This window comes from Artibeus jamaicensis, unplaced genomic scaffold (assembly GCF_021234435.1).
Source record: "Artibeus jamaicensis isolate MK-2021 breed Jamaican fruit bat unplaced genomic scaffold, CSHL_Jam_final contig_484, whole genome shotgun sequence".
NCBI lineage: Eukaryota > Metazoa > Chordata > Mammalia > Chiroptera > Phyllostomidae > Artibeus > Artibeus jamaicensis.
In genome coordinates, this window is record NW_026521859.1 from 5,720,905 (window position 1) to 5,792,993 (window position 72,089).

At 36.9% G+C, this 72,089-nt stretch overlaps 2 protein-coding genes across 3 annotated transcripts; both read left to right on the plus strand.

Annotated features, from left to right (window-relative positions):
• Positions 1–9,118: 9,118 nt before the first annotated feature.
• CRISP1 (cysteine rich secretory protein 1) lies at positions 9,119–42,311 on the plus strand. 2 transcript variants are annotated; one of them, XM_053668318.1, is made up of 8 exons: positions 9,119–9,225; positions 13,813–13,874; positions 20,935–21,063; positions 24,989–25,079; positions 26,188–26,333; positions 32,321–32,418; positions 38,233–38,321; positions 41,658–42,311. In XM_053668318.1, the coding sequence occupies exons 2-8, from the start codon at positions 13,815–13,817 to the stop codon at positions 41,783–41,785; spliced, it is 741 nt and encodes a 246-aa protein (XP_053524293.1). In that variant the 5' UTR covers positions 9,119–9,225; positions 13,813–13,814; the 3' UTR covers positions 41,786–42,311. The 2 variants fall into 2 exon arrangements, with proteins under 2 accessions (XP_053524293.1, XP_053524292.1); XM_053668317.1 differs by lacking the exon at positions 20,935–21,063.
• A 28,111-nt stretch (positions 42,312–70,422) lies between these two features.
• PGK2 (phosphoglycerate kinase 2) lies at positions 70,423–71,676 on the plus strand. Its single transcript, XM_037151261.2, has one exon. The coding sequence runs from the start codon at positions 70,423–70,425 to the stop codon at positions 71,674–71,676; it is 1,254 nt and encodes a 417-aa protein (XP_037007156.1).
• The last annotated feature ends 413 nt before the right edge of the window (positions 71,677–72,089 follow it).

Here is a 72,089-nt window from a genome sequence, read left to right on the forward strand (position 1 = left end):
TTGTACCAAAAATGTACAAAGCTCATAGGTTACTCAGGGAGCCTTAACAATTTTTGTTTCATTTTGCATTTTTTAAATTGTTTAACATTTTCTAATTTCTCTCCCTCTTTCTTTTACCTGATTTTCCAAGTGAACTGCATCTAAGAGACCTGTTGTCTCCTCAGATGAATATGACACAATATCTGACCTGGAATATAAAAGATGAAAAGGAACTCATGAGGCATAAGAACTGTTGAGTTAAAGAAACAGTAATGTATGCAGGGTAAAAGAAAAATTGCACCTAATACTTGCTATGGAATAGGAAGGAAAACTGTATTCAAGACTATTGTAATAAGGGTCAAGATTAGACAATATTGCAAGAGGGAAGAGAGATTGAATTCAACTCACAAAACAAAAGGCAGAAGGATTTTTAAAGGCTGGCATGAGTTAAATGAAAAGTACTGGAGAATCCGGGAGGTAGGTTGGTTCGTGTGAGTAGCCCATGTGTATTAACTAATTATTGCTTACTGAAATTAAGGGCCCACCCTAACCACGGCATCCAGGAGGCAAAGACTGTATTTTTCTTGATGGTTACAGTACAAAGGATAGTTCCAAAGTCCTTGAAAAAGACATTCCTGTATTATAGAAGCTCCACATCTCAAGGAGGCAGAGAAAGAATTTATAATTGCAAATTTTCTAAAGTAAATGTTCTAATGAAAGTGAGGAAAGGGGCCTGTAGTCAGGAATACCATTCAACTCATTAATATGCTTGTGAATTTTGTTCTTTTCTTTTTATGTATTCTACTCCATTAAATAATAATGGGTTATGCCTCTACTTTTTATAAGCTTTCTGGGTAGGCAAATCTTGTTTGATTCAGCACATACTGACACTGAAATGAGGAGAGAAGACTGGTCACCTTATGATTTGTAACTTTCCAGACACAAATTGCACTACAAAATAAGTAAACTTATAATACACAATACCTACACACATTATGTTTAAAACACACATTTTAAATAAAACAGGCTCACAAAAATTAACTGCAGAAATCCACAACAAAAATGAGAAGTCTCATACCAATCATAGTAAGAGTTATGGACAGAATAATAATACTAGATGACATTTTCAAAAATACGTTTTGCATTTGGGGCTATTTTAATATACTGATCTTAAAAGAGATGCATCAACTTTCCCTCTCTAAACACACACAATCCAAATACCTACACTGGAAAGGCTACAGCGACATATATGCTTTGTGTGAAAGCAGATAGGAGCACAGTTATGAGAGCATAGAGATGGGAATAGGGTTACCTAACAAAGAATGGGATGGACCAGGAGGCTTCCTGCAGCAGAGAACCTTAACCTTTAACCTAATCTAAATATGCAACAGCAAGTCTGAGTTGCTTTCCTGACCATAAAATATGCTAAACACTTCTGTGGCTTGTTTTTCTCTACATTTCATTAGTGTAGGCACATCTAACACAATGAGTAATATTGAGCTGAGTTACCAATACCCCAGATTATTTCACAGGACTTACTCTCTATGCAAAAGGCCTTTTTGATCTGCTGATGTTATTAAGTCCATTGTATACTCTTGGTGACCAATTTACAAATTAACTGGAAATATCACCTTCACTAAAATATGTAAGAGAGAAGTGGTATTTTTATTTTTGTTTCATTTTATTTATCTGTTTTAAAATCATATGAGCTGCTAGAGGATAGCATTTGAAAAGCTAGACTCTGAAGTTTACGGGCCTGGATTCCAGTTCTGCCACTTCCTAACTTTTGAGATCTTTTATTTAAATTATTTCTTAGAGCCACAGCCTATTCCTTTGTAAAATAGAAATAATAATAGCCTCTACTACCCAAGAATATAGTCATTTTTCTAAGTGGACTAAGAAAGATTTAGAAATAACTTGAGAACAATTTTTTCCTCTCATATCAGCAGAGAAAAATGTTCCATTGCAGATCAGAGGAAGAAGGGCAATCATCTTGATCTAGAATCGTTGGTGAAACTAAATTGTTCACCTTGCAAGAGGCTGAGGCCTTCCAGATGTCCTCCACAAATATGTTGCTCTTTAAAAATATTTGCTTACTATGTGCCATACTCTGGCAGATATAGGGTGATTCTAATTATTCATATAACCAGACTGCTAGGAATTAGTGGTTTTACTATTGATTTTGATTACTGATTGAGGTTTTTGCCCAGGCTGTGATGATGGAAATGATTTCAAAGTGATATCATGCAAAAAGAGTCTTTCTGCTCTTGGTCTGAATTTGAAATGACCCCCAAATTTATCCAAGGCTGTGACTCTCTGTCTATATTGTCAATAAGCATCCCACTCTGGAGAGAGTAATTTGTGAGGCTATGTAAATCCAAAACAGATGGTTCACTTTTGCTCATTTGGCATATCTGCCTCCTACCTGCCGAGTCAGAAAGAGGCACTAGAAATAGTCAGAGGGTCCTGGGTCCACAACCTGAAAACAGGACTATCATGGTTTTGTCTTAAGTAATTCTTTGAAGACCAAAAGCCAAGAGGTGAGTTAAAAAGGGGCTCAGATTTTACTTGAAGTACAAAAAAACTCAAAGTGTTTTTTCTAACATTTACATTCAAAATCAAATGCCTTTACTATTTTCAAGCTGTCATGTATGGTTTGAATGTTCTGAGAGAACAGTTCTTTCAGTAGTAATTGAAAAATGAACATGGCAATTCTCAATAATGTTAGAGCTAAAAACATTATATAGTTTCCTAAGGCAAGTACTGATGCCCAATGCTATAAATATTTTTTTAAAAAATGAACTCAATTGGTTTCAGATAACTGGAAACACCCAGAAGAATTGCAAAATTTGGGAATTGATTTGAAGCAGAAAAATAACTCCCTTTATTACTCAAGAACAGAAAATAGGTTTCACAAGGAACTGAAGTTGAGAAATTAAAACACACATATTTGCATAATTATGTATATCAATAGGTTTTCTTGACCTTGAGATTGCGTTGGGTCAAGGTCAGGTATGTTTTAGTCCCTCATGTCCCTCTGCAGCATCCCTCTGAAGCATTTGCATGGGCTGCCTGGGTTCCTATCCCCAAGGGTCCTGCCTACACAGCTCTTTCATGTTCCAGCTTCTACTAACCCCCTTCCCCTCATCTATTCAGAATGGGTGTGATAAATTTACTTACCATTACTAGTTACTACATTGTCCATTGCGACTTCTGTTTTTTAAAAGATTTTATTTATTTTTAGAGAGAGGAGAAAGGAAGGACAAAGAAAGGGAGAGAAACATCAATGTGTGGTTGCCTCTCATGCACCTCCTACTGGGGACTGGGAATCAAACTGGTGACCCATTGGTTCACAAGTGGGCACTCAGTCCACTGAACCACACCATCCTGGTCCCTTTTCCACTTCAGTTTTAGGCATGATGTTTAACCACCTTCACTTCTGAGAAAATGTGCAGACTGTTTTTTTTTAAGCTTCCTATGATATCTTCCTGAAAACTGAAGAGAAATTACAACTGGATATAAAGTTAAAATAGAATTGGGGTTAGGGGTTTATGACAATGACCTGCAAGGAGGCTTCAGTAATCCTTGCCTCTTGTTATTGACATCCTTGTGTGACCTCCTTAACATAATCATGGCTAGTCTCTATAATCAACAGAATACTATAGTGTATGACCTCCCAATCTTTGTTATAGAAGGTATTATAGTTCTAGTGCTCTTGGATCACTTTTGGGGAATAAATAACTGCCCTGTTGTAAGAATATTCGAGCATCGTGTTGGAGAAGCTAATCAAGAGAGGAACAAAAAGGTCCCAACAAACAAAGAGAACCAATTTGCAAGTCATAAGAATGAGTCATATTTGGAAGCAGTTAAGCCACCAGAGAGATAAAGATCATTGCATTTGGTTGCAGTCAATTACAGACTCTAGGCCAAAACTGCTCAGGCAAGCCATTCCAGATTCCTGATTCACAGAAAATGTGAAATGTCATATTTATTGTTTTAAGCCAGTAAGCTTTGGTATAATTTATTTCAAGAACTAAATACAAGAATGTGTACTGACTTCCTTTTCAGATTATGGAAGAGAGGAGGAGCAGAATATGCCACCTCAGAATGTACTACTTTAGCATGTGAATTGTTTTGAACAGAAGGCAATTAAGACCCAGCAGACTCAGAAAGAGCTTTGTGCCTCTCCATGAACTACCTGAAAAAATTAGGGAGAACCTGTGCCAGGAAGGGAACTAACACCAGAGATCACTTATTACATCAGAAAGGCTTATCTGCATGGCAGGGGAAACTTCACTTTACCAAACAGCTGCTCTTGTACTCCTCCTGTGAGTTATCTTCCTCTCCTTTGAAGCCCCAGACCCCTATACCTTTCTCCCTGGCCCAGTATATTATGTCAATGAAGGTCTCCAGTGCCTGACCACCTGAGTCTCGTACTTTCATGGGGCTTCCATAGGTAGGAAATTTGTTTTTCTCCTATGATTCCATCTTATGTCAATTTAATTATTAAGCCAACCTAAGAACCTAGAGGGGATAAGGGAAAAGCTATAAATTGTAGGACAAGAGAAGAAAAATGTTCAAAGGGCCACGATGTTCAGGTTTTTTAAAATTCTGATTCAAAACATTACTTCGACTTTATTTTGTATGTGGCAAATCTTTGAATTTCATAGGGACTAGAGAGTATTTAGGTGGGTGGGCCCAAGTTGCCAGGCAAGTTTAGAATCGTTGAGGCCTTAGAGCACAGAACTTTGCAGCATAAATACAGTTTCTCTGAGTGGTGTAAATGTTGCAGAATGGACCCATTTAGGAGACCAGATACTGTTACTGAAAGGACCCCCTCCCCAGGATCTTTCTGTACTATGGCCATTCACCAGGTGTTAGGAACTGTGGCTCTCAATGCCAGAGTTGGGTTAAAAGGGAACTATTTACTCAAAAGGTATACAGATTTAGAGTAAGGACAGAATGTCACCATTAAATTTCAAAGTCCCTTTAGAATACCCACCAACACACAGTCCTGCCTTCCCCCTTTGATCAGTCAGGCCAGTCTCAGAACAGGCCAAACAGAACTACTATTCTCCAGAAGAAAAAGAACAGATGTCCACAGCTCACTTCTGGTTCTCCCAGCAACCCATGCTGGGCTGGGAAGGTTGGCTTGCCTATAGAAACAGCACTATCAGCTCCCAGAACTATCATCTGTGTGGCCGAGATCTTCAGTTCTTAATCCAAAACCCCATGGCACCTCTTAAGGGATCACCAGGGAGAGTCCTTTCACCCCTTTTCTTCCAGCATGGTCTTGCATTGTCTCCAGTCCCTTGTGGTGGCCCAACCTTTAGTTTAAATCCCAGTCTGGAACCTCCTCCGAACATCATTTCTGACTCCTTCCACAACTGGCTACACCTGCTAGCAGCCCCCTATTCTCTGCCTTTCTTGGACGCTGTAGTTAGTCCAGGCAGGCGTGGCTCTGTGACATGGCCAAACCATCTCCAAACTCTTGCACAGGTGCTGTAACCAAGGGAGCTGACTCCTAGTTACATCATGGGTCAAAGTCTTGCCTGTCTCACTAGTTTGCCTGCTATTGATATGCAAAATCACTATTTTGCATATGGGTATTAAGCTAGCCTGCTGTTGATGTGCAAAATAACTCCCAAAGGCCCTGCTCCAGGTTTCCCTTCCCCCAGCCAGGCTTGTGGGGGCTCTCAGCCTACACCCCAGTACATAAAGAGGCAATCAGCCTCAAATGGACTGATTTGGCAACAGTTACTAGGTTGAATCTTGCCCTCAAATGCTATAGCCATAATGTATACAACTGTTCTTGTACATGTATCATTTTCAAATTGTATTTAGCACATAGATGCTATTTTTTCCTTTATTTTGTTTATTGTATATTTGTGTTCTAAAATGTTTGGTAGCCAACCTCTAGTTAAATAACTGATTTTTCTAAGTATTTGTTACTGGTGATGTTGGCTCTTAGTTCTGTGTTCGGCAAAGAAATCATTCAGAGCTAAGAGCTCCATTGCAAGAAGAATTTATTTATCATGCAAAATAAGAGTACACTCAAAGAGAAAATGCAAGCATCCTGCTCAGAGAGTTGCCTTGACCCTTTAGAAAGAAGGTCACAGAAGCAGAAGAAGTGAGCCAGCTGGGCTGTGTGGACTCAGGAAACAAGATAGACAAAAAGAGGGCCCTTGGAGACAGGTTCAGGGGTCAGCCCAGGACAAGCTACCACCCCCATTGGTCCCCTGGTTGCAAGTTTCCTGGGGAATCTTAGAGCTCAGGAGAAAAAAAGTGAAGGTACATACCCGAGGAAAAAAAGTATGGGCGTGCTCTAGAGAGAGAGTATGCACTGGATCCTTTGTCTTAAGGGTTTTTATCTGTTTTCTTTTATTCCTTTTTTAAAATTTATTGATTTGAGAGAGAGAAAGGAAGAGAAACATCAGTTTGTTGTTCCACTTATTTATGCTTTCACTGGTTGATTCTTGTATGTGCCCTGACCAGGAATCAAACCTGTAACTCTGATATATTGTGATGACACTCTAAGCAACTGAGCTACCTGCCCAAGACCCATTATATGTTTTGTAAAGAGTAAAATTTTAGAGGTGGTCTCATGGGAGGATCTCAGTAGAATATTCAGGAGTTTTCCATGGGTGTGTGTGTTTGTGTGTTTGTGTATGTCCTTTAATTTCCTACCTGATGGAAATGAGCATCCAGGGTCAGGGTTCTGGTCTCTACTGATTGGTTGGCACCAGAGAAGGGGGTCAATTGTCATTGCAGCTGGTCTGGATCTCAGTCATGGTATCACTTGTCTGGTTTTGTTGCTTCCCTGGGCCTGGATCTGAAATATAACTGAGGCCCAGATGTTATCTCCAATCTGACCAAAACTCTGTCTCTGTGGTCAACAGACCTGAGGCTTTGTTCCTAACATTGTCTGATGCTGATCAAAACCTCATTGTCTTCAGGGTTTAAAGCTTAAGGAAATGGCTGTGCGAGGCAAAAAGAGGCAGGTGAGTCAGGGTGCTGGATGAGGCCGGTTGAATCAGCTGTCTGTTTGAGTTTCCCCATTCTGTGTGCCAAGGAATATCCCTGGCTTCTTGCTATTCTGCTTCAGTTTTATTTTATATGCATATATTTTAACAAACATGATATGCTTATGAGCACATTATTCTTCAGCTATCACCCAAGGGTTTTCTGGGATAGTTCCAATCAAAAACATTCTATCATGTTGTTATATCATATGTTAGACCAATGTGTCTTGGTTTTTGGCTTTAGGGGGAAAAAAGCCATTCAGATTACTTCTTACTATGCTAAGAACCTTAAACATAAAAAAGAACAATGTATGAAAATAAGAGAGATGTGAACAGAAGCAGCCAACTGGCATCCATGCTTGGGCTCACATGCAAATCAAGTTATTTTTTGCTTTCAAACACTTCCCGATTTTTTTAAAAACCATATTTGAGGCTGGATAGGAACTCTATAAGAAAACATCAATGATATAAATACAGACAGCATTGTGTTGGGTAGAGCAATGCCAGGAATTGACAGGACCAACAGATAGAACCAAAGCAATTAAGTTTCCACAAACACTTGACTTGGTGTTGAATCAACACTCTTCTTGATAAACAGCAGTGTGGCAAGCATAAATGACAAATCATACATTTCCAATATATAAACCACACTAGTTTGATGAGGTAACAGAATTCTTCTCCAGCTTTCTTTTTACAAGGTGGGAGAGAAAAATAAGTTGTTTGGTAATTTGTGAGTTTTCATTCAGAGATCATACAAAATTCTCTTTCTGCAAAATGTTACATGATTTACAGATGAGCTTTGGCAGGCTCCCAGCTTTGTACTCTCTCCTTCCAACAACAACAGAATTCTTATGGCGATCAGTGAGCAGTTTTTAAATGACATTTAGTACTCCCACCCCACAGACTGTCTTCCTGGCATTCATTAAGAACTCTTTGGCAAGGCCAGAAAACTCCGTCTCAAGGGCCTCCAATCTTTCTGTTATTTTTTTTAATTTCACATCCTCTACCTGAGCAAAACAACACAACACACAAGCGTTCATGAGTGTACACTCTTCATCTTATTTTGCTTTGTTCCCTTGTAGATATTAAGTTGACCTTTCCCCGGAAAGACATGGGAGAATTTTCATTAAATAACAATATCTTCTTTCTTTCAAAGAACAAAGGTATTATGCAAAATGGAAAAAAAGAAAAAGATACAGAGACTTCAATATAACTGGTGATACACTCATATATAAATGGCCATATGTTCATATATAAATGGCTATATGCTAATATATCCAGACATATTCCATGTTTCCAGAATAATAAGCAAAAAAATGATTATATCTAATTTTAGAGTGATTTTTCTATTCTCGTATATGATTTCTGTCTGGAGGACAATGTCATTTTTAAAAAGTTCTATTTATTTTTTGTTATGTAGCACAAATGACATCTGGAGTATTTAGTGTTTACTATTGAATATAAAATTATTTTAATATTTTCAGACTTTTCAAGGCAGTTAGTTGGTTCCACATTACTTTTGGACAAATTGCTATTTTGCAGATAGTTTTTCTATGGAACAGAAAGTTCCTTAGGAAAATGGACTCTTTATCTTTTTATTCCCCAAACCTCAGAGTATCTGGTATTTGTAGTGTCATTTCCATAAATGCACTGTGTGCACTATATGCCAGGTATTGAATTGCAAACTTCATGAGATTGTTTGTTTGCTAATATGTTTGGTTATTCTATGGATCCTCAGTGCATAGAAGAGAGCATGGTCCATATTAATGCTGCGATAAATATTTATTGAATAAATGCATCCCTGCACGTAATAAAGCTGATAGATTGCCTCTCTCCTCTGGACCATGGGGTCAGTTTTTTTTCAGACCTTTTGCTATCTGATTGTGGCTCCACTGAATTGTGCAGCTAACCTTTGCATCTTGTTCCAAATGTGGACATTTAAGAGTGATGAGGTTCATTGAAGACATTGCCTGAACCATAAACCAGAAATGCGTACACAATCATGATTTGTAATCATCACAAGCTCTAGATTTGTTCTGATTACCGTGACCCCAGGCCCTTTGTCTGTTATAAATTCCTGGCTCTCTTACAAGCACGTTCATTGCACTGACTTCCTCAGAGAGCAAAGCTTCCCGTGAAGTGTTGTTCAAAAGCAAGAGCACACTGTATACCATATATCTGGTTCTCATCGCGACTCTGAGTTTTACAAACTATGTCAACTTGGGTAAGTTATACAATATCTTTGTGTGTCAGTTTACTTTTTTGAAAAGTGAGATTAATAATACATGACTACTTAATAGCATCATTATTATATTAACTAAGAGATATGTGCAGTCTTATCCATTATCATTTAAGTGTTACATGTTTCCATGCTCTTAATACAGGGATTAATAAACTTGAACATACTGTTTAATTAAGAAGTACTGTTACTTATTCAGACCATTCTCATGAACTCCTTGTAGCTAAGCAGATTACCATGGAGTTATATAGATCTTAAAGTATGAAGATAGGCATCTTCTATTTCATGAACTGTATGACTCTTCCCAAACAAGCAGACTCATACTCAAACAGACAGTGACCCTGTCTTTTTTAAAACTGAGGGTAGGATATTTCCAAATCTTACCTTGGAGAGTTGCTAGGCATTTCATGGATTGTCATAAATCAGGCAGCTATATACAGGGATCTGTTTCTGCATTCTATTATATCACATTGGCTACACTTGTGCCACTAGTACTCTGTCTTAATTACTTACAGCATTACAGTAAGTCTTGGTACCTGATAGTATAAGTATCTAGCTTTGTTCATTTCCAAAATTTCATCTATGTTGAATCAAGCTTCTAGAAGAAAATAACTTTATGATTGGTGACTTTGGGATGACAGGAATTTTTGGCAATGGGATGGACACACATATGCAAGCATGTACAGCAAGACTGTTCACCAGGAAGAAAGATAAACTGGACATATTTAAACTCAGAACTTTGGTTTAACCAAAGATACAATTAAAAGAGTTCAAGAAATAAGCCACAGACTAAGAGGTGATATTTGCAATATATACATTTGAGAAATATCTAATATCAAAAACATGTAGATAATTCCTGCAAACCAATAAGATACAGTCAAGCTAATTACAGCAGTGGGCAAAAGAGTTGACAAACTTCACAAAAGATGGTAACAAAGTGGCTGATAAACTTATAGAAATGTATTCAGTATCATTAGTCATTAGACAAATACAAATTAAAGCTTTGAGATATATATGTGTATATATAATTACATAAATATAATGAATAAAATAATTTTTTAAAGAGAAAAAAGACAGTACACCACATATAGGTGAGGACATGAAGCTAGTGGGAGAAAAATATATTTACTTTTATAACTCCTTGAAAAAATATTTTACAGTACCCACTAAAGCAAAACATATGTATACCATATGACCCAATGATTCTACTCCTATGTGTATTTTTAAAAAAGTGAATAGCAAAATGGACAAAAAGACTTACATAGAATGTTCATGGAAGTTTTATTCACAGAGTTCTAAACTTAAAATGTTCAATAATAGAATGAGGAGGTAAATTATATTGTGTGCACACAGTAGAATACTACATAGCTATTAACAAAAATAAACCTCACATGCAACCTGGTTGAGTATCATAAGTCTAACCTCAGGTGGAATAGGTTAGGTACTAAAAATATATATTTTAATTATATGAAGCTTCAAAACTGATAAAACTAACCCCTAGTTACAGAAATCAGAATGGTTTTTATTCTTGAGAGTTACTGACTGGAAGGGAGAACAGGGTGTCCTTGAGTGCTGACACCATCACACATATTGCTGTTGGTGGTGGTTACACACACACATACACATATTTATGTTTACAAATTTATCAATCTGTATGCTTAAGATTTATGTACTTTACTAAATATAACTTAGTCATTTTTAATTGACAAATTCCTTGAGACAAAGAAGATAAAAAGGTGGAGAGCATTTTCCTTGTAGTGTCCATTCTTACGAATTCCTTGGCCGAGACCTGGGAGGGGCTGTTCTTCATGTACGTGCTTTCTGAGACAGTCATGGTCCAGCGATTTAATGCATCAGAACACATAGCAAGGGCATGCCAAAAGGCAGTACTCAATTCTCCTCAGTTTTTTTCTCATGTTTGATCTTTCCTTGTACTAAATATATCTTACAAATGTCCATGTTCTGTTTATAAGTTAATAATAATACAATATAAAACATAAAAGTACATTTAAATCATGTATCAAGTTTCTGGTATTATTGTCTGAAAATATTTTGAGAGCTTGGGCCTAAAATTGCCTACTGTGTACAGAGTAGGTGAAGTGAGGGCTGGCAGTAGAGTCAGTGAGGTGATACCACTGCTGCTTCTGTAATGCTGCTTGTTCAGAAAAGCTTCCTTTACCTCAAAATAAGCAACTATGATTTTTAGGTTAACATGACCTACTTAATTCCTACATGCGCAGTCCTTCAGGTAATGGAGAATCATTTAGACTATCCCGGAGGCTTGGCCATGGTCTCGGTTCTGGACAAATCCTGTCTTAATCCTCCAGTGAATAAGCCTCAGTCTGGGTCCCCACAGTCTGTACCCTGGGACCACTTATTTTTCTACCCGCATGACTGCTATTCAACCTCTAAATCCTGCTCTCCAGTTCTAATTTCCATGTCTGCACCTTGGTTATTTCTGCAGGATTTGCTGGTTGCCACAAGCTCTGTTCCCTGTCGTTGTCCACCCCAGAGTCCCACCTTGTGACAATCTCTGAGGGCTCTCCCAGAGTCCAAATGAGCTGTACTTTCATAAGAGTTCTGAGCCAAGAGTTCTGACACCTTCATAATTACTTGAATTCAATCCTCATTCCCAAATGTTTAATGTACTTCTGATACCCAAGTATCAACCTTTATCTTCATGATTCGACTCAGTTGCTCTAGTGGGTATTTGAGCCTCATGTAAACAATGTATTCATGACATTACTTATAGATAAAAATGTGAACAGCCTAAAATCAAACTTTAGCCAGATTTTTATTATGTAAATTAAAAGTCATTCACATTACCCAAATAATGTTCATAATAATTCTGGGAAAAATAACAAACAATATTTTGTAGAAATTGTGTCGATGAGTAAATCTGAGTATTGAAGTTGTCATAGGATAAAAAAGGACTTAAGAGATAAATTCTAAATTGTCAGTGCCAATGGTTTGATTAATATGAAATAAGCAAATTTTGGGGTGTGACTTAAAACTCTTTAATAGCTTTTTTGAGGTATAATCAAGGTACATGTTAATGTATATCTGTGAAAACATCATAATATTTAAGATAATGAGCATTCACACCAACCCAAAAAGTTTTCCCTCAGAAGTTCCAGCCAGCCTCATAGTGGGGCCTAACATATAATAACACAGGAGTGAATATATACTCATATGAATGTGTGTATATATACATATGTAATTGTAGCTTTATATAATTGTATAAATAGTGAGATAACAAATATCAATGTTTACATATATTAACCTACTACATTTCAGTAAGGCTTTTTTATTTCATTTTTTCTTTAACTAACTCAGGAAAAAATTATGTCTTACTGGAGTTTTTGAGGGTTAAGCAAGAGAATAAGGTGCCTATTTCATTATCTATGTCACAATATTATTATAAATTTGGGGGTTTAAGGGTATGTGACATTTTGGAGGGGAAGAGAGAGGAAGAGAAAGGAAAAAGTTGGCTAAAGAATAATAGAGGAGAGACCCGGCTGGTGTAGCTCAATGGATTGAGCATGGGCCTGCAAACTAAGAAATTGCGGTTCGATTCCGTCAGGGCACATACCTGGGTTGCAGGCCAGTTCCCAACAGGGGACACACGAGAGGCAACCATACATTGATATTTCTCTCCCTCTCTCCTTCTCTACCCCTCTAGAGATAAATAAATCTCTAATAATCTATAACTTATTAATATCTTAAAGCAACCTCTACTGAATAGAAATAAAGGAGAGGCTATATTAACTGTTTTTCCTGACTCCCAAAGACAGCCGTTCTTAGCAGAATGATCAGATGTTATAAAATGTCTCCAAATCAACATAACTTACTCATACCAAGATCACACCTCTTCTCTTTGGGGAATAGAGAACTCAAATCTAATCTTTTCATGTTTTGATGTTATTTTTCTGATGCTACTATAAGAAATTACTATAAACTTAGTGTTTACTATAAACTTAACACAAATTTGTTAGTGTACAGTTCTGGAGGTCAGAGGTCCCAGTGGGTCTCACTGGGCTAAAATCATGATCAGCATGGAGAGCCCAAGGGGATTCTATGTCCACTCCTTTTCCTACTTCCGGAGGTTGCACTCATTCTTTGGTGTGCACGATCCCTTCTCTAGCTTCAAACTCGGCAGTGGCTGGTCAAGTCTTTCTCATGATTCATCACTGACATTACCTTCCTCTTTCACATTCAAGCCCTTTTGTGATTACGTTGAGCTCACACAGATAACCCAGGACAATCTCCCTATTTTAAAGTCAGCTGATTAGCAATTTTAATTCCATCGCTACCTTAATTCTCTCTTGTTATAAATGTAACATATTTAACAGTTCCAGAGATGAAGACATTAAGTCTCTTATTCCTCCAATCACAGTTCTTTTTTCCCCTCTTGATCCCAATGACTAATATATTAAACCTTATTCTGATCCTGCTGGTTTCTTTTCACAGAAAAATGCAAATATATGTAAAAGTGGTTTTTAAAATGTCTTATTACAAAACTTTATCTCAAAAGTTGACAGTAATCTAAAATTATGTTACTTTTCTTTCCAGGAATGACAATGAAACGCTTCTTATTTTTGGCGGCTGTTGCTGGCTTTCTGCCTGTTTTAATCGTAAGAGTATTATGAGGCTTCTGCATTTCATAATTACTTCTTGGAAGAAATAAGAGCTAGCCTTGTAGAAGACTCGCCTTATTACAGGCACGGTTGTGAGGATTCTGTCTATTACTCACCCAGTTCTCACCATTGCCCTGTTACGCCAGTCCGTGCTAGGCTTAGTCTCATATTACAGAGACTGCTTAAGTCCCATAGCCAAGGTTAGGTAACTAGGATGCGGCAGAGCCCAACAGTAACCTTCAGTAATTTGGTTCTGTGCGCTCGTGCTTATTATAGTCTTCTGAATAATTTTTTAAAAAAGAAACGAAACAGAATGTAGAGCAAGAATTACTTATCTATAATTCATCCATGTATTGTCCATGACTAAATGGGGGAAAACAAACACTGTCTTGTTCTGTTTACTCAGAAAAGGTAAGTGTTTCATTAATATTCAAACTTGGCTGTCTGATTTATAACTATAACAAGATTTTAACACATCAAAAATAAATATAAAATGAATGGTGCCAAAATTAAGGACAGAAGTATTCTATAAGAAGCTATTAGCAATGGAGTGAATATATAAGGCCAGAATCTCACCACTTATTAAAAACAAGAACTTCAACAATCAGAAACAAACAAAACACTCAAAGGTATATAATAAGAAATAAGTCTCAAATATGTTGTGCTCACCCATTAATGTACCTCTAAATACCTCAACAATGTAAAGAAAATATAACACTTTTTAATATTTCCTAAAATATTTTTATTATAACCTGAAGTCAATAGCTTTGGTATAGAAAGTGTTTTTTAAAAATATTTTTATAAACTCGATAATGAGGGGAACTTAGGCTGGCAAGTTTCCCCAGGCCGACGCAGATGAGAATAAAGAAAGAGTGGTTCAAGACTCAATCTTGTTGCGGGAAAAGGGGTGGTGATTCCCTCTAGTGGGGAATGCCCAGAGCCCTTCTCCAACACGGTTGTTATTAGGGTTGGGAAGTGCAGGGGGATACAGAACACGTGCGTAATTTGTCAATCAATGTCCAACAAGTCTATAGTTATAAAAAACTAAAGCTATCTATAGATAACAATTGAAGAAACACAGGAACCTTTTCAGGCTGGGGTCTGCAAGACATGCAGACCACAGGTGGTTGTAAAGGCATGTATTGTGAAGTAGGGAGTTTCATTCCTTACCCCTTGTGCTCAAACATCTGGGTTATACTGACAGGGCTTATCATTGAACAGAGCTGGCTTTAAAGAAAAAAAAATGTGCATTTCAGGACTGATTCCCACAGGACCCTTTGTGTTAGAGCTGAGTCATGCCTGCCACCTGCATTATGACCTGGCTTTCCAGGGAGCCTTACCAGCCCCTTTCAGAGCTTGCTCTAAGGGGCCTACAACCTCCAAAACCACACAGAGTGTGGTCCCCACACCTTCCGTGTCTGTCCCCAACAAGATAAGTCAGACACAGAAGGTACTAAATGTTATAAACAAAAGCAAATCCATATGCATTAAACTACTGGGGTGTTGGTTTAGATCATGTCACTCCCAGATTCCTCCTCCCGCCCCTCTGGTTCTCTGCCTATTTAGTGCCCCAACATAGAAGGGGGATCTCCACACTTCACAGTAAGGAAAACCTAAGCTGAAGCATAGCAACCATTCTGGAGTGTGGGGGTTTTGGAGGCAGGGGAAAGAAGACAGCAAACAAACTACATTTGCTTTAAGACCTAGTTAATATTGCACTGGTATAGGCCACTTAGCCCAAGTTCTTGGAGACAGCCTGGCCCAGGTGACATGTGAAAGAAGGAATCAGTATCACATACCGATATCCAATACTCTCCAAGAATACAGAGAAAAAATGTGAAAGGGTTGAAGGAGCTGATAAAATGATATGTCTGTATTCTATAGACACATAGTTATTGGAACATTTACATGTGATTTGATAGACAATTTGTTGAGAAAATTAAGGCTTAAGAATTTTAAATGAATATGATACAGATAGAGTCCTTCAAACACAGGAATCTCAGTTAAAGTAAATAATAAACTGTTTCAATTTGTACCCCCACCAAAGCGGGTAATACTTTCCATTTTAAAACTCCAGATAGAAAGTAAATAGACTGATTGCCAGGCCTGAATGTTATTTTAAAATTCTCTTCAATGTTAAATTTTACTGGGATACTAGGCATCTAATTGGACAGATTTTTTTTTTACTGAGATATAAAGTTTTCCATGAGAACCTGGTAAATGCTATAGAATGTGGTCTTTGAATAAAAAGTGTGGGAAGTGGCAAGGAGGTAACTAAGCTGGTTTGATCTTGTTCAGTGCAATTAGTGATTACTCTGGTGATTAGGACATGGTGCCTCAGCTCTAAAGGGTATATAGACAGGGCTTGGTAGAGCAAGCTGAAAGGGCATAAAAACAGAGGGACAGGCTTCAGCAAATATTCTGAGAATGTGGAAACCAGCACATTGGAGACTACAGCAGAGAGAAGGAGGGGGACATGTCTTAAATAGAGCTTGGGAAGTCAGCAGGGTCTTTTTCAACTCAGTTAAAGATTTGGTTCTTTCTAAGACTTATAAACTGTTAAAGACTTTTAACAGAAAGGTGACTCCACTGTGTCTGTACTTTGCGATGTTTACTCTGGTGGATGAGTGGAGAGCAGACCATAAGGGACTGGATAGGGCAGTGAGAGGGAGGGTGTAGAGATGATGAGGCACATACTAAGTCTGGGAGGCCAGTAGAAGGCCAGGCTATAGCCACAGTCAGTCCAGGTGAAGGAAGAGGACTATGAGAGTGGGAGAAAGATGAAGAGAATGTGTCATCCCTGACACTAAGAAAAAAGACTATTTCTACACTGACGGCTTAGTCAAAGGACATAGCTGCCAATAGACCAAGTAGGATGAAGATGTTTAAAGAATATATTGAATTTACCATTTGAGTTTGTTGGTGACTTGGAGCTGTTTGTGGTTTTGTAAGATATTGAGCAGAATTACTAACCTCTCTCCACAAGACGGCAGAGTTGTCTCCCTCATGCAGTGTGACCACCAACAATTTCTCTAGACATGGTCTAAAGCCTAGTGGGAAGAGAGGGAAGTTGGGGAGGGGGCCTAGCACCACGGATACAAACCCACTGCTTCAGTAGAATAAGTGAGGAGAGGTTGGATGTAAGACTATGTTACTTAAACAGCTGGGAATTATAGGCAACCAGTGCTGGCAACCTTTTCAGGAATTTTGATAGGAAGAGAAAGTAAAGAGAAAGGACAATGATTGAATGGGGAGGTGAGATAATTCAAGAGTTTTGTTTATTTATTTTAAGATGCAAGCATCATCATCTTGAATAAATGCCAGTAAGACGGACCAAAAAAGTGGTTTGCAGATAAAATGGAAAGATAATGAGTAATAGGAGATTTGGGGAAAGGTGGAAAAGAATGGACTAAAAAACACAGGTTGTGAAATGTGCTTTTGAAAGAATGACCTGTTTTTACTTCTTTGAGGAACCCGAGACAAATTTTCATAATGGCTGTACCACTTTGCATTTTCACTAACTGTATAATATAGGGTTATCTTTTTTCACATCATGGCCAACATTTGAAATCTTTTGATTTTTAATAATTGCCATTCAAAGAAATATTTGATAATATTCTATTGTGATTTGCTTTTCTCTGGTAAATAGCGAGGGTAAGAACTTTTTCATGTACCTATTGGCCACTGCTGTTTCTTCTTTGGAGAAATGTTTGTTCATGTCCTTGTAGTAATTTTAACAGGGCTATTTTTGTGCTATTGGGTTGTTGAGCCCCTTATATATTTTGGATATTAACCCCTTATGATATATATGGTTTGCGCTATTCTCTTCCTTTTTGTAAATTGCCTTTTTCATTTTGTTATTACTTTTGCTGGGCAGAAACTTTTTAGTTTGATATAATCCTGTTGGTCAGTTTTTGCTTTTATTGTCTTCTGAACCACAGGGGCCACATACTCAACCTGACAGGCTTGGGTTGGGGGTGCTGCGTGGCAGCCCTGCAAACCCAGAGACCTAAAGTAACCACAAAGGATGGTCTCAAATTCAAAATGTTCTAAAAACAGGCCATGGCAAATAGTCATGTCCAAGGCTAGACACGGACAAAAGTCCATCTTTACCTCAGTACCGCCTCTCTGTTGTCTTTTTGCATCTCTGATAACACACCTTTGAAATGTCAGATTTCCTTTTTCGGGACCCCTGCAACCACAGGCACCTCGCCAGAGGGAGACCACAAATCCCCTCATTGTTACTGTTACTGTGTTCATTGTTAACTGTCTACTTTCTTATACCCTCCTGTGTAAAAGAAGTATGTGTCTACCTCTTTACTTTTTGCCCAATTCCAGAAGTTTCCCTGCTTTGCTTTCTCCCACCTCCCTAATTTATCACCCACAGACCACATAACTCACTTATGCATCCTCTTTTGATTGTAATGAATAAAATAAGGTGCATTACTGCCCTTCTCCAGAGCATTTTCTCAATCCATTGAGGTTTTGCTTACCTACAGTCGTCATCAGTTTGGCTCAAATAAACTCATATAAATTCTCTACAGGTTTGAACATTTCTGGTGTTGATAGTATGTGCTTGCCAAGACCAATAGCAGCACTTTACCTGTGTTTTTGGCCAGGACTTTTATAATTTCATATCTTACATTTAAGTCTTTAAACCATTCTGAGTTGATATCTATGTACTATGTAAAATAAGGGTTTTGGTTTAATTATTTCACATGTGTATATCCTGTTTTAAATTTGCCAAGAGGGCAGATCTTACGCTAAGTGTTTCTACCTTCACACAAAATAACAGTGATAGTTATAATAGTGAGGGTGGGAAAAATAATTAGGAGGTGATGGATATGTTTATGCTCTTGATGGTGGTGATGGCCTTCTGAGTGTGTATTGATCTCAAACTCACTGAGATGTGTATATATTCAGCATGTACAGCATTTTACATCTCAACTATACTTCAATAAAATAGTTTAAAAAACACACAAGAAAGTGTAACCTGTTCCACAGTACCACAAAAGATTTAGCTGCAGTCTGGAGAGAAGCTGGAGCAGCTGTCCTCTGATAGCTTCTCTTCACTGAAGAACATGAGACGTATTTGGAGAAGCAGGTGTTACTGGGTTGGAGTGCATAGGTTCTGCGGTAACACTGTGGAGAGAGACAATGTGATGTAAGCAGGTGAGTGAGTAGAACTGATGAGCAGAATTAAAGAATAATTTGAGATCAGACATTTTGATAATGGGTGGTACCAGTATTAGTCCTGTTCTGATATCTTTTGGCCAATACTCAGCTGACTTAATCCAGGCAGGGAAATTTTTGGTCCCATCCAAAGGTGGGGTATTCCTCTAGGGGGAAGGACAGGCAAAAGATTCATTCTTTTAGCAAGACAGTTGTTGAAATGAGGGCACATGGGTAGAAAAGAATGAGAAGACATGAAAGGGAAAATAGAGAAAATAAAGACTGAGCTTGATGGCTAATAGAATGCCTGTACTTAGCAACTGGGAAGAACAGGGAATCATGGTCAGACAGTGGAATTCTTGGCCAGTGGTTAGGTAGGGAGCTATGGTCACTAGGAATGATTGTGCCATACAGACTGTGACCGTTGGAGGTGGAGAACTGAAGAGGCTTGTAAAAACAGGCTTAACAGAGGAAGAGTTCACAGGCCTGACACATCAGCTAGAATAATCTATGTGGATGCCAAGTCCCTCGAGTGGACTAAGTCATTAGGTGGACCAAATGAATTTGTTTCAGGACACCCAATGTCTGTGAATAAGAGGAAATGACAGGAAAAACTTGTTATAGGAGAGTAAATATTCAGGGAGCAGGAGGTAGTGCTAAGTGCTGTTAGTTTTACCAGAGAAGGGTTTTCCAGAGGAGCCAGGAGAGTTGTAATCTGGTAATGAGAAGAGGATGCTCATGCATCACCAACCTCTCCTCTAGCCTAGACCAGAGCCACCTGCAGTATGAATGGAAAATAGCACCAAAATAGTGTGTTTTGTTTTTTTAATTTTATTTAGTTATTTTTCAAGTACAGTTTTTGTCTATTTCTCCCATCCCAGCCCCCCAAAATAGTGTGTTTTTGAGAAAATAATGTCCTCATGGAACAGCCTCTATGTAGGTCTTCTGAATTTCCATATTTATGTCTTTCCTCTATACCCCAAAACTGGTGTTAGAAAATAAAGGACATTAACGACTTCTATATTTGAAGAAGGTGGGACACTGGATCCTACCTATTCAGAAATTATATTCATAGTCCCATGGGAATTGAGAAATAAATAGATATCACTCAAATCATACTATATAAGTTATATCACTATTTTAAGGATGTGAATTATATGTGATATATCAAACACAGAAAAGCTGCTCTTTATGGCAATTAATGTTAACCTAAGATATTAAGGAGTTATTTTTCTTCTTAGTGAGTTGTAGGATAAAAGGTAAACACACTTTTTGTTCATGTAAATTGTAGATTATAACTGATTTGAATCCCATTTTATACTTATAGATGTAAACAATGTTTTTTTCATACAAATTAGACAAAGATGTACAATCTGAGTTAAAGAGAATTGAATCTTTGTACTTGTAATGAATCTCTTACATTAGGTTCTCCTAGATGCCAACCTTTAAACAGAAATCCAAGTGTAAGTGGTTTATCTGGGAACCAAAGAGAATACTTGGTGGTGTGGTGGGCAATGAGCCAAGGAAGTGAAGTCAGTCAGTTAAAGGTATGCCACCGAGACAACCCACTGTGGTTCATGCAGCCCAATAACAACTGCTTCAACCTGGTCCAAAGCACCAATTACAAATTTCAAAAGGCCCATCACAGAATATTGCACTACTCTATAGACTTGTACGATGTCAGACAGACATATGGAAATCCTCAAATCCAGGACTGGTGAAGTGGAAACTAACATATAGCAATAACAAATTTTAAAATACTCTTCAGCATTATTTATTCCATGTAAATTATAAATTAAAATTGTATATAGGTCTGCAAAGTAATATAATGTGCCTGACAAATTACACTTTGAAGAAGAAAGACTAATTAATTTTCTGGTAACAGGTAAAACCAGCCACGGTTCCATATAGCGATCTCCTTACTCACTTGCCAGCTGTTCAACAACAAATTGTTAATCTACACAATACCGCCAGGAAACTAGTAAATCCGGAAGCCAGCAACATGTTGAAAATGGTAAGATTATTCAAACAGTAGTAACAACAATGACGATAACAGTAATGGTGTTTACTGAGTTTTTATAAAGTTCTATTTACTTTCAATATACTAGAAGCTTGGTCTTCACAAGCAAACCTCTGGCATAGCAGCAGAAGAAACAGAGGCCCAGAAGAGATAAATTTCTCAAAATTGTGCAGTGAGTAAATGCCAAAGCAACAATCTCAACCCAGGCAGGCTGGCTTCATTCACAGTGTGCCCTAGGACAGTGCTTCTCAAGCCTGAGTGTGCTCCAGAAGCATCCGAAAAACTGGGGGCAGCCAGGTTCCTGGGGCCCCCTCTCTGAGCTCCTGATTCAGGAGGTCTGGGGTGGAGACCAGGCCAAGCTCCTGCCAATGCTGATGCTGCCAGTCAGTATCCTCTGTAGAGCACACCTTGTTTAACAAGTCATTGAGGCATCTTATAGCTGTTTTTCTTAGGCAACAGCCCAGAGGCTAAGACATTCTTCTGAGAATAAAGATGTCCAGGTTCTAAGCCAGGTGAGGCTGCCAGGTAAACAGATATCAACAAATCTATTTTCCAGCTCCCTTGCATCTCATAAAAGGAGAGAGAAATTATATTTCTGTTACAAACCTGATGGGTGAGCAGATTAGGTGCTATAAAACAAAACAAATTTAGGGAATTCTCAGGTGATTGGTATTGCATTTATTATCTCACAGAAGTATCATTCAGATTTTTCAGGAATCTTATCCTGGTTCCTCGAACCCTGGACTGGCCTAAAGTAGCAAGGACTAGTGCAGACTCTGGAGGATGATTCTAAGTGACAGTTTCCTCGTGTTAAGTGACAAAGTGGAAGAAACAAGTGAATAGATAAATGATTTCAAAAATGTATCTGTTGGTCATCTTAGAATCCAAAGTGTTATTTGAACAAAACAATAAAAATTGAAGGCCCTTCCCAGCATTGTCACATTGTGAGTGCTGCATCTGATGCGTATATTGTGCTTACTATTGACAGTCACTCTTCTGAAACCTATCCTATTAATTCATTTAATACGATAGTTCTGTGATTACATACTATCATTTCTATTTTACAGGTGATTAATCTGAACCTCTGAGAGATTAAGTAGCTTCTCCAGTCATGAGTACTGGATCAGTACAGATACAAATGCAAATGACCAGCTCCAGGCACCTGCTCTCAATTTACTTCCCTTAGGACAAACATGGTCTAAACTCCCTGGTTTCTAGATGAGCAAATAAGTGTAGCTGGCAATATTGAAGAAGTTATAGAGTAAGTGGAAATTATAGGCTCTGATTTCAGAATTTCACTATTGTGGACTAAAGGTTTATACAATGGAAACATTAGAGCATAAAAATGGATTTATTCAAGTGCTAATTTACAAAAGTATGAGAGAGCAACAAGATGGTAAGTGAAGCAAACCTATAAAACTGAGTAATATTTTAAAGGGACTATGAGAATTGAGTTCTTCCATAAACAATGCATAGGATGTGGATAGAAAGAAAATTACAGCATTACTATAGGGCTGTAAAGTCTGTCACAATTGCCAGAGAGGTATTTAAAAAAAAAAAAAGAAGTTTCTATGTATTGGGTTAAAAACTTCTGACATCAAATGAGATCAGGCATGTTCAGCGTGGTTTGGCCATAGACAATTGGGTTAAAAATCAATTAAATAGAACCCCTTGTTCAAGGCAGAATTCGTAGCTTTGATGCAATAACTATAAACTCTCACTTGTGATTTCAATCAGGGATATATCATAAAAACAGGGTATCTTATCAACATAAATCAGAAGACATGTCTGAGAGAGCTTCCTCAAAGAGGTCTGAACAACAAACTCTGTATAATGAATGTTGCAGGTAATTTATACGCAACATAAGCAGAATCTGAGATGGAAATTAGCACACAGGATGTTTATTGGGAAACAGTCTCCAGATTTAGGCCTACGTAAAGGTAGAGAGAAGAACAGCATTGGATATATGGAGGATGCAGGCCCAACAGAGGTCTCAGTTACTCCTGTGGGAAACTGTGCAACTAGGATGACCATTCTGAGTTGTCCTGAGTTGGAGGGAGATGACCTGGCATTCACATGGACTCACTGTTGGATATGGCTGCCCAGAGAAGGGGTTATGCTCATGAAAAAGGACAATGTTAGGGAGGACAGGCAGTAGTAGAGTTGTCTGTGGGCAGGACTCCCAGCTTAAGAGGAAATAAGTGCCTCAGCTGAGAAAGGGACCTGGGGAGTGCATCATAGTATGTGTGACAAGCAATCAGCTGTAAGTTAGCCAGATAAGTTCCAGTCCTAAGCATTTGGTAACCTGGCCATTATAGGCAAGAGTTTGTACTACTGAGTGTGATTGATGTCGTTCCCACTGACAGGAGATCTCATGTCCTAATGGGATGTGTTATGTTCTCTCTACTTCTTCAGTAAGATATGTTCACTACTAAAATCTTCTCTCGAATGAAACAAACTCAACAAAACCATGTTTTTCCTCTGATCTCAGGTTAATGAATTAATTCATCTCCCAGTTTCCAAAATTCATTAACTTGAGGTATAGTTCTAAGAAACAAATATGATGGCAGCATATGCATATAATAGCTAAACATTGAAGCCAGGATAAATATTGTCAATCTGTTTTAGGGTGTCATCCAAAAATTATTATAAAGAGTAGCTAAATGACTTATGTAAAATCTTATAGTAAAACACCAACTCCGCAACTTTGGTTGATAATGTGCTGCGTGCATATATCTGAGCATTTTTTTTAATGATCATAACACAGTGTGAGAGGGAAATGGTATTTGGGAGAATGTTTGTCACAGAGTCCCATAACTTGTGACATAGACGTTCCGCATTTCATTTTATTCAGAGATAAACCAAACAAAATGTTACAGCTCAGCACAACTGTCACACACTGAGAATTAAGAGCACACATTCTGGAGCCAGAGCACCCTAGATTCTAATTCTCTTTTTACCATGTATTTGTTGTTTTGTCTTAGAGAATAATGCGACATTTCTGTACCTTAATTTTCTCATTGGCAAATGGGAATAACCATAGGACTTCCCTTGTAGGACTGCTGTGAGTAAAGATGAAGGAATAGTCATACAAAATTGGTAACAGATCCTGGCATGTAGTATTAGCTATCATTTGTATTATTACTCACAATTTTATATGGAGGTGTGTGACACTATATCTGCTTCTAATCACAGTCATCAATTATTTATTAGACATGTAACATATGATGTGTCATATCATAATTGCATTAGTTATCATATAAAATTTTTGAATAAACAATTGGGTAGAATTATAGGTTACAGCTGAAGAAACTGAGATTCAAAAAGATTAAATAATATGTACCAATAACTGAGGGAAGGGATTTCTAACTTTGGTATCTTTTACTGGAAGTATTTACTTAACCTCTTTAATACTTCTAAGAGAGAAGCTATATCTGAGCTCTATTACCAAATTTTGATTTTGTAAATTCAAAAAAGCTAAAACAATGAATTAGAAGATATATCTTCCTTTTTATCTATCCTCACGTGTTTCCATTAAGCTATTTAAATTAGTATAATTATTTACATTGTCTTAAATTACTTAAATTGAGGATATTTCTAACTTTGGATTTTTAAAATTGATAAACTGAAATTTTATTATGGAAATGTTAAGCTCTGGCTAGTGTGGCTCGGTGGATTGAGTGCCAGCCTGGGAACCAAAGGGTCACCATTTTAATTCCTGGTCAGGGCACAGGCCTGGGTTGGCCAGGTCTCCAGTAGGGGTGTACGAGAGGCAACCACATATTGATGTTTCTCTCCTTCTGTTTTTCCTTCTCTTCCCCTCTCTCTAAAACTAAATAAATAATTTTTTAAAAATTATTTTAAAAAAAGAAAATGTTAAGATCACGTGTTTGTATAACATTTTACTCTTCCACTGTAGAGTTGGAGTGAAGAAGCTGCCCAAAATGCCAGACTATTGTCAAAGAAATGTGACTCGGCAAAGAGCAATGCAGTCAGAAGGCGAATTGCATGTAGGTGTATTTTTATACGACTCCCCTGTGTATTCACAAGTCCTCCAGACCTGGTTATTAAGTAACCTAGGTTATTAAGTAACCTAGAAAGAGTAGTTTAATTCAGGTCATCCATATTTACATTTGCTCCACAAATGACAGTGAATTTTGGCCCACTACAGTCTCATTATTTTTTTTTAATTTGGATATTCAGTTTTTTTCAAATTCCATATTCTAATCATCAAAAGGAAAGAATCAAAACTCTCAGTGTTACAGAATAGTTGAATTATACAATGATGACTATTACATACAGTTAGATAGCTAGAAGTTTCCGCTCTATGTTATTTCGGCTGCCCACAAAATTGCCACAACTTAAGCTTTGGAACACTAACACAGTTGAGGAGTTATAGTCAACTCTACTGAGCTTTCCAGAAGAACAATTTTAGAGGCTCAAACATGACTCCATCTCATGGCATATGTAATAAGTGGGTCACTATTAGTTTCCTGGAAAGCCAATACTACTTCCTACTCAAGTAGAGATGAATATTTATGAGATACAGTTTATTACAAAATATTTTTAAATAATAATAAAACCTTTATATTTGTTGATAATTGGGCATCTTTGCCCAATATTGTTGAGCAGTGAATTAGCAATGAGTCTTTCTTTCCCAGAGAAATGCACATCACTCCTGAACACCATGTTTGCTTAAGAGCTCACGTCACAAACAGGATGGCTGAATGAGCGAGTGTTTATTTCAAAGACCTGACATTATTAATACCACTGTGTAGCTGTTTTCAAACCATGAGCTCTGTTACAAGTCATCATCTTCTCTGACTGATTTCACTTTTCTTCATCGGCTAAATGGCAAGACTGAAATGTTGGTTGATTTCATTTCCAAGCTTTGCACATCATCTTGTACTATCAGCTTCTCACCAAACCTGAGCAGCAGACATTTATTCATCAGTGAGGAAGAAGACTGCCAGCAGTGATACAACTGAGTTTACCCCCTCTTAAAAGTCATTGCTTGAATGACCAGTATAATATTTATAAAGTACAAGTAAGGAAATCATCCTTGTAAAGTATTTTCAAATTTTTAGAGTATGACCCAGCCCTTCTCCCTCCTTTCAGATACTTTTTGTGGAGAAAATAAGTATTTGGCGACTGATGCTATATCATGGCTCGATGTCATTGGAACCTGGTACAATGAGTCTCAAGATTTTCATTATGGCCTTTGGTCACCAGTGTCCGACGATAAAAGTGATCATTACACTCAGGTAACTCGGGAACCAGCAAATATCCATATTGCTTAAGTGACTATGATCATGTGCAAAACACAGATGACTGAGAACTAAGGAAAATCATTCTACCCATCTTTCTGCAAACTTATACTAAACTCATTGAGTTCCTCTTATAATTTGCAGCACAAGGAAATGTGGTTCCCTTCATAGATGACTTGGAGAGGATGTTTCCTTCTTTACATATTTGATTTTCTGGGATTTAAAAAATCATAAACTATCAATGCCATTTATAAATTGTTTGTAAAGAATGAAAATGAGTAAAACTTATACAGAGAATCCCCGTTTTTCCATTTTATTAATATTGTGGTAAAATATTTATATATATTGTAAAAGTTGTCATTGTAGCCACTTTTAAATTATGTACCATTAGTGTCCACTGATATTAACTACATTCAAATATCACCACCACCCTTCTCCAGAACTTCTCATCTTCCCAAACTAAAACTTCATACGCATTACAGGATAATTTCCCCTTCTTCCCTTTCCCTATTCTCTGGCAACCACCAGTCTACTTTCTGTCTCTATGAATTGAATCATACAAGACTTGTCTTTTTACATCTGCCTTATTTCATTTACCATAATATCCTCAATCAATGTTCATCCATGTTGTAGCATGTGTTAGAATATTATTCTTTTGTAAGGCTGAAAAAATTCATCATATGTATGTGCCACCTGTTGTTTATCCATTCAACCACCAATGACATACTTAGGTGTTTTCTACCTTCTGACTATTGAGAATAATGTTGCTATAAACATTGGTGTACAAATATCTGTTCATATCCTGTTTCAATTATTTTGGGTAGGTACCCAGATGTAAAAAGTCTGGAACATAGGGTAATTCTATGTTTAATTATTTGAGGGACTCACAGAAGTATCTTCCACCATCTTCCACAGCAGCTGTACTGTTTTACATTCACAACAGCAAGGAAATTTCCAATTTGTTCACATCTACACTGTATGGTGCCATAGCGAGATATCACAAGCTAGGTAGATTAAACAATATAAATTTATTCGTTCACAGTTCTAGAGGCTACAAGTCGGTGAACATCTGGAGTATAGTCACTTTTTGTGAGAGCTCTCATCCTGGCTTATACATGGCCATCTTCTCACTATGTGGTTAGATGGTCTTTCTTCTGTGCATACCTGGAGATGGGGTTGAGCTGTGGCGCCTTTTCCTAGAAGGCCACTAATCCTATTATATCCTAGCCCCAGCCTTATAACCTCATTTAACTTAATTCCTTAGAGACTTCTCCAAATAGAGCCACACTGCTTGATTAAAGCTTCAGAATATGAATTTTGAGGGCACATAAACATTCAATACATAACACACACACACTTCTTATATTTGATTTTTTTTGTTAGTGCTCTTTTTATTTGTTTTGATTATACAAAATATGATAAGTGTGAAGTGGTATTTCATTGTGGTATTGATTTGCATCTCTCTAATGATTAGTGATATTGGTCACCTTTTCCTGTCCTTATCAGTCATTTGTATATCTTCTTTTAAGAATGTTTTCATTGTTGTTTTATTAGAGTCGTGCCAATTTTTCCCCCTTTGCCCTCCTCCACCCAGTGTACCCCCCACTCCTACAGTCAATCCCCACACTGTTGTCCATGTCCATGGGTCATTCATGCATATTTTTCGACTAGTCCCTTCCCCTTCCTTCTACCATGTTGTATATCTTCTTTGGAGGAATGTCTGTTCAAGTCCTTTGCTCATTATTTAATCAGATTGTTTTTCTTTGTTGTTTACTTATATAAGATATTTCCCCTTTATCAGGTATATATTTTGCAAATACAAATTTCTATTGCACAGACTGACTTTTTACTCTGACGGTAGTGTCCTATTTACTCAAAAGAGTTTTAAATTTTGATAAAGTTCAATTTATCTCTCTTTTTGTTTTGCCTTTGTTTTTGGTGTTATATCAAGAAATTGCTAAATTTCATACCATGAAGTTCTTTCCTTATGTTTCCTTCTAAAACTTTTATAGTTTCCACTCTTCTGTTTAGGCCTTTGATCTACTTCCAGTTAATTCTTTATATGGTGTAAAGTAGCATCCAACTTTATCTGTTTCCATGTAGATGTTTGTTTCCCCAACATTATTTGCAGTAAGGCTTTCTCCCCGCATTGAATGAATGGTCTTGTCACAAGGGTTGAAAATCATTTAACCATGTATGTAAGGGTTTATTTCTGAGCTCTTCATTTCATTTCAGAGGTTTATATATCTATCATTACACCAGAAACAGTTTTATTGCTGTAGCTTTGTAGCAATGTTTTGAATCTGGAAGTGTATGAGCTACAACTTTGTTCTGCTTTTACAAGATTGTCTCTTTGGGGTCCCTTGTAGTTTCATACAAACTTTAGAATGTTTTGCTTGAAAAAAACTATATTGGGATTCTGATGGAGATTGCATTAAATCTGTAGAATGCTTAGAGTAATATTAACCTGTTAAAAATATGACATCTTCCAGCCCGTGAACATTGGATATCTTTCTCATTACTTTAGTCTGACTACCAGTTATGTTTTCTGGTTCTCAGTGCACAGCTCTTCCACCTGCTTAGTTAGGTTCATTTCTACAGGGATGAGAAAAAGTAGGTCTACAGTTGTATTCTTGTGTTGTTTATTCATTAATTATTGTATTATTTATTATTATCAATCTTGCCCACCCATGTATTTTATTATATTTGATGCTATTTTAAATGGAATTATTTTCTTAATTTTTTGAGGTTGTTTATCACAAATCTATAGAAACACAATTGATTTTTGTGTGCCAATTTTGTACTCTGTAGCTTTGCTTTATTTTTACCAGTTCTAATAATTTTTGTGGTATTGTCAGTTTTATACATATAAGATTATGTAATCTATAAACAGATAATTTTACTCTCTCCTTTCCATATTGCAGTATATTTATCGTTCTTGTCTAGTTGCTCAGGATAGTATTTTCAGCACTACATTATATTTTAAACTTTAAATGTATTGAGACTTGTTTTGTAGCCTAACATATAGTCTATCCTGGAGACTTTTCCATGTTCACTTGACAGAAAGTATATTCCCTTGCTGTTGGCTGGAGTGTTTTTTTATATGTATTTTATCATTTTGGAAATTATTTTCTGCTTTTCTGTCCCTTACTTTCTCTACTACTACCTCTTTTATTTGCTTGTTGTTTTAGTGGACTTTTTGTAGTGGTACATATTGATTCCCTTCTCTTTTTCTTTTGCGTGTATACTATAGATATTATTTATTTGGTTACAACATAGGTTATACGTAATATTCTAAAATTATAATAATCTGTGTTAAACTTTTAATCAATGGTATATAAAAACTATTCATTTACAGCTCCAGCACCTTGCTTATGTAACTGTTAACAAATTATTTTCTTACACTGCACCTATTAAGATAGTTATTGTTATTTTTATGCATTTATCCCATAAATCCTGTAAAAATGAAAAATGCCACTACAAAACAAAATAATAATGATCTTCATTTTTATATTTCACCAAATATTTATGTTACTAAGGATCATTGTATTTTTCTGTCTTCAAATTACTGTCTAGTTTCTTTTTATTTCACTTGACAGATTGCTTTCAGAATTTTTGGTGGGGCAGATCTAGTGGCAATGAATTTCTTCATATTTTGTTTTGCTGAGGATATCTTAATTTCTCCCTCATTTTTGAATGGCACTTTTGCAAGATATATGCTTCTTGGTTCACTATTTTTTTTCAGAACTTTAAATATGTCACCTCATTGTCTTCTGTACTGAAAGTTTTCTACTGAGAAATCCTCTAATCATTTTGCTGGAGCTTCCTATACATGATGTGTCACTTTATTTTTTTCTACTTTCAAGGTTTTTTTTTTAATATTTAGTTTTTGACAGTTTGAATGTAATGTATGTTAGTTTTGGTTGTATTCTACTTAGAGATCTCTGAGCTTCTTGGATTTGTAGACCCATGTATTGCCATAAATTTGGGAAATATTGAACAACAATTTTTTCAAATAATCTCTCTACTACTTTTATTCTATATTATCTTTTTTGACTTCCAGAATATATATACTGGTGTACTTAATGGTGTCCCACAAAGACCCTATGATCTGTTGAGTTTTCCTCATTCCTTAATCTTTGTGCTAGTCAGGTAGATAATTTCAGATGACCTGTCTTGTAGTTGGTTGATGTTTTCTTCTGCCTGTTTAAATCTGTTACTCATCACTTTTAGTAAATTTTTGAACTTAGTTATTGCAACTCCAGAATTTCTGTTTGATTCTGTTTTTTAAATAATTTTAATTTTTATTGACATTCTCAGTTTGTTTCTATAGTGTTTCCCTGACTTAGTTTAGTTTCTTGTCTGTATGTTTTGTTTTTAGTTCTTTAAGCATATTTAAGACAGTTGTCTTAAAGTCTTTGGGTAGTAAGTCTAATGCCTGTGTATATTGAGGGATGGTTTCCATGATTTGTTGTGTTCCTTTTAATGGGACATGTTTTTCTGTTTCTTTAGATACCATGTGATTTTTTTGTTGTTGAAAATAGGGTATTTGAACAAAAACAGCAACACCTCCCAGTCTTTTCCAACTGCTAGGAAAGACCTCGATTAACTAGCAGGGCATATTTTGAGACCGGGCATGAGTCCATGCTAAAATTTAAAGGCCATTTTATGTTATTTTTCTGAGCAAGTTTCTTTCCAAAAATATGTCTCAGATTTTTCTTTTAAATTCCCCCAAATGCATAGGGGCTTTTAGATGTCTTTATTTTCCACAATTTATCATCCCACCTTCTTCTTGGCACTTTAGATGTTCTGTAGTATTTTATGACACATAGTCCCTTGCCCTGGGTGTCAGTAGGCTTGTCCTTCCTCTTCAGCTTTAATGAGCTAAACCCCCTGTTTCTCATGGCTTTTCCTAGCCTGAGATCTGAACTATGCCACAGACTATCACTTGAAGTCTAAATTAGGCAAACAGGAATATTCCTTGGGGTAGTGCATGGGAGGTTAGATCATTACAAATAAAGTCCTCCCTACTTCCTCCAGCCCAAGTAGGGAAACAGAATCTAGAGCATCTCCTTCCAATCATGTTGCAGTAAGCAGGGAAGCAGTATGTCAAGGAAGAGTAAAAAGTTATTGAAATTTTTTCTACCATTTTAACTGTGGCTTTTTCTTGATTTGGTGTTCACTTGGTTGCTCTAAATCTTTGACAGCTTTCCACAGCTTCTATAAAGCTAATTTAGCCAAACTGTAGTAGTTAGTTTTACTATATCCATGAGAAAATAAGGGTTTGGAACTTCCTAATCCATCATCTTTCTCCCATCACTCTTTTTTGCCCAGCTTTTTATTTCAAAGCATTTGAAATGCACAAAACATATTCACTAAAGGTATAATAAATACTATTCCTACTTATATTAATAAATTCTTCACATTTTGTCAAATTTGTTTATATTTCTATAAAAATACCCACTTGTTCTGAACCCTTTGAAAGTAAATTAGTGATGTCATGACACTTAATTTTTGATATATCAACATGTATTTCCTAATTACAAGGACATTGTCCTACAAAGCTGTAACATCATGGTAGATATCATCCCACCGGGAAGAGGTAGAGATAAAAATTTGAACCTGAGTTGTTCTTCCAACTCACTACTCTGCACTATGCCTACTCACTGATGCTTAAGTAAAGTTTCTCCCATGGTTTGATTTTTCTATAATCACCAAGCCACTTTCATCATGTTATCTGATTTTCCATATAGACTTGGGAGAAAGGGAGTGAGCCACCATCAATGGTGGCCACTGAGTGTGATATGTATGTGTGTTAACTAGACACATGGAAATATTGCTGTTATTGTTACTTCCTTATAAGCTGTACTCAAAGTAACCTAACAGCAAGGGTGTTTATTTTCAATCATAGATAACAGTATTCATATTATAATAATTTAGGAAAGTATAAAAGTATTAATAAAATTTTTTCTTTATATTTACAGATGATTTGGGCTTCTTCCTACCTCATTGGCTGTGGTGTGTCACCATGCTGCAAAAAAATGTCATTTCAATATCTCTATGTTTGTCACTACTGTCATGAGTATGTATCACACAGTTTGGGTTTGTGTAGCTTTTAGAAATTTATCCCCCTCCCTTATTCTAGTTTCTCAAACATAAAATAAAAATCAAATAAATATTTTATACCAGTTAAGCAGAACTTTAGAGCTAAAATGTCATTTAGCCATTATCTAAAATACTAAACACACACACACACACTTTTCTTTACAACATATTTTTCTAAATACATCTATATATCACTAATAGAATTTATAAATTGAGAATTACCAGTACTCTTTCTATGTATTATTGATATTTCAAGTAATAGTAGTTAAGGGAGACAGATTTGAAATAGCTTAAGCAAAAAAAAAAAGAAAGAAAGAAAGAAAGAAAAATGATATCCACTTCAATAATGCAGAGTACTCTTATAATGCAAGGTCAGAAATTCAGCACACTATAAAGAATAAACAGAAAAACCCAAGTGCTCTTGTATTTAACTTTTTAGTGTAACTATTGGTATATTTCTTTTCTTTAGAAATTAAATTTATGTATTCAACAGTGTTAGTATAAGTTTCTAAAAGGAATAATCTGATAGCTCCAGTGAAGGGCAGGTACTCTTTGTCCTCATGGTGTTTTACCACTGTGTCCCACATGTATAGCACAATAAAAGATGTTCAATATGAACCAATAAAAAGTATTTATCTGATCATCTGCAACCACCCTTACACTTTAAATGAGTTCTCCAAAGTCATTATAGATGCAGTTTATATACAATATTCACATAATAGCTCTATATGAGTTATTTCTAGTCTCATTATGTCTTTATTTTAGTAGCTAATATTTATTGTGATTTTAGTAATGCTGAGAAAAATAAGATCTGCTTGCATTTATGCCATATCAAAAGCATTGAATCTTTGAAGGGGTTGATGGTCTGTGATGAACTTCTGAAAATATTTTTAAAAAGTAGAATGCATGGAGTTGTGATAGAAGAATTTTCTGGGCAAAAAATTTTGACATGTTTCTGACAAAAATCCTTAATAAGTGATAAATTTCTCATATGAGGTAAAATTTTAATAATTTCAATATCAAAGAGAAAAACTGTGATTTCAGTGTTATTTCAGCCAGAACATTTACTTTATTTTTAAGTGACATTAAGTACAAATCATCCACATTGCGTTCTTAGATATCTGCAGGTAAGCCTGTTGTCTCTGCAATTTCAAACTACCTCAGAACTGGAAAGTATTACCTATGCACTCTTTCCTGCAACTCTCTACATTTAGCTATGCTGGGGTACTTTTATTTTTTATAATACATCATATGTTTCTATAAAAGACACATGTATCAAGTTTTTATGATGTAGTGTGAGATGAAATTAGAGTATCTCCATGCACTTAAAACTTTTCTTATTTTAATATGTTATTGATAATGCTATTACATTTGTACTGATTCTCCCCCTCCATCCAGCATCCTGCACTCCCTCAGACAATCCCCCCTTCACTGATTATGTCCACAGCTCATCCATATAATTTCTTTGTCCATTCCATTTCCTATACTATACCTTACATCCCCATGGCTATTCTGTAAGTACCTAATGTACTTCTTAATCCCTTCACCTCTTTACTCATTCCCACACATCCCACTCCTACTTGGCAACCCTTGAATGCCCTTCATATTTATGATTTTGTCTCTATTCTTGTTTGCTTAATTTGTTTTTTTAGATTTAACCGTTCATAGATTTGTAATTTTCACCATTTTATTTTTTGTAGTTTCTATCTTTTTCTTAAATAAGTCCCTTAACATTTCATCTAATAATGGTTTGGTGACTTCTGGAAAAGATGGAGCCATAAGTAGACATACTGCCTTCTTGCACAACCAAAGAAAGACAACAACAAATTTAAAAACAAAAAACCAACCAGAAATGACAGAAAATTGAACTGTATGGAAGTCCAACAACCAAGGAGTTAAAGAAGAAACATTCATCCAGACCACAGAAGGGGCAGAGATGCGCAGCCAAGCAGAGAGGACTTATGGCAAGGCTGCAGCTGGAGGACCCAGCAAGGCAGTGGATTGAGGACCAGGTAGTTCCACATTCATGTACAGATAAACTTGGAGGAACAACTGGGAAGTGAGACAAGCCACGCAATCCAGGGTTCCAGTGTGGAGAAATAAAACCTCAAACCTCTGATTGAAAATACCTGTTGATGTTGTGTGGTAGCAGGAAACACTCCCAGACTCACAGGAGAATTTACTGGAGAGACCCACAGGGTCCTAGAACGTAAACAAGCCCACCCACCTGGGAATCAGCACCAGAAAAGCCCAATTTGATTGTAGGTAGTGGGGAAAGTGACCAAAACCCAGCAGAGAGTGGAGCAAGTGGCATTGTTCTCTTTCAGACCCCTCCCCAACATACAGTTCTACAACTCAGCAATGTGAGTTGCCCCACCCTAATGAACACCTAAGGCTCCACCCCTTACTACATAACAGGTGTGCTGAGAAAAAAAAAATGGCCCAAATGAAAGGATCAAAACTCCAGAAAAAATACAACTAAGCAATGAAGAGATAGCCAACCTATCAGAGGCACAGTTCAAAGCAATGATAATCAGGATGCTCATGGAATTGGTTAAATATGGTAACAAATTAGAATAAAAATGAAGGCTATGCTATGTGAAATAAATGAAAATGTACAGAGAACCAATTATGATGGGAAGTAAGCTGGGGCTCAGATCAATGGCATGGATCAGAAGGAAGAAAGAAACATTCAACCAGACCACACAGTGAAGAAACAAGAATTTTAAAAAATCGAGGAGAGGCTTAGGAACCTCCAGGACATCTTTAAATGTTACAACATCTGAATCAGAGGGGTGCCACAAGGAGAAGAGGAAGAGCAAGAAATTGAAAACTTATTTGAAAAAATAATGAAGAACTTCCTCAAGATGGTAAAAGAAATAGAATTCTAGGAAATCCATGAAGCTCAGACAGTGCCAAAGAAGTTGGATCCAAGGAGGACCACTAAGGCTCATCTTAATCACATTAGCCAAGATTAAAAATAAGAAAATAGTCTTAAAAGCAGCAAGAGAAAAAGAGACAGTTACCTACAAAAAAGTTTCCATAAGACCATCAGCTGATTTCTCAAAATAAACCTTGCAGGCAAGAAGGAGCTGGAAAGAAGTATTCAAAGTCATGAAAGGCAAGGACCTGCATCCAAAATTACTCTATCCAGCAAAGCTTTCATTTAAAATGGAAGGGCAGAAAAAGTGCTTCTCAGATAAGGTCAAGTTAAAGGAGTTCATCATCACCAAGCTCTTATTATATAAAATGTTAAAGAGACTTATCTAAGCAAAAGAAGATTAAAAATATAAACAGTAAAATGACAATAAACACAGTTATTAACAACTGAACTTAAAACAAAGACAAAAGCAAACTAAGCAAACAACTAGAACAGAAACAGAATCACAAAAATGGAGATCACATGTAGGGTTAGCAGCAGGGGAGTGGGTGGGGAAAGAGGGGGAAAAGGTACAGAGTATAAGTACCATAAATTGTAGGTAGAAGATAGATAGGGGGAGGTTAAGAATAGTATAGGAAATGTAGAAGCCAAAGAACTGATATGTATGACTCATGGACATGAACTAAAGATAAGGAATGCAGGTGGGAGGGGGTATGCAGTGTAGAGGGTAATAAAGGGGGGATAGGACAACTGTAATAGTGTAATCAATAAAATATATTTTAAAAATAATGGTTTGGTGATAATGAATGTTTTTAGTTTTTCTTGTCTGGGAAGCTCTTTATCTGCTCTTCTATTCTAAATGATAGCTTTGCTCGGTAAAGTAATCTTGGCTGTAGGTCCCTGCTTTTCATAACTTTGAATATTTCTCATCAAACCCTTCTACACTGCAAAGATTATTTTGAGAAATTAGCTGACAGTCTTATAGCAACTCCCATGTAGGTAACTAACTGCTTTTCTCTCACTGCTTTCAAGATTATCTCTTTATCTTTAACCTTTGGCATTTTAATTATGATGTGTCTTAGAGTGGGTCTCTTTGCATCCATCTTGTTTGGGACTCTCTGTGCTTCCTGGATTTGCATATCTATTTCCTTCACCAAATTAATGAAGATTTCTTTCATTGTTTTTTCGAATAGATTTCCAATATTTTTCTTTTCTCTTTTTCTTCTAGTACCCCTATGATATGAATGTTGGACATCTTGAAGTTGTTCCAGAGGCTACTTGTACTATCCTCATTTGGGGGGGGGCAGGGATTCTTTTTTCTTCTTATTGTTCTGATTGGTTGTTTTTTAATTTTTTATTTTTTGCTTCCTTATGTTACAACATAGCATTGACTTGAATCTTGGCTTAATCCACTCTACTGTTGTTTCCCTGTAAATTATTCTTTTTTTCAATGAATGTATTCATTTCTGACTGGATTTGTTGTATACTGTTGAGGTTCTCACTAAGTTCCTTGAGCATCTTTATAACCAGTGTTTTGAACTCTGCATCTGATATATTATCTCTATTTCATTTAGCTTTTTTTCTGGAGTTTTGATCTATTCTTTTGCTTGGGCCATGTTTCCTTGTCTCCTTGTTTTGGCAGCTTCCCTATGTTTGTTTCTATGTATTAGGTAGAGCTGCCTTGACTCTGTATCTTGGTAGTGCTGCCTAAAGTGGTAGGTGTCCTGTAGGATTCAATGACACAGCCTCGCCTATCACCAAGCTGCGTATTTGTGGTATGAACTTTCTGTGGGCTGAGTATACCTTCTTCTTGTAGTTGAGCCTTGGTTACTGTTAGCAGATCAATGGGAGGAATTTACCTAGGCCAATTAGTAGCAAGGTTTGGCTGGGACCACTTACCACCAATCTCCACCCTCCCTGGAGGATCAGCTGTGCAGGGCTGGGTGATGGTACCCTGAAGTGGTCTGTAGCTGTCCACTAGTTGCAGTGGCCCTGGAATTTCTCAGGTGGTACAGGCCAAGATCAGCCTCCACCTGTGTTTTGCTTGGGTCCGCCCTTCCTGAGCTATAAAGCAATCTGAGATGGCTGCTACTTATGCCAGGCTTAGAGATTCCCAAGTGAAGCCAAACTATGAATCTAGGCTTTTAGTTCTAGGCTTTTGGTTGCTTTTAGTGTAGGGCCTGGGGTCTACTGAGGCCAGCTGTTGCTTGTTTGATAGGATTTAAGAAGTTGTGAAGCATGAGCCAATACCAGCTATTTATATGAAAATGCAACTTGGGTTGGCCTATAAATTGGGTGGGACAGAGTCTCTGGGGGTCTCCAAGGCAAGTCAAACAGTGTTAGCCAGGTTGATGGAGTCTCAGATATGGCTCCAGCTTGCCATCTCAGCCTTGATGGATGTGGTTTCATTAATTCTGAAGTTGTCAGACTTTCATTTAATTTGATTTCGTATGGTTCTAAATGATGGCTATTCTATATTTTAGTCATAATTTTGATGTGGTTGTGAGAAGAGGTGAGCCATATCTTCCTATCCTGCCATCTTGACCCAGAACTTTTGTTAGCATTGTTAAGAACATGTAATTTTTCACGACTGTTCATCAAGTTCTTATGGGTATAAAGAAAAGTTTCCTGTTATAAATGGTTCTCAAGCTGCATGCTACTTAGGACTTGACTGTATAAAGAGATACAAACTGCCTCAAAGTATTCTTAGGACACCACATTTGCCAGTTGTACATTTAAAGAGATAAATTATTCTCATTGTAATTCTAGAAATATTAAGCCCATCTTAAAGATTATCATTATATACAAATGGTTTTCAAAAATTGTATTTAAAATTAATTGTAAATAGTGAGTATATTTTATATGTCTTTTTCAAACATCAATTTTACTAGACCACTTTTTTTTTTTAAGGGGAAATGAACCTGAAAGAAAGAGTCTACCTTATAATCTGGGAAGTCCATGTGAAGCCTGTCCCAGTAACTGTGACAATGGCCTTTGTAGTAAGTTTTACATGCTAGTTTGCTTAATGTTGACTGTTGACTCAGGTGTCATGAGTCCTTTAAATCAAGCATTTAATAACATTGCGCTTTCCTATAACTATTATTTCAATCGTTTAACAGGAAAGATCAACATTATTTGATTTCCACTTCTACCACGAGTGACCTAGACCATTGATTAAATCTATTAGAATGGGAATTAGAATGTGTAGGTCTAAATCAAGTGACCACCCTAAATTTTAAAGACCCTAACAGGGGCAACCTAGATAAAATATTAACATAAGTATAAATTTTTCTATGTGTGACAAAAGATTTCTGGGCTCTCTCACTCTAGCTCTTAAATTAGACATAGTGCTTTCAAGTTACCAGTGTTCTCACATTTCTTGCTGCTCTATGATTTCCCTACCCACTTGACCTTGTTATGGCATGTAGGTGTAAAACTTTTTAAGTGCAGATGGTATTATATTGTGTATAGAAAATTTTAAAAACAGTACCAAAATTGCCAAAATTCATAATTGAATTCAATAAATTTTCAGGATACAAAATCAATATACGAAAATTAGTTCTGTTTACATACACAATAATAAACTATCAGAAAAATATATTAAAAAGCAATCCTAGTTATAATTATGTCAAAAATAAAAAATACCTAAGAATAAATATAACTAAGAATGTAAAAAATCTATACACTGTAAAGTATTATACATTGATGAGGAAATTGAAGAAGATATAAACAAATGGAAATATATTACATACTCATGGATTGTAAGAATTAATATTGTTAAAATGTACATTTTATCCAAAGTTATTTACATACTGAATACAATCCTTATCAAAATTCAATTGGCATTTTTTCATAGAAATAGACCTATTAATCAGAAAATTTGCATAAAACCACAAAGGACCTCAAGTGGTCAAAACAACCGTGAGAAAAAAGAATAAAGCTGAAGGTATCAGTCGTGATTTCAAACTATAATACAAACTTCGGTCATCAGAGCAGTATGGTATTGACATAAAAACAGAAACATAGATCAATGGGACAGAAGATAAAGGCCAGGAATAGACCAATGCATATGCAGTCAACTAATTTACAACAAAGGAGCCAAGTAGTCTGAAGAGACTATACAGGGGAAAGGATAGTCTCCTCAATATATGGTGGTGGAAAAACTAGACAGCCTCGTGAAAAAGAATGAAATAGTACCATTATCTTACACCATATACAAAATTAACTCATTGTAGATTAAAAACTTGAACATGAAAGCTGAAGCTGAAGCCATAAAATTCATAAAATAAAACATGAGGGAAATCTCCTTTACATCAGTCTTGGGAATGAGTTTTAAAATTTAATACCAAAAGCAAAGGCAACAAAAGCAAGAGTATGTGGAGGGGAATGAAGGGGGGAATAGAACAACTGTAACAGCATAATCAATAAAAAAAATAAATTAAAAAAAAAGCAAGAGTAAACATGTAGTACTACATCAAACTAAAAAGCTTCTGCATCTCAAAGAAAGCTATCAGAATGAAAAAGAAACTTAGAAATCAGAGAAAATGTTGGCAAATCATATATCTGAATTAGGGTCAATATCCAAAATATGTAAAGAACTCATATGACTCAACAGCAAAAATCCCAAACAATCCAATTTATAAATGGGCAGAAGAACTAAATAGACACCTTTACAAAGAAGATAGTGACTACCTTAACCCTCTGACCCTCTTTCCTATTGGGCACATAAAAGACACTCATCATCACTAATCATCAGAGAAATGCAAATCAAAACCACAACGAGTTTTTCCCTCACACCTGTTAGAATGACTATTATGGAAAAGACAAGAGATAACAAGTGAGGGCAAAATGGAGAAGAGCGAACCCCTTGTACTCTGTTAATGAGAATGTAAACTGGTGCAGTCACTATGGCAAATGGTATGAAACTTCCTCAAAAAATTAAAAATGGAACTGTGACATGATCCAGCAACTCTACTCTTATTTATTTATCCAAAGAAACTGAAAACACTAGCTCAAAAAGATATCTGCACCCTCGTGTTTATTGTTATTACCAATAGCGAGGTCATGGAAACGACAACCAGTCTATTGACAGATAAATGGATTAAGACAACTTGTATATATATATATATATATATATATATATATATATATATATATTTATATAGTAAATATATATAAATATATATGTATATATTTATATAGTATGTATATAGTGTTCATATATGTATATATAATTATTGTGTTGTACACCTTAAACTAATACAATGTTATATAGCAGTTATAGCTCAATAAAACTAAGGAGAATAAAGAATAAAAGAAAAATATTAATGAAAACACCTCAGACAAGTCAAAGAAAAAACATGTTACATAAAAAAATTTATCACATTATATTTTTCTAAAATATTACATAGCAGAAGACAATAGGATAATGATAGATAACTTATGTAAATAAATATTGATGTATATATATGCCTGTTTGTAGAATAAAACCCACTGCATTTTTATTTAAGAAAATTCTCTGGGTAAAGAGATTATTTGAAAAATGTGGGTATTCTATATGTGGATTTTATGTAATTTTTAATTGGCTACATATTAATTTTTTCATTAAAAAACAATGCTAGATGACTTTCACTTTCTGATTTCAAAACTCACTGCAAAACTACAGTAATCAGTGTTGTAGTGGTTTAAGACAGATATGTGCCCACGAAACTAGAATAGCGAGCCCAGAAATAAACCCTAGCATTTATGGGTGTATATTAATTTTAATAATCCAGAGCATTGCCTCACCCATCAAATGACACAGCATCAAATAAACAGACTACAATGAATAAGTAAAACTTTTAGCACTTTACTATATATAGAGTACAATGTTGATGGTTTCAAAATGATATTCTAATTGATAAAGATGATTCATCTCTAATCTGCTTAGATATGTCCTACCAAAAAGAATTGTGATGAAGGAAATCTGTTTAGTTGCAAACCATAATTTCATATTCCTTTTTTTTGTTTGATTATTTTTCGACTACAATATTCTGTCTTTTACTCCCATCCCAGCCCACCCCCCGTGCCCCCCACCTCCCTCCCATTTCCACCCCCCTTAGTTGTTGTCCATGTGTCCTTTATACTAGTTCCTGTAAATCCTTCCCTACCCTCTCCCCTCTGGTCATTGTTTAAAATAACAGACTTCTTACCTGTTTTCCATTCTAATTTTGTTAGCTCATGATAATAAAAAGTATTAGTTATTAATAAATTTATGTTTATATCTTTAAGGAGATGATCTTTTTCCCCAGCTAATGTGATATTTTTAATGTGTGTAACCATGTTTTTCCTTCCAGCTAATCCCTGCATCTACTATGATGAGTACACTAACTGTGGAATGCTAAAACTTAGGTACGGATGCAACCACCAGTCAGTTAAACTGCTGTGTAAAGCCAGTTGTCTTTGTACCACAGAGATAACATAACCTTTGTGTGATTTCAACTAGAATGTAATGCTGAGGAAATGTCCAGTGGATTGTATCTTTTCCCTTAATTTGCCTCAGTAGCTTCTGCTGAATTTCACTTGGTTTTAATTATACTTGAGATCCCAATTTTTCACTAATCATATATGGGCATCAGATATTTACATCCATTCCACCCACTCCTGTCTTGGTATATCCTGAAGTGATGTTGTTTTAAATTTTCTTACTCCTGCAGTGAAAGGTCTAGTTCAACACCTGCTTCATATTTAAGCTTTGTGATTTAGAGTTCTTAGGTTGACATTATTCAGCTGAGGCACAACTGGGCCCCTCTTGTTCTCTTTAACTCCTTCCCCTGCTTTCTTACATCCCCCGCAAGCCTGGTGTTTGTCTTCCTTGTATAACTTACATAAACTAAACATTCTTCACTTCTTTACTTTTATCTTGAATCAATCATTAAAATAATCTACAGAGCAAACAAAGGATCCAGTATCATTCATTGCAAGGTAAATACTGCTTATCTGCAAGTGGTTTTAAGTGTCTTATTGTTTCTTGCTATATCTATACACATTTGTAAAGAAGGGGGAAGAAAACTTGTGTGTCTTTAGTTTAACAATATATGGAATCAGCACTGATTACTCACAAGCCTTAATTCATAAATTATAGAGGATATTGTCTCATTCATTTCAAATAAAGATGTAAGTATCAGTAAACCTGAACATTAAACAAATTGGTGAAGTGTACGACTACATGGCTGCCTATTGAGCCTGGTACCTGGTATTTGTCTTCAGTTTCAAGATTTTTTTCATAAATGTGCTCTCTAGTCATAACACATATAGAAAGAGGCAGTAGAGAGCAAATTTCACTTCAAGGATGACAATTGTCTGTGGGACCCCAAATAAGCTTCCTTTGCTAAATATCTACAAGAAAATGTGACACAAATTATAGTGTAACTTTTAAAAAATGCTTCCCGGCATTACCCCCATGAGCACAGTTTACCAGGAAGGTTTGTGATCACAGCAACACACTACTTACAGAATTAAATCTCATGATATGTTCCAGGTCACTGTCAGGGAAGAAGGTCATAATTGGACCCAGGAATCCAAAAGCATTGTTCCACTAAAAACAGGTGTGTTTGTGTGCTTGCGTGCATGTGTACATGTTCTAATGGATGTCTAGAAGATCTATGAAGCAAAGAGCATCATTGAGGACAAAATCCTCATTAGCTTGTTGCGTTCACAGCGGAGAGTGAATGGGCACAAAAATGGATCCAGATTATGGGGAAACTTGAAGGAAAGGCAAACTGAATGATTTGGATTTGAAGCCACTGCTAGTTTTTATGTAAAAGAGCTTTACATCCATGCTGTCTTGAAGAGTAGGAGTGCCTTCTTTCTTTCTGCTGTGTGGTATTCCATTGTGTAAATGTACCATAGTTTCTTGATTCTTTCATTTACTGATTGGCATTTAAGTTGCTTCCAGCACTTGGCTATTGTAAATTGTGCTGCTATGAACATTGGGGCACACAGGTTCTTCTGAATTAGTGTTTTAGGATTCTTCAAGTGTAATCCCAACAGTGGACTTACCAGGTCAAAAGGCAGCTTCATTTTTGGTGGAGGGAAAATGGAGACAACTGTACTTGAGCAACAATAAAAGAACAAAATAATAAAAATAAAAAAAACTTCACACACACACACACACACACACACAATTTCTACACAAATTTATACAAAGGCAAGTACAGTAGAATGATCCCGGATGTGCAGACTGATAACTGGCCTAAATCATGGGTCATTGTGGGTTTTCAAAATGTGCTCAAGTCTTAAGCAGTTAGAGCAACATTGTCACGGTTTGTTTTCCATAACATGCAAGGAGGGCACAGCTAAGGCTACAGAAATCCAAAGACATTTCTGGGATCATATACCATGAGTCACTGAATAATAGGGGACATGGTATTTCTCCTACTTAGATCTTCCTGTAATGCTCAAATCTTTTTATGGGAAGGAAAGAGATGAAGAAGCATAGAAATTTCACTAGGGTGAATCCTATCACCTCGCATAGATATGAAATAGAAGGTTTATCAAATGTATGTTCTTACAACATCCAAGCTAGGGAAGCAACCCAAGTGTCATCAATAGACAAGCACATAAAAAAGCTGTGGTACATTTACAAAATGAAATATGTGACCATGAAAAAAAAAAGAATGAAATCTTACCATCTGCGACAGCATGGATGGATGCTCAGCGAAAATAAGTCAGTCAGAGAAAGACAAATGCCACATGATTTCACTTATATGTGGAATTTAAAGAACCAAATAAATAAACAAAATTGAAAAAGTCATAGATAACAAAGAGAGAAGTGGTGGTTGTGAGAGGGAAGGGGGACTCAGGGTGCGGGAAAAGATGAAAGGACTGACAGGCACAAATTGAGTGTTACAAAAGAGTCACAGGAAATACAGTCAATAAGTAGGGTTTTGGAAACATTGAGAGAACACTACGTAAAGTATATGACTGTCTATCCAGTAAGCTGTATAATCAAAGCCAGTGCATAATTAAAAATTCATATCCATAAGAATTTTTAAGTGTGTTCTTTAAATAAAGCTCAACTGTCTCTGAGAAGCATGACAAATATTTTACTACTGCAAATTTCAACTGCATTTAGGTTTCTGGCTTCAGGTTGTGGTAGAAATCATTATCTCCGTAGGAACTGCCCTCAAGTATTTGCAAAATGTATAGCAAACATTAAGTTATGCATATGATATTATTTAAACTATATGACATCCTTCTGAGGTGGAAATTATTATCACAAGTCTACATGTGAGTGTTACAGGAGAAAATAGATTTGGGGGCAGTGTCAAGGGAGAAGAATTTCAGCAACACACATGTAGGAGAAGTTTTAAGTGATAGTAACATGATTTGTTAGAGTGAAAAGTGACAGTATACTCTTGGAGAGACAGACAGCAGGCAAACTACAGGGCAGGGCCTGCATGGACTCAGGAAAGAAAGTTCCCAAGGCAAAGGAAAGTCCTCTGCTGCTGCTGCTTACTGCTCCCCTGGATGCAAGTCACGTGAGGACCTTTAGCCTTTAGAAGAAAAAAAGGCAAAAGTACAAGCCCAAGAGAAGAAGGGCTCACACTGGATTCTTTGTCCAAGTTCCATATATTTCCTTGGGTTTGAGAAAGAGCAGGCTTTCTTTCAAACTACCTAATCTCTTTCCTAGCTTTTCCCCAGGCCTGTACTGGTGCACTCCCCCTAGCCAATCTCTGTCCTGGATTCTCCAGGGCTGTGCCCTTCCCCAATTCCATGTTTTCCCCAGGCTTTGTCCTCCCCCTATTATAGTTGTCATTTTGGCTTCTACTGTGCATGCACCCAGTAGAAAGAAATCCCCCTGGCCATTTCGATTGACCCAGCAGGTAACAATTCTGGTTACCTCCCTACCTCCATCCCTTGTATGGCTATAAAATTATTTTCATTGCCTAGTGGAAAAAGCAGGATGTTTTGCTCCATTTGGGGGAATGATACCCATTATTCCTGTTCCATTGGCTCTCTCCCTTTTTGGCTAATACCTAACTACTAACTGCTTACTGTAACATGAGGACACTGAGTTTTCAAATTTTTTCATGACTTCCTTTGGATCACACAACTAGAAAGATATAGAGATCTTTCCATAAGGGTATTTTCTTCCAAACTTCAGATGGAATTAAAGAGTGTACCACCAGGTACAGCAATAAAAGAAGCTAATAAGAGGTTTTAGACTCTCATCTAAAAAATAGAGACATCAAACTTAGATTTTGAAAACTTTCTCTTTCTCATTCATTCCATTTATTTTACAAACAGGACTGTGTGGTTATTAAAAGAAACAGCACATTGAGCTATTTATGGTGAGTTTATTGTGAATATTATTTTCTTCAAAAATTGGACATCCTGCTGTGATATTGTATTTACAATGAGAAATATATATATTTGTCTTTGTGCCCTTCTTGGCACAGAGCTCCTAAAACCCTTGGAATTTCCTAAGAGATGCTAGTGATAGAGAGCATATGTTAATAAGGCAATTATTTTGTTATGTTTTTAGGGCAATTTTTGGAAGGCAGTTAAGGATGGGGGCTGGTTACCTGGGAACAAAACCATGTGATTAGAGGGTTGGAACTTTCACTCCCATCCCTTGACTTCTGGGGAGGGAGGAGGGCTATAGGTTAATTTCATGAATCTTGACTATGTAAGGACGCCTCCTTAAAAGCCCAAAGGACTGGGTTTGGAGAGCTCGTAGGATGATGAGCAAATGGAGACTTGGGGAGAGTGGAGTACTCAGAGGGGGCATATATGCTCTGCTCCCTTTTCTGATACATTGCCCTAGGCATCCCTTCCATCTGGCTGTTTCTGAGTCATATATCCTTTTATAAGAACTGGTAATCTGCTAAGTAAAATGTTTCTCTGATTTCTGTGAGCCACTCTAGCAAATTAATAAAACCCAAGGAGGGGATTGTTGGAATCTCTGATCTAGTCTGACTGTGTCTGTAGTGGGAGTGGGGATGATCTTACAGGACTGAACTGGGTAACCGTGGTATCTGGAACCGTTTCCTGGTAGATAGTGTCAGAATTGAGTTGAACTGCAAGACACTGAGCTGGTATCAGAGAATTACTTGGTAGTGTTGGGGCAAAACCCCTCACCCACCGCACTGGAATTGGCTGTAGAACCTTTATGTGCTAAATGTGCTTGCAAACCATACACAGGGATGCTCAGCTTCTATACTGTATGAAGATTGCAGGCCTATTAAGAGGAAACACCCATAGTATGTGATCACTTGAAAACCAAGCTGTTCTCTCCTTCACAATTGTTTTCAGAAATTTGTTATACACTGAAGCTCAACAGCAATTTTATGGATGGTACTATTAGTTTAATCTGGACAGAGCCTGTGGGCAAAGACAATCTCAAAAGTGATAGGATGCCACTGAGAATATGCAATGGATTTCTTCCTTACTGATGAAGCCAAGGCAATTCTTTCAGCAAACAATACAGAATAACTGTTTTATAGGCAAACCGCACTGTTGTAACTCTATACAGATAATTTTGAACTTTTGAAAACATGGACATTGTTTAGCAACTTTATAATATCAACTGTATAACGCTGATTATATAACTACTTATCTTCTAGATTTTCTTCTTCACTAATTGGTGTCATCCATTCACGAGAAATGACTTAACTCTTTCACATAAAAATGTTATACAACATGGGCTCATAAAAATTTCTGTATTTCCAGCCTCATTTTATCCTTAATTTTTCCCCTGCAGAATTTTTTAATTAAATTATTTGGAAAAATAATTTAGGTGAGCTAAAGATCTATTATTATCCACTTAGATAAGCCAATTTATCCAATATAATTTACTATATAAAATGTATTTTTCCATTTGCCATTTTTTGCTTTGTATAATGTGCAGTTTTTTACCCACATTTTTCAAGGAAAAATAAGGATGTGCAATATATATGGGTAGTACCTGAAATACCTCATATCCGTTCTTGTGTTTTGTAATCATTTGTTACATAAAATTTCTTGTACCATAATATGTTAAAATAAGTGTTAAAATTTCTTTATAATGCCAAAAATATGTATCTCAATGTAAATAAATAAATAAATAACTTGATTAAAATTTAAAATAAAAGTTTTTTTTCTTGAAAGTTTGGGCCAAACACATTATACGTAGCAAAATGCAATACTTTTTGATTGACTCTATCATAAACTAAATGTCTATAGAGTGTGTTTCTGGATTTTTTCTTTTACCCCGTTGTTCTATTTAAATTTCCCTGTGCTTTATTCTCAATAATTTCAATATAATGGGTGAATATTTGTCTAAAACTGATAGAATGAGTGGCCCTTCTTATATATTTTAAAAATATTTATCATAATTAACTATTATTTTTCATTTATTTTTTTTTTTTAATAATTTTATTTGGTTACTTTTCAAGTACATTTTTTTTCCCTCTTCCCCCCCCCGCCCGGTCTCCCCCCTCCCTCCCATTCCCCCCCCCCCAAGTCCTCATCTCTGTGTCATTCATACTTGTTCCTCAAAATCCCTCCCCCTTTTTCCCCTTAAGTTCCCTTCCCTCTCCCCTCTGGTCGCTGCCCACTTGTTCTCTATTTCAGCGTCTTTATTTTTATTCTATTTGCTTATTTGTTTTATTCTTTAGCTTCCTGTCAAAGGTGAGATCATATGGTATTTGTCCTTCAATGCCTGGCCTATTTCACTCAGCATAATGCTTTCCAGTTCCATCCATGTTGTTGCAAAAGGTAGTAGCTCCTTCTTTCTCTCTGCTGCATAAAATTCCATGGTGTATATGTACCACAATTTTTGGATCCATTCATTTACTGATGGGCACCTAGGTTGCTTCCAACTCTTGGCTATTGTAAATTGTGCTGCTATGAACATAGTGGTGCATAGGTTCTTTGAAATTGATGTTTTAGGATTCTTGGGTATTATTTTTCATTTAAAATGCTAGTCTGTTTTTTAAAATTCATCCTTTCACTATTGAAAAATATATACCCTACTGGATTATGATCACTATTACATTAAATTTACAGAGTGCTTGAGAATTTGCTTCTTTCATTGCCAAGACATACCACCCATGAACATAGAATAATGAATTGTTTTTACAGATTTACTTTTTTCAAAAAAATTACTTATTGATTTTTGGAGAAAGAGCGAGGGAGAGAGAGAAACATAGATTAGTCGTTCCACTTATTTATGCATTCATTTGTTGATTATTGTATGTGCCCTGACTGGGGATTAAACTCACAATCTTGGCATATCAATACAATACTTTAACCAACTGAATTACCTGGACAGGACCTACAGGTTTACTTTTAAAGCTATTTAATGGAGCTTTAAAATATTCTCCATAAAGGCCAGAGGTTTTACTTTGACTTTCTCAATTTTTCCACTATATTAAGAACTAGAATAGAAACTATCAGACCTAATGAGAGATGTGATACACTGAGAGAGGATATCAAAATCTTGAAATATATATTATAAGAGAGAAACCAAAACATGTCTACCATTACTGTGTTCAAACTATGGCTGGTATTAGTTAAGAAAGTAGTTTAACCAAAACAAAAACAAACTCATAGAAACAGAGACCAGAAAGATGGTTAATAGAATGGAGGGGTAGGTGGGTCAGTGAAAAAGAGAAAGAGAAGATAGTCAGTAATTTGTGATTGCACAGTAACAGATGATTCCGAGATTTAGTGGGATGAGAGCATTATGAGGTGTAAAAATGTCGAATCACTATACTGTACACCTGAAATTAATATAAATAATATAAGATTATGTACCAACATATTTAAATAAAAATTTTATAAAATAAAGTAGTTTAACAAGACTTAAAAGGTAAAAACAATGTATGGTGCTGATTTTTTGTGTTCAAATAAAATAGTAATCACTTATGTTATCAGTATATTTTTATTAAAATTTATAAAATGTATATTTAAATTTATTTGATATTTCAGCAAGGAAGTTAGATAAAAAGTCAATAAAAATGTGTTTTTCAACATATGGGCAGTTATTTATAATATTATAAAATATAATTATAAAAATTATTAAGGTACTAAGGAAATTCTAAAAACCTACTTAAGCAAATTTCTTAAGATTTTTTATTTCTCATTACTCACTGATTTATTCAGAAATATGATTTTTCTGAATCATATTTTGACTTTCATATTTTTCTGAATCAATGTTTTGACTTTTTTATTACTAAAATATCTTTATTTCACTCATTTATTTAAATTATATGTACAAGGTAAATTTTTTTATCAAAATAAATTTTCTTAGATATTTTGAAATGATCTTCCTCTTTTTGCTTTATTTCCCATGCTTATTTAGAAAAGTTAGATGTCGATCTTTTCCTTGCATGTTATTTTGTGGGAGTGACTTTGCTCACAAGTCCCCCTGTGTGCCTTGGATGAGAGTAAACATGACTGAGACATGATGTGATCTGCTCATATCATGTGAGAGGAGGGGAAGAGAGGTGGCCAGTTTCCCAGAGGAATGAAGCCTTGAGCAGTGGCCAGTTCTCAGGGAAAAAAGGCCTTGAGCCTCTTCCTCCAGGAGCTTTTATTGGGTTGTAATACATAGGAATACAAGGTGGCAAGGATCAAACAGTAGATAGTCTGAGTCAAAGTCTGTTAGGAACAGAGTTTTAGGGTTTCCTGCTCGAACCCTTAACATATGAATGAAAGCACTCTTAGCAGAGCAGATTTCACAGGTTTATCAGGAAGTCTTTGTGATGCCAGCTTTTTCCCCAGGACACGCTCTAGCAAGGCAAGGAGCTGCACCTCTCCCCAACAGGGATTCAGGCTTAAGAGGATTAGAGCCAGGAAGTGCTTCTCCCAGAGGTCATGGGGACTCAGGCTATGTCAAAGCAGGGTGGGGGGAGGGGGTGAGAGTCCATTGCTCTTTGTTGCAGCGTCCCCCGCCCGAGTCCTTCCATGAAGGCCTCTCAAGTGATTGTGTCTGGCCTAGGTTGCCCCTCCTCTGAGAGGTCTTACCCATCAATGACTTCCAATCATGCTTTGGGGGCAGGGAGAGGAAACTGAGGCAGCATTTGCTACCAAAGACAAGCTTTGTTTCCTGCGGCTCGCATTCCAGAGGTCACTGACTTCTCCTTAGCCACAGGGGGCAGAGTTACAATTCTTAGAACCAGGCAGAGTGGTCCGCAACATTATTTCTTTCTAGAAACTAAACATTTTTTTCTGCTTGTGGTATTTAAATTCACTGTGTGTATTTGTGTATTTTAAATCATGGATATTTTGCATGGTATACCATACACTCTTTCAATCTGAAATCTTTTGTTCTTTTATTATATGATTACCCTTTTCTCAGATATTTTGTGACATTTATTTATGCTTTCTCTCTCTTATGACATCTCTCTGGTGAATCTTTACAATTTCCTTTAGTTTTATATATCTTAAATTTGTTCTCATTCTCTCTAACTCTTGATGTCTTACACATTCTGAAAGATTTTCTCTATCAATGTTTCTTCTCGCTAATTCATTCTTTATCTATTTTGTATTTCACTAACTATGCAATCCTTCCTTTTGAGTTTTTCATTTTGACTATTTTTTTTATTTCTAGGATCTCCAAGTAGTTATAACTTATAATCACTTAGTAATCATTTAAACCTCCATTTCATGCCATTTCCTGAGGACACATGCTGTGCTCTGACTTCTCAAATAGCCCTGCTTCCTTTGGCCTCAGTTGTTCCATTGCTGCCTTTCTGTAATAATACTGGAGATATGCAGATATGGTGAATATTCCTCACAAATATATTTATTAGTTTGGTTAGTTAAGTCTGCCAAGATTAAACAAGGCTTTGTCTTCATGTTTGTTTGTTTATCTTTATGTGGTTGGTGGAGTTTGAAAAGAGGCTTCATTTCTGAGGAGTTTTACACAGCAGCCAATGGGCCCCTGCTTCCTCTCTTCTATCCCAGGTTGGCATTTCCTGTCTTCAGATGCCATCTCCGCTGCTCTATCTCAAAAACTCTCTTTCTCCCAGCAGCTGTGTCCTTTTTGATTACCCAGGGCTGAAGACTGCCAGGACTAAATATATTTATTTTTCTAGGTTTTTGGCTCCCCATTCTAACCTGCCTCCAGCATTGTCCCAACATTACTCTTGATATAGTTAGAACATCAGTATTTAGAATGTGTCTCTAGGACTCTCTTTTCATGATTATGTTACAAATTTCTCTTCTTTCAATTGTTAACAGTTTTCTTTTGTTTAATGTATATCTTGCTGATTTTTTAAAATTGATTTTAGGGTGAGAGAGAGAGAGACATCGATTTGTTATTTCACTTATTCATGCATTCATTGGTTGCTTCTTGCATGTGCCCTGACCAAGAATGGAATCTACAACCTTGGCATATGGGGAGGACACTCTAACCAGCTGAGCTACTGGGCCAGCGCTACGTGGCTGAATTCTGAGATCAAAATTCCAAGCCTACTCAAGACTTGTTTCATCAATCACCCCTCTTCCACCTGCTACCCTAGTTAAACCCATGTTTTGTCAGTCCCTGGCCTAATCTCAACAGGGCACAAGGGAGAGAAAGAAATGCAATAGAGATCTTTTGCAGGGGCCAATTTCCTCTCCTTCAGCTTTGGACATCTCCTACTAAAGCCATGTCTTTGTGTCCCCTGGGAAAATAAAAGGGCCCCACCCTCAACATTACATTCATGTTATGATTCCAAAAAGGAGCTTTCTTACAATTCCTGTCTCATTTCTATCACCCCCGATCTAGATCTATTGTTTAGATTTCTGCTCCATAAGGAAATTTGTGTTGCCTTGACATTTGCTGAGATGTATATATTCTTAAAAAAGTATTTCCAGCACAGTTCTCAGAATCAATTATCCTTTCCCCCTTAGTGGTTTATCTAATAACTCTCCTCAGTTCCTGTATTTAATGCTGGAAACACAAAGACACATATTTTTATTCTTTGTTTTTCTTTAAGCTTGGCCTGATACAGACTACAACTCTCTCCTTCCCCACTTTGCATCTCTCTATAGTAGTGTAATATTCAACATATTACAATGGATGAATTAACATTATATACCCTATAGAAATTTCTGAAGACATGACAAATTAATTAATTGGACATAGTTATTTATGAGAAAAGATGTCTTATATTGTACAGACCCTCAGAGGGCACGTAATAACTGTGATGAAAGGTAAGTAAGTTTGCTTTATATAACTTAGTTATTAGTAGTCCTAGTCACATTCATTTATTTTCTACTGAAGTTGTGAAATCTGCAATCATAATATTTTGTATAAGAAAATAAAACTACCAGGTATATGTAAAAGACAATGATGCAGGTATATAGAATTTGCTTTCAGGTTATAATTAATAAATTTATTACTTCATCATATAATAAAAACATTCTTAAAGCTATATTGTAAAAAATATTAGCAATTGAAATACCATTAGAAAAATAACTCTTACTGCGATTTAAACTCTTTAGCTCCTAATCACAGTTTTGATAACATGACAATTGAAGGGATAATTTTTGAAAAGAAATTTTGTTATAGGAAACATCTTAGAATGCAGTGTTCTTGTTCTTTCTGGGGACGGCACCCATAATTAAGGGAGTAGAAGGACAGTCTGTTGAGTAAATAGTCCTGGGAAAATTGGCTATTTACATGGAAAAGAATGAAACCTGACTCCTACAATATAGCACTCAAAAGAATTACCTTGAAATGGATTGAAGGCTTCAGTGCAGTACCTGAAACCATGAAGTGCTTAGCAGAAAACAGGGCAAAATCTTCCTAACATGAATCTTCACAATGACTTTTTTGGACATGACACCCTTTATCTAAAAGAACAAAATAAAAAATGAAAAAGTGGGACTACATCTAGTTAAAAAATTCTGTGCAGCAAAAGAAATGATAAACAAAATCAAAGGCAGAAAATATGTGAAAATGGAATGGGAGAAAATATGTGCAAATTACATATGTAGTAAGGTTACAATATATAAAGAAATATGAAATAAATAATCAAATAAATAATAAATATAAAGTTTTAAAATATATAAAGTAATATATTATAAGGTAATATATAATAAAATTCTTTAATATTTCCAGAACTGTGCAATGCAATAGCAAAAACATTTTGTGATTAAAAAATAAGTAGAGAATCTGGTGTTTTCCAAAGAAGATAAACAAAAGACCAACAGGTACAAGAAAAGGTGATCAATGTCACTAATCAACAGGGAAATGCGAATCAAAACCAAAAGGAGATATTACCTCACACCTGTTAGAATGGATTACATCAAAAAAACAAAACAGAAAAGAAAGAAAATACAAGAGATAACCAGTGTCAGTGAGGCCATCCGCTTTTTGTGGAAATGTAAACTAATACAGCCACTATGGGAAACAGTATGGAGATTCTTCAAAGAATTAAAAAGAGAACTATCATATGATTGAGAAATTTCAATTCTGAATATTTATCCAAAGAAATAAAAACCACTAACTTGGAAAGATATATGCACTCCCATGTTCATTTTAGAGTTATTTACAATAGCCAAGACATGGCAGGGGGGACCTCTGTCCATTTACAGATGAATGGGAAAGAAAATGTGAAATATTTATTGGGCCATAGGAAAGAAGTGTATCCTGTCATTTGTGACAACATGGAGGGAGCTGAAGGGCATTAGGCTAAGTGAAATAAGGCAGGTAGAGAAAGACAAATACTATTTGCTCTCACTTCTATGTGAAATATAAGCAAACAAACAAAAACTAAGCTTATAAAAAAGAGATCAGATCTGTAGTTACCATAGGCATGGGGTGGGAATTGGCTAAAGTTGGTCCAAAAATTATTCCAATTTTACCATAAATAACTACTGGAGATGCAGTACAACATGGCGACTATCGTTAACACTGCTGTATGGTATATCTGAAATTGCTGGGAATATAAATCTTAAAATTCTCAACACAAGGAAAAAAATTGTAAGTATATGAGGGAATTGACATAAACTACACTTACGGTAATTGCTTTGCAATACATGTATGTCAAGTCATTATATACAGAACTGTATGTCAATTGTGTCACAATGAAACTGAAAATATTATATATATATATATGCAGAAAATATAGCTAGTGTTAATATAATCAGGGCAGTTTGCAGGACACTGGTGTAACCTAGAAGCCAAGGAGAGTGGACTGGGATGCATGTGTGAGAACAATGATGACTTCACATACTAGTCAGTGGGGAGGTAGAGGCATCAAGTGAGCATGTGTACTGTGTGGTCGTTGCATTCAACATGACTGAGTAAGCAGAGCAACGAATCTGCATCGAATTCTGTGTTAAGCTTGAACATTCCTCCACAAAAACTATTTGGATAATTCAGAAGGCTGCAGCTATGGGCGACTGGTGATTGGCTGCTTCATCACAACACACCCATGCATGCATTACCTCTAATGCAGGATTTTTTGGTGAAACATCAAATCACCCAGGTGACTCAGCCCACTACAGCCCAGATACAGCACCCTGTGACTTCTGGCTTTACTCCAAACTAAAATTATCTTTGAAAGGGAAGAGATTTCAAGCTGATGAGATTCAGAAAAATACCACAGGGCAGCTGATGGCGAAGGGAGAACTGTGTGAGGTTCCAGGGTGCCTACTTTGAAAGGCACTGAGGCGTCATTTCCCTAGGACAATATTTCTTATATCTTGCATCTTTTCCAATAAATGTCTCTATATTTCATTGCTTAATATTACATGGCTGGATCCCTTCTGGACACTACATATGTACACACACACACACACACACACACTCACACACATATATGTAGCCTGGCATTCACAATTCCCACATCTACCAGAAATTGGATGTGAGCTGCACCAGAGAAGAGTTTATGGCCACAGATAAGACATTTCTTAGAGAGATCAGGGAGTGAAGTTGTTTGTGGGCAGGACTTCTGACAGCTAGGGGAATAAGTGCAGAAAGGGATCTCTGTAATGTGTCACAGCACACATGGATGCAACCGTCTTTGACAGAGAGAGACAGTTAAATTTCAGTTCTAAACACATGGTAGCCTGGTTGTCACAAGCAAGATTTCCATACTAGTGATTGCATTAGTACTCCCTTTGTCAGGAGGTCCTATAATTTGATTAGGTGTATTCTGTCAGTTTGATTCCTTCACTTACATAAAGTTTTGATAGAAATATGTCTTTTGATATGAAGTAATTAAAAGCTGCATAGCCATGTTTTTGCTTGTTTTCCAGACTGTCACTTAATTCATCGCATGGTTTAGAAAATTCATTCATAATGAAAGAATAATTGTAGGAAATGACCACAAGATGGCAGCATATGTATGATAGTTAAATTGTTGATGCCAAAGAAAAGAAACTCAGAATGATGTCTTAAAATTATTTGCAAAAAAAAAAAAAAAAACCTCCATACTTTATTGTCAATGTGCTTCAGCACTTTAAGTGGACACACATGAGAAAATGAGAGTGCCCATTTGTGTCCATACCTCCCTGCACCTTGTTTGTAGACAGCTCGTGCTGACATCTACCTGATAACATATCTGTGCCTCAATTTCCTCACTTTCTCGTGGAGATCATTATAATAACTCCCCTGTAGATTTTGTGGGAGGATAAAGTGAGTGAAAACATAGAGAAGGAGTAACAGATGCTAGCATGTTGTGTTCACTATTAATTGTTATTATTCACCATTTTCAATTGAGATGTCTGACACTGTACTTGTTTCTAATCAAAACTGTCATTTATTAGTTGTCCGTATAATACAGGATTTAGCATTCATAATTGTATTGCATGGGATATTATTAAAACGTTGTAACAGACTTTGGATGTGAACAATGAGTCACACTTATAAATGCAGAAACTTAGATACAAGGAGATCAAATAACATGTCCCAAATAAAACTGCTAATAAGTGGTTGGGATGTATTTCTAACCCTGGTCTTACCTACTGGAAGCATTTTCTTCAACTCTTGACTACATCTGAAAGAGCGGCTACGTCTGGACACTATTATCATATTTTGATTTTGTGAATTAAATGGCTAATACATTACATTGAATGTTTTTCTTCCTTTTCCAACTAGAATATTTAAGAATAATTTCTTTCATGCTTTTATTTTATACAATTAAGGATATTGCTACTTTGGGAGTTTTAGAAATATAAGCTGGAATTTTGTTATGAAAATTTGATAAGCCCATGTGCTGGGTTATTATTCTTCCACTGTAAAGGTGGAATGGAGACACTGTACAAACTACTAGAATGCTGTCAAAGCAGTGTGAACTCACAGAGGATGATGCAAAGGAGTAGCAAACTATAGAAAGGTATGTGTCTGTATGATGCAACTTTGTGCTCAGAAAACAGAAGCAATTACTAAGGATCCTGCAGTGTTGAATTAAGTCATCCAGACGCTAACCAGAGCCAATGCTGTGGCTCACCAGCCCCTGTGGTTCATATGATGATTGCAAGATAAACCTCAGCAACAACCAGCAAGAAACTTTGAAAAAACAAGGTTTATACTCCAAGTCCTGGTGGGTGCAGGAAATGACTAGGTCATCAGCAAGATTGTGGGTAGAGAGAAAGAGAGAACATGGAGATAGGGTTCTGTCTTTGTTGAAGTCAAGGGGGGTTGCCTGTGGTTTCACAGGTTTACTCTGTGTTAGTGAATTTAAAACACATGAGTGGAAATTAAAGCATGGGAAGGGGAAAGCAGGCAGTTAGTTGAAAGGTCAGTTACCTAGGTCAACCACTTTTCCCATAGGGAAACTTAATGAGATAGTGACTTGTGTAGCTAGCTGGCAATGTCCTTCCAGATCAATGCCTTGCAATTGGATGCCACGGTACTCAAAAGATAGACAAAGGTGCTTAACACTGTAGGCAACGAAGTTGGCAGGTGCTTACAGTATAGTTACCAATGAAAAATTACAGTAATATTTGAAAAAATTATTTTAAAAATATTAAGCATATAGTTAGAGCATGTGCCATCATGCCGAGGCTGTACATTTGCTTTCTGGTCAGGGCACATACAAGAAGCAAACAATGAATGCAAAAATAAGTAGAACAACAAATTTGTGTTTCTCTCTCTTTCTCTTCCTCATTCTAACACCAATAAAATAAAAAATATTAAGCATACAGTTAAGTGCATTCATATTTGGGGACAATCATTACCACCAAACATCTCCAGAATTTTCATCTTCCAGGCCTGAAACTCTGTGCCTATTAAACAATAACTGCATAATCGGTCTTTCTCCCAGTCCCTGGCAATTGCTATTCCAGTCTGTCTCTATGACTTTGACCATTCTCTGTACTTCAAATCAATAAAATATTCAATAGTTGCCCTTTTGTGGTGAATTCATTTCACTTAAAATATCTTTAAGAATCATCCATGTTGAAACATATGTCAGAGTTTCCTTCCTTTTTGATATGAACAATAGAAACATTTATTGAAGATTCAAGATACAAGAAACATTGCCCATGGGACAATGACACCTCAGTCCCCTTCAAAGTAGGCACCTTGGGAACTCACACAGTTCTCCCAATTGCCATCAATTGCTTCGTTGTATTTTCCTGAATCTCATCAATAGTCTGAAATCTCTTCCCTTTCAAAGGTGATTTTAGTTTTGGGAAAAGCCAGAAGTCGAAGGGCACCGAATCTGAGCTGTAGGAGAGCTAAGTCACCTGGGTGATTTGATGTTTCACCAAAATCTCTCTGCAGTAGAGGTGATACATGAGCGTGTGTGTTGTTGTGATAAAGCTGCCAATCACCAGTTGCCCAGAGCTGCGGCCTTCTGAATCATCTGAATGATTTTCGTGGAGGAACATTCAAGCTTAACAGAAAATTTGATGCATAGTTATTGCTCTACTCACTCAGAGATTTTGAATGTATGACCGCATAGTACACATGCTCATTCAGTGGCATCTACCACCCTTACGACTAGTACAGTGAAGCCATCATTGTTCACACATGTGCATTCCAGTCCACTCTCCTGGGCTGCCAGCTCACATCAATGCCATGCAAACTATTCTCTTATATCAACAATGTGTGGACTATTTTGGATAGACCTCATATATATAGGACATTAATTCCTTGTCACTATTATCATTGGCAAATGATATCATTTGCCTATTATCATTTTCTCCCATTTCATGGCTTTCCTTTTAAATCAATTATGTCCTTTGATACACAATTTTTGAAAACTTTTTAATTTAATTTTTAATTCTGACCCGAGGACATTTTTTTATTACTTAAGAGAGAGAAAAACGGAGAGAGAGAGAAAAACATCAACATGAGACAGAAACATCAAGTGGATCTCTTCTCATGTACCCCAGCTGAGGATGGAACTCACCACTGGTATGTGCCCTGACTGGGAATTGAACCTGCGACCTTTTGGTCCACAGAACAACACTCCAACCAACTGAGGCATGCCTGCTGGGGCAATTTTAAAATTTTTGTTGTAGACCAATTTTTTTCTTGTATTGCATCTGTTTTTGGAGTCATATCCAATAACTAGTTGTCAAATTCAATGTAATAAAACCATTCCCCTATGTTTTCTTCTAATTATATGATAATTACTGAGTTCAACAGCATCTCTTGTAGAAAATGTGCAGTTGTTAGAAATAATGAGGGGAGAAACATAATGCACAAAATATTTGTAGGCACACACAGAGCAGTAGTTTGGGTGGTGGCCTACCTTTGTTAAACAGCAGATAATGAAAAGCCATATCGTGTAGGAGACACCAGAAACAATAAAAGCCTTCCTGTGTAAGGGGCAGTCAAAACATTTTATCTAAAGGAATCACAACAAAGTACTCTTGATCAAAAACAGGGAAAAAAAAGAAAATAAAAAGAAACCTGGATGAAATTTCTTCCATTGACTGTATAAAAGCAAACGTGTCAAGGTTTATGGTAGGAGGAGGAGTGGTCAGAGGAAGTTGGAGAAATCATATATAATGAAAATATTCTGTTGTCCAAATTTTGCTATATTTCATTATATAATTCAGACTTAACATCTATAACGTAAAGAACAGTATTATTATATCACATTTTGCAGATGAGAAAATGAAATTTTGAGACATAAGCACACTGCTAAGTAAAATCCTACAAAACAAGGGGTAGAGATGGGATTTGAATTTTAGTCGATTGGCCTCAAAATCCAGGTTGGCACCCTATACAACACCTGTTTCCCTGACCTGCGAGGAAACTTGCACCCATGCTTCGATTTCAGGTAACCAAGGTCTTGTGGTAAACTGGCACAGAAGCCCTTGGTTCTTTCCCCTGAACATCTCTGCACGTCTTACTGTTCCAGGACAAAATTGGGATCGTCCCACTTTGCAATAAACAATGATGAGATGGCACTGGGTGGAGGAGATGGGAAGGCAAATTTGTCATAATATTGGCAAAAAAAAAAAGCTTTTAAAGTGACAGAATATTGTTAGGCAAAAATAAAACAAACAAGCAAGAGAAAGTTGAAAAATAGAAAGAATGGTAACTTTGACCATCTGAAATATCAGAGATCCTGGTGGTATAAGACCTAGTGATATATAGGTATGAAATTTCAGGGTAATCATAAGATGCTGGATGAGACCACATGAGTGGGAGAGTTAGAGAAGGTTTGATGCAAGAGTTCAAGGGTATGAGACTTCAGATGGTTGGGGTCATTAAAGTACATGATAAAGGCCTTCAAATTGACTACAGAATTCAGGATGGACAAGCTGGATTTGTTTCAGGAGATGCAATTTTTGTGAAAGAGAAAATAACATGAAAGCCATTGTGGGCTGGACATTAAATATCATGAGTTTCTTTGAAGCAGAATTTTTCAGAGGAGGAAGTAAAGTGATAATCTGGAAATGGTAAGGGGATTCTTATGGATCCCCAACTTTTTGTCAAGTCCAGAGCAGCGCCACCTGCAGTATAACAGAAAAATAGCAGCATAATTGAGTGTGCTTTTGAAGAAATGATGTCCACGAGGACAGTTTCTAGAGAAGTCTTCTGCATTTCAAATGTTTACTTTCTTTCCATCCCTGACACTGTTTATATAAAATAAATGGCAATAACTATTTCTATATTTGAGCAGCATGATGTTGAATCTTGCTTATTCAGAAACTGCTGAAAATCCTGTGGTAGTTGGGGGAAGAAACAGACACCACTAAAATTATAATACACACACAGCTATTTATAACAACCAATGGTAGCCTAGAATACTTATTTATGTTTTTTCTTAATAACTGCTAGGATAAAAGGTAGGCAGATCAAAAGAACAAGACACTTTCTAGATTGAAATCTGAGTTTATATTCTCTTCATTTTACTTTGGCACTTGTTTTATAAGGATGAAAAATTCATATGAGTGAAACAAAGACATAGACTCTGAATTAAAGACATTTCAAACTTTGTACTTATAAATAATCTCTTAGAATGAATGTTGGCCCACGGAAACCTTTAGATAAGGACCAAAATACAAGTTCATTTGCAAAAGGAAGGAAGCATTTGCAAAAGTCAAGAAATGAGCCAAGGAAAGTCATTAAAAAGTGAATTATTAAGCCATCTTCCATTGTAGTTCATATTGCCCAATAGAAATGATTCAAAGTATAAATTTTTACACATACAAGGTATAAATTTGAACATCCTAGTTGGAGAATACCCATTGCACTGCCCTGCAGCTGTGCACACTGTCAGACTGACATTCAGAAGTTCTCAACACTAGAAAAAGAGAAATACAAATTAATATATTGAGAAATTATATATTACTGTGTTCACTGTAACCTAAATTAATATCACCTGTAGATCTACATACACTGTATTTAATTTGAGGCATATTATCTAAGCAAGTAAGATTAGCCCTAGCCAGGTAGCCCTTTGGAGGATCGTCCCATACACCAAAAGTTTGCAGGTTCCATTCCTGATCAAGGCACATACCTAGGTTACAAGTCTGATCCCCAGTCAGGGCACATACTGGAGGCAGCCCATTGATGTTTCTCTCTCTCTCTTTTTCTCTCTTTTTATTTCTCCCTTCTCCCCTCTCTAAAAGTCAATGAAAGTATCATTGACCAAGGATTCTTTTAAAAAGAGGAAGATTAATTAACAATTTTCTGGTAATAGGCAAAATTAGCCAGAGTCACATATAATATATTCTTCACCAAATCCCTTACTGTCCAAAAAGAGATAGCTACCTTACATAACATTGTCAAGAAAGAAATACTTCTATCAGACAGCAACATGCCAAAGGTGGTAAGATTAATTAAACAGCAACAACAGTGATGAAAATAATAGTAATGGTGTTTACTGAGTTTTTATAAAGTTCTATTTCCTTTCTTTTTTAATATATTTTATTAATTATGCCATTAGTTGTTCTATTTCCCCCTTCATTCCCCTCCACCCTGCACACCCCCTCCCCCACCATTCCCCCCTTTAGTTTATGACCACGTGTCTCAAGTTCTTTAGATTCTATATTTCCCATACTAATATTGCCCTCCCCCTATCTATTTTCTACCTACCATCTATGCTATTTATTTTCTGTACCTTCTCCCCCCTTCTCCTTCTCCCACTCCCCTGTTGCTAACCCTCCATATGATCTTCATTTCTATGGTTCTGCTCCTGATTTAGCTGTCCTCTTAATTTGCTTTTGTTCTAGGTGTGGTTGCTAATAACTGTGAGTTTGCTGTCCTTTCACTGTTCATCTTTTTTATCTTCTTTTTCTTAGATGAGTCCCTTTAACATTTCATATAATAAGGGCTCGGAGATGATGAACTCCTTGAATTTGATCTTATCTGAGAAGCACTTTATCTGTCCTTCCATTCTAAATGAAAGCTTTGCTGGATAGATCAGTCTTGGATATAGGTCTTTGGATTTCATGACTTGAAATACTTCTTTCCAGCCCCTTCTTGCCTGTAAGGTCTCTTTTGAAATCCGCTGACAGTCTGATGGGAACTCCTTTGTAGGTGACTATCCCCTTATCTCTTGCTGCTTCTAGGATTCTCTCCTTCATTTTAATCTTGGCTAATGTAATGATGATGTGCCTTGGTGTGTTCCTTCTTGGGTCCAACTTCTTTGGGACTCTCTGAGCTTCCTGGATTTCCTGGAAGTCTATTTTCTTTGCCAGATTGGGGAAATTCTCCTTTATTATTTGTTCAAATAAATTTTCCACTCATGGCTGTTCCTCTTCCCCTTCTGGTACCCCTATAATTCGGATGTTGGAACGTTTAAAGATGTCCCAGAGGTTCCTAAGCATCTCCTTATTTTTTTGAATTCTTGTTTCTTCATCCTTTTCTGTTTGGTCATTTTTTCCTTCCTTCTGGTCTGCTCCCTTGATTTGAGTCCCAGTTTCCTTTCCATTACTATTGGTTTCCTGTGCATTTCCCTTCATTTCAATTAGTTTAGCCTTCATATGTTCCTCTAATTTGTGACTAAAATCAACCAGTGCTGTGAGCATCCTGATCACCAGTGTTTTGAACTGTGCATCTGAAAGTTTGGCTATTTCTTCATTGCTTAGATTTATGGGCTCTGGGGCTCTGAGTTGTTCTTGAGACATTTTTGGTCTGTTCGTGCCCGTTAAGTATGAGGAGCGGATCCTTAGTTGTTCACCAGGGTAGGGCCACCCAGGTCACTGCTTTGTAATGCTGTATGTGGCGGTGGGGTCAGAGCAGGGAAATGGGGGTTCCCTCTCCCGCTTCCTGCCACTGGGGCCTGCGAGGTTTGTCTCACTGCTCACTCCTTTACCGGTTTATCTGCACAAGAATGTGTGACCGTGGTCAGCTCTCAGTGTGTCCGCTCACTTCTCCACACGTGGGATCCGCCCACGGCTGCTGGCGCACCTGGGTTGCGTGCCCGGGTTGATCCAGTGGATATTTCCTGCCCGACCCCGCTCTGCTGCTGGCTCTGCCCCTCTTACCAGTTTGGCTGAAGGGTTTGTTGTTGTCAGACTTCCATGTAGTTCAATTTTCTGTGGTTTGGCTGCGTTTTTGTTGCTAAAACTTTGTTGTTTTTAAACTTGGTTGTGTGAGAAGGCGAAGTGCTTCCACCTACGCCTCCAACTTGGCAGAAGTCCTATTTGCTTTCAATATACTGAAAGCTTGGTGTTCATAAGCAAACCTCTGGCATAGCAGCAGAAGAAACAGAGGCCCAGAAGAGATAAATTTCTCAAAATTGTGCAGTGAGTAAATGCCAGAACAACAATCCCAACCCAAGCAGGCTGGCTTCATTCACAGTGTCCCCTAGGACAGTGCTTCTCAAGCCTGAGTGTGGTCCAGAAGCATCCGAAAAACTGGGGGCAGCCAGGTTCCTGGGGCCCCCTCTCTGAGCTCCTGATTCAGGAGGTCTGGGGTGGAGACCAGGCCAAGCTCCTGCCAATGCTGATGCTGCCAGTCAGTATCCTCTGTAGAGCACACCTTGTTTAACAAGTCATTGAGGCACCTTATAGCTGTTTTTCTTAGGCAACAGCCCAGAGGCTAAGACATTCTTCTGAGAATAAAGATGTCCAGGTTCTAAGCCAGGCAAACAAATATTGACAAATCTACCAGAATCTTTCTGGTTCTCTTCTATTCCATAAAAGGGGAGAAAAATTTCTTTCCTATATAAACCTGGTGTGTGAACAGACTACTTTTTGTAAAAGAAAGTGCTAAAATGCAAATGGGTGAGAAACAAGGTGGTAAAATAAGTGTACCAGTAAACGTAACATTTCAGGGGAATATGAAAGCTGAATCGTTCCTTTGAAAACTGTGTGGGACATGTGTGAGAAGTAACTGATAGAATGAACAGCAATGCATTTAAGGAACAAGAATAGGACTGAAGAGGCAAACACAACTGCCAGGCAAAGATTTTTTCCTAAAACAAACAAACAAAAATGTCAGTGTGTAAAACCTGATTAAGTAGAATCATTTGTTCAAGCCAGCATTCATGGGTTTGATGCAAAACATTTAAATACTCATTTGTGGTTTTTACCAGGAATGTACTGCAAAAACAGGAGTGTTTCTTCAACATTAACAAGAGGTAATATCCTAGAAATTCTCTTCAAAGGGGCGTGAATTGCCAGCTGTATATAATGAGTGTTGCAGGTAGATAAGAACACAAGGAGATGGAGATCCCTGTGTGAAATGATTATTAGGGTATATCTCCAGATTTGTACCCACCTGTGGAAACAGGGAAAGAAGCAGGACTGGACACATGCAGAAGTTGGGTTGTAATGTAGTCACAAAGGAGGCCCCAGCTAAACCTGAGGAAGCTATCAAATTGGGATGGTTGTTCTAAGTCATTGAGATGGAAGAGGTAGCCTGGTATTTACAGTTCCTCACTACATTTATCAGTTCTTGTCTGTAGGCTGCCTCAGAGAAGGGAGTATGCTCATGGACAAGGGCCATTTTTAGAGAAGGCAGGTAGTAGAGCTGCCCAGGGAAGGACTCTGGCTGCGGAGGAATAAGTTTGCTGTGCAGAAAGGGACCTGAGTCCCATCAGGGCATCCACTGCAAACAATGGTCTGTGAGTTAGGAAGTCAAGCTTCGGTCCTAATGATTTGGGAACCTGGTCACAACAGGTGAGATTTCTTTACTAACTAGTGCAATGATGTCCTTGTGGCTGGAGATCTTATACCCTGAGGTTATGTGTTCTGTGATATCTATCCATCCATTTTGATGAAGCCATACAAGTCATGTCTTTTCTTCTTGAAATAAATTAAACCCTGCAAACCATGTTCATACTCTGTGCCAAGCTAAAAGTATAACTCAAGAGTTAAAAGTTAACTCTTTTAAGAGTTAGCAAGAGTAACTCAAGCTAATGAGTTACTTAATTAATCCCATCATTTAATAAATTTCTGAACATCAAGGGTAATTCTAGGAACCACCCAAAGATGGCAGCATATACATACTAACATCAATGTTAAATTTCTTTGGATGCCAGAGAAAACACTCAAAACCTAAACCAGTTTGTATTCCAAAATTATTCTGAAGAACAGGTAAATTATTCTCCGTGATAGCTCATCCTAAAAACAAATTTCACGTTTTGTGGCAATGTGTTGCACACAGATACAGTGGCAGGTCTTCAAGTGAATGTACACAATGAGAGGATGAAAGAGGGCCAGGGGATTATTTGGTAAAGAGTTTGGCCTTTCATTTTACTTGTGGAACAGCTGGCATCCACTTGATAACATCTGTGCCTCAGTTTCCTCACTTGCAAATGGAGATAATTATAGTGCCTCCCTCACAGAGTTTCCAGGAGGATAAAGTGAAAACGTATGCACAATTTGTAATGGATCCTGGTAGAGGTTGAGTTTGCTATTAATTTTTCATCACTTTTAATTGAGATAGCTGACACTATACTTGCTTCTAACCAAAGCTGTCATTTATTAATTATGCACATAATACAAGATTTAGCATTCACAACTGTATTGCATGGAGTATCCCATTAAATCTTTGGAACAAACTTGGGGTATAAGTAATAGGTCACACTTACAAATGCAGAAACTGAGATACAAAGAGATTAAATTATATGTCCCAGATAAAACTACTAATAAATGGGTGGGATGAACTTCTGACCTGGCCTTATAACTGCCAGCATTTCACTCAACTCTGTACTACCTCTGAAAGAGCAGCAACATCTGAATGGTTTCACCAAATTTCGATCTTTTAATATATGTTTCTTCCTCTTCCAACCAGAATATTTAAGAATCACCTCATCATTTTAATTTTTAGCCCACACCATTGAGGATACTGCTAGCCTTGGGGTATAAAAAATATAAACTAAAACTTGATGATGGAAATTTTATCATATTCTTGGTTTTTACTCTGCAGAATTTAAGGTGGTACACAAAATGCCAAAGTGTTTTTGAAGCAGTGTTAACTGGCAGAGGCCAGGGCAAAAGAGGAGGAAATCACAAGTAGATGTGTGTCTATACGATGCAACTTGGTGCTCAAGGATCTGGAAGAACATAAAAGCAAAGGTAAGTGAAGTCATCTAGTCTGTACTTGCACTGGTAACCATATAGCTGGTGAAAGTAATAATATATGGTTATATATATATGTATGTATGTATATATAAAAATGTATGACATGTATAAATCATATAAAATAATATATGAAACAATATATAAATTGTATAAAATTATATATAAGCCATATATATGAAATCATATAAATCATATATATAATATATATAATTTTAATTCAGATATTCAAATTTTCTGAATCCATATTCTGGTCAGTAACAAAAAAGAATCAAAGTTCTCAAAATTATAAATGTGTGGGGCGATTCAAGGATGAAGAATACATGGACAGCTAGAAAGCTCAAAGGTTTTCCTCTGAGTAGTATCTCAGCTGATCATAGTACCACCGCTATGGAACACCATACGGGTGAGAAATGAGGTCTCTGCAACTTTACCTTATGTCCAGAGAAACGTTAGGTGCCCAAAATGAGCCCACATTATGGCAATATGTTGACCATATAAATTAGATGTCCACTGCTAGTTTCCAGAAAAGTGATCAGTACTTCCTATACAAGTAAATATTAAAAATGTTTTTATTATAACATAATATAAAAAGTCCTAATGTAACTTACATATCTACAGATTTTTTAAGTATTTTAGCTCATTGTTATTGAAGATTAATTTTCAGCAGCCAAAGTGAATAAAATTTAAGTGCTTTAGATATTTTCCAAAACTCTTTGCACAAAAGAATTTCCCTATATTGTATAGCATATGTTATGTGTCTTTTTAAAAATTTCTCAAATTTACTAGTTATATATAAGCATATATATGATCTTCCCACTCCCCTATTTCCTGCCTTAAAAACACATAGTGGGAAAAAATGTCTATTACAGGATTTCAGAATGCATCTTTAGATGCCGAAGATTGGGTGGTGTTTTTATAAGAAACAGGGAATTAAACTTTCCCTTGTAGACATCATCAAGACATAGCATTATCAACAAAATGAAACTCTTCAGGCCAGACGATTGCAAAAGGACACCAAAAAGCATAAGGAAAATACTGAACCATTTATTTCTAGCTTGGTAATCATACAACCATCAACATTCACAAGATACTGTAAACTGCTTCCAACTGCTACTCTGTTAACCCATCCTGATCACATTCAATAGCTTGATATCTGCAAAACACATGGAAGGGAGGAAAAGATCAACAAACATCCTGTACAGCAACCTAAACTCTTTCCCTGGACTTTGAACTTCTGCTAAAGGCCACATCTCTCTGCTGCCCAGAAAATGCAAGAACTAACCCATGTTAGGGTCATATCAACACCCTACAGGCTTTAGTAGTTACTGAAAGGAACTGTACTTCCCTATCTCACTGTTGGCAACTTCAGGGTTAGATGGAGGACAGAGAATTAGCATCCATTGCTTAGGTCTCCTCCACATTATTAAATAAAACACAAAAATCCTAGTGATATCTTGTTATTTTTTGAGAATATATATACCCTTAAAGGATATGTGTACTAAGTTAGCTGATATAATTTAAGCATTCTTGTCTTTTGTAATGAATTTACATAATAACTCTCCTCAATTTCCCTAGGTGATGCTGGAAGCAGAAAGCCATACACTATGAGGTCTGTCCAGAAAACAGCCATTGTTAATATATGAGAGTGGTTTGTGCAACATGGATGTAACCTGGCAGCCAAGGAGAATGGACTGTAATGCACATGTATGAACAATGATGACTTCACTATATAGTCAGGGGGGACAGTAGACTCCATTGAGTGAACATGTGTACTATGTGGCTGTTGCATTCAAATGACTGAGTGAGTAGAGCAATGCATCAGCATCATATTTTGCTTTAAGCTTGAACATTCCCCCACAGAAACCATTTGAATGATTCAGAATGCATTTGGGGATGATGCAATAAGTATAGCTCAAAAGAAGTGTAGCACAAAAGCTTCAAAGATGGTCAAGAGTCTATTGAAAGTGATCCACATTCTGGAAGGACTGCAACAAGCAAAACACCTGAGAATGTTGAACATGTATGGGATGCAATCAACAAAGATTGGTGACTGACAACTTGAGAACTAGAAGCTGATCTGGGGATTTCAAAACTACTCTGTCTCAGATTTTGATGTAGAATCTTTGCATAAAATGTCTCCTGGCAAAATTAGTTCTGCTACCAGAGCAGAAGGAGCATTGTGCTGCAGTTGCTAATTGCTTGATTCAAACTGTTACCAATGACCCAGATTTCCTCTGGGAATCTGGGTCATTGTAGGAAGTGAATCATAAGTCTATGGCTATGATCTGGAAACAGAAGGCCCAGTTGTTTCAATGGGAGTCACCTGGTTCTCCATGCCCAAAGAAGGCAGGGCAAAGTCACAACAAGATCAAGACCATGTTAATTGTGTTTTGATTGGGAAGATGTTGTCCATCAAGAGTACCCTCCAGGCCAAATAATTAATAAAGAGTACTACCTCAGTGTTCTTCATCAGTTGAGAGATTCAATATGACGAGAGTTGCTACAGCTATAGGCAACTGGTGTCTGGCAGCTTCATCACAACAATGAACCTGCTCATACATCCCTGCAAAGTTTTTTGGCAAAACATCACCCACTGCAAAGTTTTTTTGCAAAACATCAAATCACCCACCCAGGTCACTCAGCTTCCCTAGAGCCCAGATTTGGCACCCTGCAACTTCTGGTTTTTCCAAAAACTAAAATTACCTTTAACAGAGAAAAGATCTCAGACAGTCAGCAAAATTCAGTTAAATACTACGGAGCAGCTGATGGCAATTAGGAGAACTATGTGAAGTCCCAAGGTGACTACTTTGAAGGGGACTGAGGCATCATTGTCCTGCACACAATGTTGCTTGTATCTTTATCTTCTTCAATAAATGTTGCGATTTTTCATAATACGTGGCTGGATGACTTCTGGACAGACCTGGGTACTCTCACTCTCTACCTTTCCTTTCCGTAGACCTACTGTAGACTACAACTTTTCCCCTCCCCTTCCTGTACCTTTTTTCTATGGCAGTGTCAACATGTTGTAATAGATAAAGTCACGTGGTGGTATATTTTCTAAAGGGGCTGCACCATTTTACATCCCCACCAGCAATAAAATGAGGGTCTCAATTTCTCCACATCCCTGTCAACACTTGCTTTTTTCTGTATTTTTATTGTTAGTATAGCCATTCTATTGAGTGGTACCTCAAATAATTTTTGTTGAAGTCTTTATGCTGGTTTATTCAACACAAGGAAACTGCCATATTAACTAATAGCAAAGCCAGTTTTCATTAATAAATCAATTAGCCATAAATACTTTATCCAAAATAAAAATTGCTTGTTTACTTTTAATGCAAACAGACATTTTCATCATCATGAAAGCTATTCCTCTTTTCAGCTCAATTTCTAAGTTATACAGGAAGTATATCAAACAGAAGAGAGAAAATGTGAAGAGCTTCACATAACTTTGCAGCCTGAAAGAATGTTCCCATCATCCTCAATGTTTCACAGGTACTCTCTTTGCTCTGATCTGATGGGCTTTCCCTAGAGAAGCCACCAAGCTTTCCCTCACATTAGCCTGAGAATGGAAAAAGCTTGACAATGGAAGTACCTATAGCCAAAGGCTAACACCGGCCTATGCTCTTCACAGAAATACTTACCAAGACAAGGAAAAAAATAGAAGCATACTATGTTGCCTTGAATAAGCAAGATTTCATACACCCATTATTTCAAATTCTCTTTCTTGGATTTTGTGTACGTTTTTGCAACTCCATATAATTAGTATATGAAATGCGCGAGAGTTACGCTTTTTTTTTTTAATAGTAAGCACAATTGTCCAAAAAGGATGTGGAAAATGAGGACCAGCAGGAGGTCTGGACTTCAAGACTTTCATTAACCCAGGATTTCTTTCCTTCCTCAACTGTCTGTCACCCAGGGCAGGTGCCAATATTCCAGACTCGCTCTCAGCGGTGACCGTTGAGGGCTTGAATCTGCACCAAGCAACGTATTGTAAGTCCAGATTGACAGGACCATTGACCAATCACAGTACCAGATTTCCATTTCCCCAGAGTCCCATCATAACTGCTGCTTGGGAGACTTAGTACTGAAAAGAAAGGGGCGGGCCAAGGGGAGGGCCATTACAAGCACCAACGTCCCAAGACTTCCTGCAGCAGTAAAGTGGTTCTTCAGTATTGTTTTTGTATTGTCAAGATGTCTCTTTCTAAGAAGTTAACTTTGGACAAACTGGATGTTAAAGGCAAACGAGTCATTATGAGAGTAGACTTCAACGTTCCCATGAAGAAGAACCAGATTACAAACAACCAGAGAATCAAGGCTTCAATCCCAAGCATCAAGTTCTGCCTCGATAAAGGAGCTAAATCAGTAGTTCTTATGAGTCACCTGGGTCGACCTGATGGTGTTCCCATGCCTGAGAAGTACTCCTTGGAGCCTGTTGCTGCTGAGCTCAAATCTTTGCTGGGTAAGGATGTTCTGTTCCTGAAGGACTGTGTGGGCCCAGAAATAGAAAAAGCCTGTGCAAACCCAGCTCCTGGTTCAGTTATTTTGCTGGAGAATTTACGCTTTCATGTGGAAGAAGAAGGGAAGGGCCAAGATCCTTCTGGAAATAAACTTAAAGCTGAGCCGGAAAAAACAAAAGCCTTCCGAGAATCACTCTCAAAGCTAGGGGATGTCTATGTCAATGACGCTTTTGGCACTGCTCACCGGGCCCACAGTTCCATGGTGGGAGTGAATCTGCCTCAGAAAGCATCTGGATTCTTGATGAAGAAGGAACTGGATTACTTTGCAAAAGCCTTGGAAAACCCAGAGAGACCCTTTCTGGCTATACTTGGTGGAGCCAAAGTGGCAGACAAGATCCAACTTATTAAAAATATGCTGGACAAGGTCAATCAGATGATTATCGGTGGTGGAATGGCTTATACCTTCCTTAAGGTACTCAACAACATGGAGATTGGTGCTTCCCTGTTTGATGAAGATGGAGCCAAGATTGTGAATGACATTATGGCCAAAGCCAGAAATAATGGTGTGAACATTGCCTTTCCTGTTGACTTTGTCACTGCTGACAAGTTTGATGAGAATGCTAAGGTTGGCCAAGCCACAGTAGCATCAGGCATACCTGCTGGCTGGATGGGTTTGGACTGTGGTCCTGAGACCAATAAGAAGTATGCTCAAGTAGTGGCCCAAGCCAAGCTGATTGTGTGGAACGGACCTGTAGGGGTATTTGAATGGGATGCCTTTGCTAAGGGAACCAAAGCCCTTATGGATGAAATTGTGAAAGCCACTTCTAGGGGCTGTATCACCATTATAGGAGGTGGAGACACTGCCACTTGCTGTGCCAAATGGAACACTGAAGATAAAGTCAGCCATGTAAGCACTGGAGGAGGTGCCAGCCTAGAGCTTCTGGAAGGTAAAGTCCTTCCTGGAGTGGATGCCCTCAGCAACCTGTAGTTGACAAAGCGTTCCTTCCTAATGCTCCCTGTCCACAGCCCTTAGGTCACCTCATTGCCTTCACACCTCAACTTGACTTTTGTTCAAATCTACCCCTGTATCAAGACCCAGGCAGTAACCAAGTGATGGACCATCAGCAATTCTTAACATCAACACAATGGAATTTACTTCAGTTCTGTCATGCATTTACTCACTTTGTTAAAGACCTCATTTGAACATCACCATTGTGATTCTTAGGAAGTGGGTTGCCTATTAAAGTGAGGTAAATAAGTTGAATCTCCGCTCCTTTTTATTTTAGTCCACCTTTGTTATTGTTTCACTACTCGAAACATGGAAACAAGATCAAACCCTAATTTTTGAGGAAGGGTGGGGTAGAAGTTGACAAACTATTAAACAATAAAAATGCCCAAGTA

What these genes read in the sequence shown, in the direction of transcription:
- CRISP1 (XM_053668318.1), top strand. Translation starts at nt 13,815, where the DNA reads ATGACAATGAAACGCTTCTTATTTTTGGCGGCTGTTGCTGGCTTTCTG. An exon ending in GCTTTCTGCCTGTTTTAATC is followed by an intron (nt 13,875 to 20,934) that starts GTAAGAGTATTA and finishes TTCTGGTAACAG; the next exon opens with GTAAAACCAGCCACGGTTCC. An exon ending in CTGTGACAATGGCCTTTGTA is followed by an intron (nt 38,322 to 41,657) that starts GTAAGTTTTACA and finishes TTTTCCTTCCAG; the next exon opens with CTAATCCCTGCATCTACTAT.
- PGK2 (XM_037151261.2), top strand. Translation starts at nt 70,423, where the DNA reads ATGTCTCTTTCTAAGAAGTTAACTTTGGACAAACTGGATGTTAAAGGC.